Source organism: Mastigoproctus giganteus, chromosome 10 (genome assembly GCF_048544385.1).
Source record: "Mastigoproctus giganteus isolate SK-2022 chromosome 10, ASM4854438v1, whole genome shotgun sequence".
Classification (NCBI taxonomy): domain Eukaryota; kingdom Metazoa; phylum Arthropoda; class Arachnida; order Uropygi; family Thelyphonidae; genus Mastigoproctus; species Mastigoproctus giganteus.
Window position 1 is genome coordinate 4,376,134 of NC_143584.1, and position 72,089 is coordinate 4,448,222.

Here is a 72,089-nt window from a genome sequence, read left to right on the forward strand (position 1 = left end):
TCCGGTCATGTGTATTGTGTGTGTACGTTTTGTGTAGTTGTAGTGTTGTATGATCGGGGCCTGGCATCTTAGCAGGTGGGAAGTGGCACACCTGGTCACCACGTCCTATCCCTCATCCCCGCCACGTGGAGGCGTGCCAGGATCGGCTATCACTTGCTAGGCAAACCTGGGAAAAAGTCCGAAGACAGCCCAAAAAGAGCAATAAGAAGGCGAGGGTTACAGAAGGGAAAGTTTGTGGACTGGGATTGTGGGAGGAAAAGATAGCAAAGAGGGGGGGTCAGGCCGAGGGATTCCCTTAGAAGTTAGAAGATATAAGAAGTCAAAGCAAGAGTAAAGAAGAAATGTAGTGATTGAATAAGAATTGCAAATTATGTTATTTACGTAGTAGATAAATAAAAATAGTCCTAATGAGGAACCCCTAGGTACGCCAGGCCTTGCTATTATTAACATCTTTTCATTTGCACATCAGTGGGCAACCCCGGAACAGCCTGGTTCGGTTACAGGGGGTGTACATTATAATTATTCAACACGATTACATCGATTGAATTAAAAGAAAGGAAAGCATTGTATTTACAAGTAAGCCCGCATAGACATTGAAGTTTCAAAACTGTGAGAGTGGTTCAAGTCAAAATGGTTCTGCTTTATACGCTTCTTTCAGGATGTCCTGTCTTCGAGCTGCACAAAGCTGAGGCATCGATTCCCAGGGAGTTATATGGTCCGAACGGAAACACTGATCCTAGGTATTTCTGGTTTTGTAGTGAAGATCTAAGACAAGGTGTTGCAATGCACCGGGTTCGTTTTGAGGTCCGAGGGTTTGTTGTCACTTCCCAAATATGGGAAGAAACAAACCTTCCCGAGGGTTTGTTGTCACTTCCCTTTGTGGCCGAATGGTGAATCCATTCGACCACAAAGCAGTTGTGCCAAAGTATGCAAATTCCTCTTTTCGATGATGGTTTCCCATCGTTTCATGCCGAGGTTTGCGTACAGCACGCTCCGAGAGATGGTAAAGGGGTGGCCCATCGCCCTGTTTAACCATCTCAGGAGCCAGTACTCAGGCCCAAGAAATCTGTTGAGTTGAGGATGGGAGGCCCCTGACCAAAGCACAGATGCATAGAGCGGTACGGGGATCAAATTTCTTTGCACGTAATCCAAGAGAAACCCTCGAGGCTTAAGACTGACTAGCTCCTCTCGGATTGCCCAGAGAGCCGCGAGCGTTTTCTGCCTGGCCATATTGGGGTAGTGTTTGAAGGTCAGTCTGTCATTCCACTTCAACCCCAAATCGGTGTGAGAGTGAACTTTTTCAATGACGGTCTCGTTGATTTTCAGTGTTATTTCATTCTTTGTTTTCCTTTTTGTGAAGGTCATCTGGGCTGCTTTCTGAGGATTCAAATTTAGCCTGAGACATCGTAGAATTTCCTGGAGTTCAACCAGGACGTTCTGTGTTTTAAAGTCAACTGCATCTACTTTTGCTGGATCATCTGATGTGACGAGCATCTTGAGATCACCAGCGTATGAAATGAAACTTGGATGCTTCGCAAGGAAGAACTCTAAAGCTGTGGCAAAGAACCATGAAGAAAGAACTCCCCTTTAAGTGGAAAGATATAGTTCAACTACCAAATTCTTTTGAAAGGTAAGAAAAGAACATCAATGATGGATCCATCCACGATGGAGTTGCGATGTGTAATCCGCAAAGACTTGGATCTGTTGGGCGTGAAACTAATAATATTTATTTATTTATTACCATAGATGGCGCACCAATCAGAAGGTTCGCATGCAGTGGATCAGGTTTCATAATGGACACATTAATCAAGAAAGAACGATAGAAGAAAGGCAATATTCTGAATCAAAAATCTCAGGTTGACAAGGAAACACCTTGTGTAGCGTGCTTGCAGAGTCACGTGGACATATTAAAGGAAAGACGCCGGCACCGACAGCAATGCAATCCATAAGAAGGAGGCGTCCGTCCTTCCTGAGAGAGAGAGAGAGAGAGAGAGAGAGAGAGAGAGTTCAACCCACTTATGTCGAGATTTATGATATTTGTTCTACGGCACGCAGAGACATTCGGAAACCGATACATTCGACTTATCGGACCCCCCTCCCCCTAATTGCGATGATTTCCCGCACTATTTCAGCTACGTGACACGGAAAAGAGCGCGAGTCGGCCTTCTCGGGGCCGATAAATGGTGCCGGCGAGTAGCGAGAACTCGGTGGGTGGTCTCGGTATCCAAACACGCCTTCATATTTCATTCGATCCGGCCCAGAACAACCTAATATTCCCCTAACCTCCTAACCCCCCCCTCAACCTCATAGGACTTTATAATGAGGAAGTGGATGCTGTCACAATCGCACATTATAAATGACTCGGAACGTGGACGGGGTCGCAAGTCGGAGCGGGCGACAGTTGCAGAAAGACACCCCTGTTTCGCCGGGGAATATTTCATCGCGGCGCACACGATGAAATACCCTAATTACAGGGGTCGACTGTCTACACCCTACCGTTCCGATTGTCTTACCCACCAGCACGTGCGAGCGAGAGAGGGTGGGCAAGAAACAAAAGAGCGGACGAGTTCGTAAATGGAATTCGTCTGATTTTGGGACTTCGGCTGCACTCTCGGACCAGACGCGCCATCGCTGAGAGCGCGTTCACAGCCCCGCGCCCTTCAGGGTTCACGAGGCAACGTCGAATATTAAAAGGGTACGGCGATGCGGGGTTATTTGAACGCACCACAGAAATTCCCGCCATCAGCGATTTCCCAACCGAATCCACGAACTTGGACGCAGCGGGAAACGTGTCATTTTCACCCCACCCAAGATTTTAAACGTGCCAGCGGACTTTTTTCCAAAAAACAGCGGGGATTTTAATTTTATATTACGGAGTTCATCGGCCCCGGGTCAGAGAAGATTGGCGCAAAGTGGGCCAATCATTCAATCAGCAGTAGATGGAAGTTGATATTAAACCCCGTTTAAAAACCGTCATTTAATCAAAAATCGACTTCAAGGTTACTCCATAATGACTGTCGTGGGCCGCTACCACTCGCAAATCCCTCATTTGAAAGGCTAAGGGCCGGGGCGCAGCCGTCTGATGGATGGTCTAATAAGACGTATTGCCAGCGAAATTATCGGGACAAATTAGGAGTGACACATCAAAGTGTTACCTGCACAAATAGATTTATCATGCGCTAACACGCCATTACGTCAAAAAAGGAAAAATGTTGCCAGCAGCACCTCCTGTTGGACACTCCGAGCTCCTTAAGGAGAGCTGCACCATAAATCCCGAAGCGTACTGTCCCCAAATAACCCTCGTTTTCTTCATTCTGAACGACTCTTCTTGGCGTGAGCACGTTTAGCTGTCCCCATGGATACTTATTATGCAAATTACAAAAGATACCCACCGGGCATTTCGCGAGGCATTCCAATTTCGCTTTGAACTCGTCTGCCCGTTTGCTTCCACAGCAAACCACGCTTCTCAATAACCTCACAAAAAGTAGTCCTCTGGAGAGACGTGGGTGTTAGGAAGATTTCGTCAATCGTACTTAAGGGATGGAAATGGCATCTTGGGCCATCCTGAAGGATCAATTTTTGAAACCTTGGGATGCGATATTTGCCCGGAAGACTGCGAGCACTCTGAAGGGGCTTTCGCTAGACAGAGGAGCAATCATAGCCCGGATGAAAGGCAGGAGGAGAACCGTAAAGAATATGTCTCGCGTACGGAATTAAAGGATATCCTTGCAGACTGCATCAGCCCCTTTTCGATGCAGGCTGTGGAATACGCTGAAAACCTCGCGAGCAATTTCATCCCTGTACATAAAATGCTACAGGAACTGCAGGAAGAGAATTTTCTTCTCAAAGAACAAAACAGTAAAATATTGCACACCCTTAAACGACTGGAGGAAAAGCTAGGATGCTTTGAATCAGTCCTCGTTGCACAAGGTGGCTCAGCGGCCCCCGTAACCGACGAAACTTGCTATGCGAGGCAGAGCTACCCAAAGAAAAGTAGAAGTGGTATGCATGGATTGTACAGGATGACAGAAAGCATTCAAAATCAGAAACAGAAGACAAGAAAAGAATTGAATTCGGGGGAAAACATATCAGAACGAATTGCAAAACTACAAGACAGCCAAATAATATGTGAATTTCAAGCCCAGCCGGGAACTGTCTGTTTGCAGCAGGACCTCGCAAGCAATAGCACCAAATCCAGTGAAACTTTAGGGGCAGCACAAGGAAATGGCTCCACACATTCCACTAGGAAAAGTCGAAACCAAAATAAAGAAGTCTCAGAAATATTAGGACAACAGGAATCAACTGAAATGAGTGGGGCATCCATGTATTCCAAGAGTACGATCGCGAGAGTTACATCTTCCCCCTCAAATCATGTTCCTGCAAACCCACTCACTTATGCGCACATCACTATGCTACCTAAAAAGCATAACACTTTTGAGGGTAGAAAAACCCGCCCATCCCAAAATTTCATGCCTAGTCTTGCCGAGGACAGCCGACGACATAATCCAGTTCACAGAGAAAGTATTAATGTGTCTTCCTGTAACACACCAGAAACAAACAAACGGTTTTCTGAAATGTACAACATTACTTCCGTTGCAACCAGAGAGCAAATTTTTGTATCAAGGCTGGGACCCACAACACAGCCCAAAAATATTAAAGCCATGTGTGAGGGCGAACATGGGATAACTGTGGAAGTAAAGCAAGTGAAAACACGACACCCAGCTTACTCCTCCTTTATAATCTCTTGTCCACCAGATAAGGCAACTCGCCTACAAGACGTAAGCGCCTGGCCAGTAGGTACCTTAGTCAAGCCCTACAGAGACAGATGGGCCAGACCACTGGTTAAAAATGATGCAAGGAATCGGGCTCAATAGCAATCAAGAAAACTACCCCCAGCTGGGGATGCAGAACATCACATCCACCTGTTTGCACAAAACGTGAGGAGCATCTCAAATAAGCTCCACACCCTACAAACGATGATGATGTACGGGGACCTGGATTTCATTTGCCTAATCGAAACCTGGTTGGGAAATGGAAAACAGTTAGATCGGCTAACTGCGGCAGCAAACTGCAAATGTGTGGGAACCGGAAGAACAGATAGGCGAGGGGGGGGAGTTATAATTTGCTATCAAAATAAATACCAGTCTATAAGAGAACGAAAAACCAATTCAAATAATTTTGAAGGGATTTGCGTTACCTTTTCAAACGAGCACGTGAAAATACAGATATGCATCATATACCTCCCACCTGAGCACACAAAGGAGACAAGAAACGAACTCTATGCTTGGCTTGCTGCAAATCTAAAGCCATCAGTCGACACAATAATAGCGGGAGATTTTAATTTGCCTCTTCCGAAACACAGGGAGGCCAAGAAAGAGCTGGATGCTACATTGGGTGCATTGCACTTGACGCAGCTTCCGACACCAGTAACAAGGGGAATGCAGCAACTTGACCTGTTGTACCATAGTTCCTTAGACATAAGGCTAACGCAAAACTGCATAAAATTTAAGTCGGACCACAATCCCATTGAAATAGAAGCAGCACTGAAGATACACAAATACATGCAGGGTAACCACACGAACTGGGAAAAGCAAAGGAAGTATCTTTTCTCCGTGAAGTATATTAATGCAGAGGTCATTCTCAGTCACCTGACTAGTTACAACTGGAATGACCTGCAAGAAAAGCCAGTAGACGAAGCTTTAGAAATGATCACTAAAAAGCTATACCAAACAGCATTGGAAGGAGCAGCAAAAGAAATCAAAATATCTGAGAGAACAAAAGAATGGTTTAACCCACAACTGAAAGAAAGTTTCCTCAGGAAGCAAAAACTGTATAGAAAATGGCAAAGAACGGGTCATCCTGCCGATCACATTCGTTATAAGAAAGAAAGAGCACATTTCATCAAAGCAAAACGACAGGCACACTGCAGTGTTATTCATAACAAACTAAAACGAGCAAAAAGAATTACTAGCAATAGAAATAGCACAGAGAATATGACAGAATGCATTTTCAAGGAATGGGCTAATAACACTTTTAGTAACCTGCATGGACTGAATCAAATTGAGAACACTGATAATGGTAACAAAATTTTGGAATTCCTGAAAGATTTAAACAAGCGAAACTATTCGGCAAGAGAGGAACCAACAAGACCTCCATTGAGTGAAATACTAATCACCAAAGAGAGCGTAATGAAAGCAATCAACGATCTGCCCAATAAGGCCACTGTTGGACCAGACAAATTTCCAATGTTCATCCTTAAAATAAGTAGCCCATTTATAATAGATCTATTACTGCACATCTATCAGAAAATCATCAGGTCAGGAGCTTTCCCGCAAGCTTGGAAAAATTACATTGTAACCCCAATACCAAAGATTAAACACCCAAAATTGGCTAAGGATTACAGACCAATTTCTGTTAGTTGCACCCTACAGAAGGTATTCGAAAAAGCGCTTCTTCCCACCATCAATCAACACTGCTTCAGCCATAGACCACCACATTTGCACTCAGTTATTTCGGGTAGATCAACAATAACAAACTTACTGGAAACCCTTTTTCGCGTGCAGAAAGCACTAAATGAGAAAAAGCAAATTGATATTATTTTTTTGGATATCTCCGCAGCCTACGACAACGTCTCAACTCCAGCGCTCATTGCGATTTTAAAGAATTATTTTAATGTAAGAGGAAATCTGTTAACTATAATAACCAGCCTGCTAGAACATAGGAAACTTATTGTTAAGCACCAAAAGCTACAATCTTGCTTTACCATCTCGCAAGGAGTGCCTCAAGGGGGAGTTCTTTCGGCTACTCTCTTCGCGGCCGTCCTGGAGCCGTTTCTTGCACGGTACTACAATTTTATAACATATGCTGACGATGTAAAATTCTTCATCACTTCCAAAGACCATGAATCAGCAGAAAGTATTTGCCAGATGGCAAATAGCACAATCCGAGAATTTGAGAGCTACCTGGATTGCATCGGGCTCCGTATTAATGCACAGAAGTCTGCCCAAATGACCATAAGTTACAAGCAGAATAAAAATGACATCTCAATCTCTGTGAACGGGTCTAGTGTGGAAAAAGTGCACTCTCACCTGGACCTGGGTCTTAAGTGGGATGACAGACTCACCTTTGCTCAACACTTCGCCCATATGAAGACAAAAATATTCGCCGCTTTATGGGCTACTAGGCAGGAACTGGTAGGAATTAGGGATCCTCAGCTAGCGACCAAGTACATTTTAATGTGTGTCCTGCCAATTGCAATGTATGCCTCGCAAATCTGGTCTTCAGCTCCAGATTCACATTATAAGTCCGTCCTTGGGATCGAGTACTGGTTCTTGCGATGGCTTAACAGAGTTGCTGGCCACCCTTTTACTATCTCAAGGGCCATTCTCTACTCAAACCTTAACATCACACCCTGGATGCAGCGGACAATTAACAGGAACATACACACTCTCGCACAAATGCTCACAGGCAGAGTGGATGCTCCAGTCCTGGATAATATTCTAGTCAAACCGCGTGCCACTGCTAGACGTTGCGGGGAAGTAAATAATCATTGCGTTTAGTCCTGAACAATCTTAGTAGCCTGCAAAGATTCTTCCCATCAAATGCAGCGAGAATATTTAACTCACTACAGATAGATGCCGAAAAACTGTGTGAGGATGCAACATACCGGAAAGAGATCTTCCAGGATTCGTACAGACTTACTGAAATATGAATCGGCCGCAAAGTACTAAAGAATTGTGAATAAAAGTGAAGCTTTCTGCTTTAAGAACAATAATAATCTGTTGACTGTAAAAATATACCTTCTGTAACAGTTGTGTTAATATGTAAGTTATATGTGGAATTATTAATGAATTGTAAATATATGAGCTGTATAATGTTTGTACACAATCATAAATGTGTAAATACTGTATGTATGTATTAAACATAAAATGTGTATATAATATTTCGGGACGAGACTACGTGTTCAGTATATGTAACCCACTGCACGTAGTATCTCGTACCCTGATATGTACTTAGCACCCTCCTGGCACTTTGCCGTCCCGGGGTGGTTTCCTTATGGAAATAAACAGATAATAATAATAATAAAAAAAACCCCAAAATCGCACGCAAACACTCCATTTAGTCTTAATTGAGGGGGGGGGGTCACCGATGAGACACTGCCGTGGAGCGTTCTTCTTCAAAAAGGAACCAATCGGGACTTTCTTAAAATGAACGAGGAAACTCAACAACCTCTTCCACATACTTTCATTTAGTTCGAATCCGAATAACTGCAAATTCAAAATGGGTGAGAGTGGTAATTGGAGAACCACTAATGGATATTCTCCAAATTGGTGTAACGTCAGGAGTGGGGTCCCCCGAGGATGGTTTCTTGTAGGGAGAACTTGTATGGTGTTAAAGTATGGAGACCTCATCCCAACAAGACATTGAGCTTCTTTAAAGGGTCCAAAATGGGCAACTCGCAATTCTCAGATGGCAAACTGGCGACCATACGAGGAAGGACTCCGATTACGTAGGTTACCATGCTTGGCAACACCTCAGAGATGACCTCGTTAAGCTTTTGAGGCTCTGAGAGGGACTAGTAAAATGAAAGAAGGCGGAATTTTCACTGCAACAAAGGCCATATTCCTCCGTGTGTACTGTCTGTAAACAGCGTATGTTCTGTGCTCGATTTTCTGTTTGCTGGATGAAAAACCATTCCACCCTAGCCTGAGACTGACTAACTCAGCCACGGTGTGAAAAGGCCCATAAAACCTCATCGACGGGCCTCGAACTCAGTTGTTTTCCACCCGGTGTGCGAGAGGGAGGCGCTTCTTCCAACTGCGCTACTACGATGGCTAGCTGAGTTTTCTACAGTAGTACACGCTTTTCGATTGACCATGATTCGAATTTACCTACCCGCAAAGAACGATTAATGATCATATTGTTGTGGAAATGAGTGGCTGCTGACCCCTTTATGTATGTGGTGGTAGTACAAACATCGCACCATCTTTTTTCTTTTCATTTGTGCCACGCATGGTCAGGGGGTTTCTCCGCTGGGAAATTTGGATGAAGTCACGTGTGATTGTGTACTTTGTGGCGTTGGGAAAAGTGCTAACGCAGTTCTAAGGCAGGAGATGGACAGGGATGTTTGATTACACTGTGTCAGCTGCCCGAAGATGGATGGACAGTAATGGCAGGTAGGTGGAGGGAAGCGATACGGAAACCGAACCTGTTTCGGGCAAATGCGGCTATCAGTAGGCATTTGTCCGCGGAAAGACAGATGAGAGGATGCTGGGCCCTCTCTGCGCGTCCTCCCCACCTTCCTGGAGGAAACGCGCGCAGGGAGGTGAACACCCTCCCCAAGTTGTTATTATATAATCAAAGTCTCGGCTGGAACTCGCCAACAAAACGCTTCTTACTAGGGATGACCCCGCGGGCTGCGAACAATGAATGCTTCCTCCGTGTCATGTAGCGAACTTGCAGAAGGGGGGGGGGACGTTTCGTATCGTTCCGACCACACCTGCTAATTAGGGTATCGCTCTGTTCGTTCTCACAAGAAGCCTAATATTTCAACCACAGAAGCGGGTCTCATTCATGCCCTTTGACAGAAAAAAATGCGACTCCGACACCGACCTTTCAACGGTGTGTCTTAATTGAGGGGGGGTTTCTCCGATGGGAATTTGTGTGCGACCACAAAATTACTTTGGCTGAGCGTTAAGCGTTAAGGACCCCTTGTTCACGGAAACTACGTCTGAGGAAGCTTGTTGTTGTTTGTTATTTGGTTTTTAGGAGCATTAGCAACTAAGGCCATATTGCTCCGGGATATGCGGTGGCATTCCCTGACCTTTCCGCATCCTCCGTATTTGGTGGTCACAGGCTCGAACCCCGGTCTAATCCAGAAGCGTGTGCTACGCACTGCTGCACCTTCCCACCTGGCTACGGAGGCGCCTGAAATTCGGTGGCAGCGGGATTCCCCCTCGTATCCCGAAGTGTTCACGATGGGACACTTCGGGTGGCTCACGAAGGTTGCCTTTCGGGGCCCAGTAATTGTCGGGTGCACACGCGCTTAACTTTGGGGAGGCAGGGCTTTGACTGCGGTGACCCCCGCCCCTGTGCTGGCCTCCGCTCGTATTGTTTCGCAACATTTCTCACGACTCTTAGCTCCATGTTGTCGTAGATCAGTTACTTGTACGGACACTTGTCATTGTGCTCGCCAAATAACCCCCGCAGGCACCAGAGGCCCGCCTATCTGCCCCGGGTAACTAGGACGGTCCGTTCCCGACATTAGCGGCGATGTAAGCGAAACCTGCCATTATCCGCCAAGTCGGGTGACCTTTCCCCTTATCGCAGAGTGCTCCGTGTACGATTTTTTTTGTTTTAATTACGGCGTCATTAGCCGCAACTCCGTCGTGGGACGGGGGAGGGAAGGGGGAGGAAAACAGAGCGGGCGATTCTCACTGCTCGCACAATGTCGGCGATCTTCGTGCGACAACTTGCCGCGTATTGACCTTTATGTGCGCCAAGAAGGGATGTCGAATATTGATCACGTGTCACCGGAACTGACACGCTGATCGATTTTGATTTCGGCGTTCAGTTGAGTCGCGTTAACGAAATCGTCTGCGCGAAACTTTAGACCTCTGTTTTGCACGTTCGCCGTACGCCAACTGTCATCATCCCTTAAACCTTTCCGTCTTCGGCCCGCCAAATATTTCGCCGCTCACGCGAAGTTCCGCTTCAGTTCCCGAACAGCAGCGCCGTGTTCAACGCCGACTGTCGGTGGCGGTCCACGGGGAAGATTAATCACCCGCAGAATTTGTCAACACCCTGCGATCACGAGCGCCCACTTGTCGGCGTCACCTGTTAATTACGAAACCCAGGAAGTGAGCGCAGAAGCGCGTTCCAGTCCCCTCTTCGGCGTCCAAATTGTGTCGGCGTTGTTCGGTGACCCCCGCTCTTATGCGACAAAAAGCAAACGCACGGCGGAGGAGCGCGGAAGAGATTCGGACGGATGCGAAGTTACGCACGTGTGGTTATAATGTGCAAAAGACGTTTCTCTCTGTTGCGATCATCAGACGCCGGGGGGAAGGGGGAACTATACATCACCCTCTAGCGGTCGGGTTAAGAAACCGCAGGTATTCCGAAGGCGCCGATCAGAGGGCAGCTACTGATAATGAAAGCCCTGCGCAGACGACACGCAGATAATGACCAATGAGCAATGACAGCACGCGATGACGAACAACCCCTATTGACAGCAGCCTTCGCAGAAAACAAATGACCCGGGACGAATAATGAAAGGAGCCTCCGTCCTCAGCGCGGCTACCGATCGCCCGACAGATAAATGAACAACCCTCCCGAGACACGCGATTGATCGAGAGCAGGTTCGGCCCAGCAGGGTTAAAAGGGATCCAGGTGCGTCGTGGGAGAATCCTCTCACGTGTGGCACTTCGCTCGTTCATCAAAAGCGCGTGCCTGCAGGGGCACACAACTTGCGTCGGGTGCCGGCCCTCTTGGCCGGGCCATTACTCACCGGCGACTCCTAATAAATCCGCAATAACGAGGTGTCCGATAAACGGGGCGGAGGTTCGGATTCCCAGGGGCATGCTCCGAAGTGGGACGGACGCAATGTCTCCTGAATCCTCTCGAATCCTCCGTGGGAATTTATAGATGCTCTCGTTGCCATGACAACCTTGAGAAAGGAAGAAATCATCCGGAGAATTTCCCAAAACGAATAGCCTTTTCAACTCCTTCGAAGGCGCATTTTATCACCCCCCCTCCTACCTATCCCCCATGTGGTGCGGTGTGCCCGTCTCAATCAATTAAGTGCCCGAACCCAGGTGGGTTGTTCCCTTCGTGCAGCTGTTTAGCAATCAATTTGCTCACACGAGTGGGGGTTGTCTGTTTGCCGGATGTGTTCGTGTCACAGCAGAGAGTCACTCGGACAGTCAAATTGCCACCTTCGGCTTCTGTGTTATCCTCTGATTTATGTGGCTGTCCTTCCCCCCTTTTTTCTCCGCTGTCTTACCCTTCTGTCGCTCCTCCAGCGCACACACGGTGACCGAGTTCAACCGGCTTATTCGAGGTAAGCAATGAGGTCACCAAGGCTACGAGGCGTCCTCTTTCTGTTATAAAAGCTGCGTGTATTCTACGCGTAAAACGAGAGAGAGAGAGATCTCCCAGCAGTGGGACTGGCCAAATGTCTGTGGCAGTGAGGGGTGCACTCATCGACTTCTTTCCAGTTTCCATGGTAACAGTTCCTCCACTCGCGAAAAGAGAGCACTTCGGTGTCCACGACCTGCGCTGCACACCCACGGGAAACTGCCGCTGATGGAATGAGGTTGATGGGATTCAGTCGCAGAGGGCGTGTCCACCGGGTACTTTGTTTCACCTTCCACACAACCACGTGATATCTGCGCTCTTTCGTTTCCTTCGGGCCAACAGGGGATCCCCCGCGTGGCCAACGTCCCCAAAACGTTTTTTATCATCCAAATGCCGCGCATTCCGCCAACAGCAGCCCCGATCTCACTACGGATCCGTCTTTATCTGTCCTTTGGCACCAACTGCCACACGCATTAATCGGGTTACGGAATGCGGAAAAACTACGAACTCAGTGACCCCCAACCTTATTTTGAGCAACAGTTCCCCAGAGTGCTGAAACCGGGACGTAAATTAACCAAACGCGAATGTTGGTACTGCTGTTGTGGTCTGCTGCTAAAACCAGGTTTTTTTTTTTTTTTTTTTTTTTCACTTAAATTTCCGTAATTTTCAGATAGGTTCGAATCCCGTTTGTGACGCGACGAACGTTTATGGCTCTTTTCCACAGCGTGGTTGAGCATGGCTTTTCCTTCCGGAAACTCGAGTTTTTCATCCAGCAAATCGACACACAGAACACGCAATTTACATACTTGGGTAGTTGAGTTCATTCTTGGGTGTCACTAATATGCCATCTTGTCCAAGCGAACAGAAGTAGAAGGGACAGTTGAATGAATTTGAGGTTGGATTCCAGCTAGTCAAGTTTCACGTGGTTGGCCTGATTTGCAAGAAAGAGATGGAACTGCCATCAGGAAATAGCAATTTTGTGGAAAGGTCTATAAAAATGGCATGCAGTAGAAAGCGAACGTTGTGCCAGGGAATTCGAGTGGATAAATCATTGATTAACTTGATTTCCCTCTTCTGGACAGAATACAGGACAAAGACACGATTGAGTTTAAGAAGCCTCGAAGTTAACTGAGTTCTCCAATCCACGCTATCTGCAAATTACAAGATACACGAGATAAAAAAGAGTTGGTGGACGAACAGCTACAGCGTCAGTTGAAAAGCCAGAACAGTCATGGATTATCACATGGAGGAAACTGGCTGCTCAGTTGTAAAACCACAGAGCAGAGTAGAAGGTCAAATTACAGTACTTAGAAGGATTGTATACCACAGACTGAAGATCAATGGCCGATCCTCAAAATCATCATTGTTTTTTTTGGATAGACCGTTGATCTTTTTGGGTAGCTCTTCCCCAATGCTGAAGATCGTATTCGAAAGTTTAAAAAAAGATTTGTTCTCATCAAGATGTAGTTGTAATGGAAAAGATGAATTTTTATTTTTGCGTTTGATACCTTGAAATCTCCATAGCAACCACACAAATTTTGGATTCTGTCTGACAGTTCGTTTTTAATCTTTGCGGCGCTGAATGAAGTGTGGATAAAGTGGAATCCAGATCTTTGATTTCGTTCCTCTTTCTGCAAGTGGAAACATCCAAAACAACCCACGAAGAAATGGTCGCTGTCAATGGAGAAAACTGCCCAGGTTACAGCGTTGTTGTTGCCATTGGTAAACAGTTCCAACGTGGTGGAACCTCCCGCATGACGAAGAAATCCCAAGATGCAAATCCCTCTCTTCGGTTACAGCAGTAACCGAAGAGAGGTTGCGAAAACTGAAGCATTAATCCTGTAAGATCGCCGTATTAGCTTCAAAGAAGTAGCTGCAGAACACCAAATTACTGTAGAGTCTGTGGAGAACATCATCCATCAACAGTTGCATATGAGTAGATGGGTTCCCACACTTCTGACCCCTTACCAGAAGAAGGAAAGGGCATAATGTGCCCATGAAATGCTCTCGATCTTCCAGAAAAAGCATGAGGAATTTTTTTCACGTCAAGTCCCAATGGATGAAACTTAAATCCATCATTATGATCCCGAAACTAAACAAATGTCAAAACAATGGAAGCATGCAGAATCACCACCCGAGAAAGGCAAAGATGCAACCAAGTGCTTGCATGGTGAGATGCTGTCAGTTTTTTGGGATCAGCATGGTGTTATACTAACATAAGATGGGTGTACTGTGAGGGCAAAACTATTATATGTTAATGTTCCACTATAATGCCCCTGCGCATTCCTCGCATGCTTCAGCGAGGTGTGCTCGTGGTTGTGGGTTTCCGATATTTCTGCATCTCGCTTATTCCCCCGACCTCGCACCCTGGGATTTTTTCTTCTTTCCCCCCGAAGTCCTTTTCCAAAATCTCCCTTAAATCGCAGAGTTCTCTCGTTTAAAAAGAAAACTGAAAGGGGAGCATTTAAGGAGCGAACTGTCCTCACAACACGATGATGATTTTATTTCTTGAGGGGTGTTTGAACGCTGATTAAAAGCTCCTTTTTCCCTTGAAAGAATGTATGTGTAAAAGCATTTCCCTACACTCCTCAGTCCACAGAAATGCTGCTTCGCAGCATCCATTTTTCCTTGGGAAGTCCTAAACCAATGTCATCCACAGCTCGGGCTGCACGGTGGACCGAACAGCTCAGCCTTATATTTCAGAATAAACAAAGATTACAGGCAAAATGGAAACCAACATCAACCCACTAGACAGGATTGCATACTGAAGAGCCCGTGCCCAGTTCAGTAGAAGCAAATCTAAAGCCACGAAAGCCTACATCGACAAAACAATCAAGATTGGGCAGGAAACGTTTAAGACAAGGGATGATGAATTCCCTCAACAACTTAATCCAATCGAATGGCTAGACTACATTACAAGATTTAAGCCAAAGTCAGCGTCAGACCTTAAGGGCATTCACAACAATTGTCAGCGAGATGTCCTCGCTTCTCATCATCACAAAAAGAGAGGTCATCCAGGCCATCAATGATATCCCACCAACGTCTTGCACTGGATATGATGGGGTCCCACAATTCATTCTTAAGAGCGTTAGTGTTTTCCTCATTGATGCATTCCTAGGTATCTTTAATGGAATCCTCACAACGCAAAGTTTCCCAACAGCCTGGAATGAATATATTGTCCAACCAGTCCCCAAAACACAAGGAGCGACCTCAGTTTCACAATTCAGGCCAATAATGAAAGCCTGGTGTCTCCTCAAAGTCATGGAGAAGTGCCTTCTTCCCATCCTAACCAACCAGGTTCTGCCATGTGAATCACCATACATTCACTATGCCTTGAAACGCAGGTCCACCGTTACCAACCTACTGCAAACCAACACCATTCTGGGGGCTGTACAAGATAGGGCTGAGATGGCAACTGTTTATCTGGATATCCAGTCTGCATTCGACAGCATAGACATCCAGCCCCTCCTGCAACTTTGTGAGGATGGATACCAGGTAAAAGGCAATATACTGGAATTCTTGAAGTCGCTACTTACGACCAGGGTCCTTCACTTAGCTGTGAATAAAAAAATCTTTCACAAGGAAAGTTTGTGTAGGTGTTCCCCAGGGTGGAGTTCTTTCAGGGCTCCTCTTTACGGCTGCCATCCACTCTTTGTTTGCTGGCACATTTCTGTGCCAGCAAACAGAATTTATCAGTTATGCAGACGACTTGAAGCTCCTCTATTGGATCAACGGAACCGCCCGATCTGATTCTGTTTCTGAAGCCATTATCAACAGCCTTAAGAATCTGATTACATACTTGGCATAGTTTTCTCTTAAGATAAATCCAAAAAAATCAGCAGAAATGGTATTTTCCCTCAAATCAAACCCAACACAACTAAACTTGGAAATCCACGGAACCCCCATCACCCCAGTCATCAAGCACAAAGATTTCGGCGTTATATCAGGCCTGACGTAGCCCTGTGGTCAGGAGCGAGAGTGCATAGCATGCGTTCCTTGAGTGAACCGGGGTTCAAACCCGTGACTACTAAATACGATAAATATTCGTATTGACGATTTATTGTAAACTCACTGACTTGGCTGTCGTGCCGGAGTATAAATAGAAAATTTATTTATTTATTTATATTCGACCCTAAACTCAGTTTCAAACACCATGTTGCAGACTTCACAAGGGTCTGCATATCAAAATGGCTTGCCAAACAACAATCTCCAATACATATACCGGTTTCTGCAGTCAGTCATCACCTACGGGTCAGAAATCTGGGCGTTCGGCAAAGAAAACGACGCTAAAATCCATACTGGCTTCTTCGGTGGGTCCTCTTCAAGCATAATTTGCCACCACTCACATATACTTCAGTATCACTCAACTTCTAAATTACAGAAAAGTCTCCAAACGGATATTTGCCCTCCGCTTGCTCGTGTCAATTAAAATGATAGAGGGTGAAGTTAATACTCCAAATTTTTGCCAGATGTGCAATTGGAGGATCCCCCAAAACCCTTAAGAGCCCTCCCCTCTTTGCAGTCTGTGGCGTGGAGGTTCAGATTAGGGGATAGATTCCTGCCCATGGAGATGCTCCACAACGTCCAGGAGATGGATGTGGCCTACAAGGAGTGGATAGAGGACAAATCGTACAGAAGACGCATCATCAGGGATCAGCTCTCGTCTTCAGCCGAGTGACTGCCATCGTTTCTTCATGTTCTTTCATTCCCACGTTAACATTAATTTTATACGTTTTCTGTTAAACCCCCAGCATCGTCGCTGTTGTGGGTGCCATTGCATCAAGCAATCCTGGACCATCCCCTGCCCGCAACAAACATATTGAAGATTGGAGATAATTGGAAAAACGGGTCGCGTCACTGGGACGTGTTCGACTGTAAATGTTCGGGAAGGGTGAATCGAACGAGACGCCTCAGGGCCAAAAATTCCCGGTATTCGGATTAGTGACAATGTTTCCACTCCGACAACGGTGAGAAAGCAAACGAGGGAGCGGTTGGTCTTCCGTAATGGGAAATCCCAGGTCCCTCCCCCCTCCCCTAATGGCGTGTAAGAACCTGACCGAATCTGACGCCAACGTCCGATCTCGCGGAAGTGGACGCCACAAATTCTCCAAATTACGGTCGTCGCTATCCGCAGATCGGTGTTGATGTCTTCATTTCCGCCAGGGGTCACGGATGCCCTCCGCTGAGTGCCCACGACGCAGGGAACGGTTAGCGGGCACCTGCTTCGGGTTCGTTACAGCGTCGTGCAAGCAGACGGTAATCTCGGCTCCCGGTTAAGTACGCAAGGACGTCACCCCTGCCGCAGCAACTACCCCAACGTCCCGCCCCGATTTCGCCACGTGCACACCTCGCACCTGAAGTACACGGTCCTGTTTGGAGCCGGCAGCTCCACGCCTCGGCGTACACTTCTCCTCCTCCCCCCCCCCTCCCGCCCTTCCCCCGGCCAATAATCAACCAGTTCCTACTTGCGGCCGCCGGTCCGTGACGAACTCCGGCAGTCCAGTACGCCACGGGAGCTGGCCGACATCACTTGACGAAGTGTGGCGAGTCCGATGGATAATGAAACCGCTGCCTGCCATGAACAGTAAGTGTCCTTTCTCTTCCTTCACGGACCTTCCGCACGCGCTAATTGCATTCACACAAACTCCGAAGCTTTTCCTGCCGTGCTCGCATTTACGTCACCAACAACACGAGCGGGAGCGGTTGGTTTACGGCAGATTTTTATTGACCACATTTTTTTATCCGCTCGTGACTATTTCTTACTGCAAATTAAAACTTGCTTTTCTTCCTGGTCACAAGTGTGGCACCCCTAAAGGAGCCCATGTGGGTAGTGGATCTCAGTGACTCAGATTTTCCCTTGACCATCCCACACTTGGAAATTGTTCAAACCACACATTGGTCTTTTGGGGTAAAAAAGCCCTCGAAGGAAACTGACATAGCAGAGACAATGGGTTTGTCCTCGAGATTCCACCAGATGTATTCAAAGTCCAGTTGGTTGATGGGTCGTTGTTAGGTTTCAGACGCATCACCTATTTAGGCCATACTACGTCGTATATATCTGTAAATTGCGTACGTCTGAGGTCGATTTGCTGTTTTCCGGATGAAAAACCCGAGTTTCCGGGAGGGAAAACCATGCTGCTCTCCCTGACACCGACTAACTCAGCCACATTTTCTGAAAGGCCCATAAAAATTTCTCGCGTCATTGACAGGATTCAAACTGAAATCGTAACTTAATTTGAATCGATGTCCCTGCGTTTACGTCATCCACATTGTTTAAAAAACTTAGAAGAGGACCCCTTCACCAAAATGGATTGGAGAAATCGAAGAAAGAGTGTATAGATTCCCCTGGAGGTCGCTGCTCAATTGTAACACGTGTCGTTCATAAAGTCGATGTGGCCAATGGTGCCATATGAAATGAATCCCTATAGCTTGTGGACATTCCATGGGCCCACAGTATGCATCCGCAGAACGGATATGTTTGTCACACTCTTCCGACCAAAAGGTGGGCTTCTTTCATTAAAACCGTGAGTACTCTCATCATTAAAAAAATACAGCTCAAGGGATTTGCCACATTTTTACACTCATTGCGTGGTTGTGTTGTGAAACCAAAGCTGCCTGGTTATTTTGATCAATACTTGTCGTGGACATCGGCCACGCTGTTCCTCCAAATATTAAAAAACGAAAGCATTGACATCGTTTCTTAAGGAACTCCTTGGTCACTGCATAATTGCTCTCCAACAGCAACCTACTTATGGAACGATCTCAGAACCAGTTATGCGATTTTCCGAGAATATTCAGCAGATAAGAATTTGATTTTTCTCCAGAGATCGGGAATATCTGGGCATCCCACTTTCACAAAGTGGCCTTTACTGAAGACTATCTAAACTGGCACTGTTGCACGTTGTGTGGTAAATGCAAAGTGGCCTTAAGTCAGAGTGGACACGTCAAACGTGTCATAACTTGCAACTGAGAGACAACTTAAAGAGACATCTGTGAATATAAAATGGATGCTAACTTTGCTAACCACATTCAAATCCGGTGCGTTGACCTCGGGGAAATCTTCGTCAATCACGCCAATCCAGCCGAGAAAATATTGGTCAAGTTAGAAAGGCATCCAAGTTTTTAGGTACTTAAAGGTTCCTTCAGAGAGTTCTCTGACATCAGTTACAAGATCAAAAGCTACAAAACGGTAGTTCCGATCCTAGAGTACGCATCGATCCTTTGATCGCCAAGAACTAATGTCCTTGTGAAAGACAGAAGTCGCTTATTAAGTACATTTGCATCAGAAAAAACCGCGCTAAGGATTATAAGGAATGGTGTGCCCACTTTAAACTTCTTACTTCAGAGGAAATAAGAACACTTTCAGAGGTATAAATGGATGTCAGATGAACTAATGAGACATATGGCAGAGAAGAAAAAAGCTTGGGATACATATAAATTAATGGGTGACATGCATAGATATAAGCTGGTCTCTAACCAAGTCACAAAGGAGGGTAGGCAGGCAAAGGATGCTAAGAAAAACAGCAAGGATTTCTTTACTTATATAAACTCTAAAAGGACGGGGATGAACCTGATTGGTCCACTTGACATCGATGGTTCGACTGTTGATGATCCTGCTCAGATAGAAAACAAACTGAATGAGTATTTTGCACCTGCATTCACACATGAGGAATTCTGCAGGGAAGTGGAGGCCAACAGCCTCTTATCAAATTCTAACACAAAGTTAAATGATTTTGTAATACCTATCGTTGAAAGTAAACACAAGAAAGGCACCCGGGGTGGATGGGATCTATCCAGTTATATAAAAGGAGGCAGCAAAGGAATTAAGCAGGCCCTTAGCCATAATTATGAGGACTTCCTTTGACTCAGGGGAGGTCCTCATGGACTGGAGATGTGCAAATGTGACCCCAATCCACAAAGGAGGATCAAAGGCTGACACAAGTAATTATAGACCTGTGAGTTTAACTTCTGTTCCAGGAAAATTAATGGAGGCACTTGTTAAAGAAGCACTGCAGGGTCATCTGGACAAGACTGCAGTAATAGTTCAGACACAACATGGTTTTGTTAAGGGAAAATCGTGCCTGACCAATTTGATTGGATACTATGATGTGGCCAGAAAGGAAATGAATGCAGGAAATAACTTTGATATTATATATTTGGATCTTAGAAAGGCTTTTGATACTGTTGCAAATGGAAGAATTGGAGCAGTGTGACATTGGAGGCAAATTGCTGCTATGGATAAAGGGGTGGTTGAGTGGGAGAAGAGAGAGAGTGGTAATCAATGGACACTGTATCTGCAGTGTCCATTGATTACCACTCGTGGACTAATGTTATTAGTGGATTTCCCCAGGGTTCAGTGTTGGGTCCATTATTGTTTTCTGTATTTATAAATGATATTGATGATGGTATATCAAGCTTAATGTCCAAGTTTGCAGACGATACAAAGGTTGACAGGGTTGTTAAGGAAACTAATGACAGTACGCTGCTGCAACAGGATCTAGAAAAGTTGAGCAGATGGGCAACTGAAGTTTAACATTGACAAATGTAAAGTACTGTATATGTAATCAATAAGCCCAGAAGAACGTACCAACTGTGTGGGTAGTACACTCAGGGTAGTGGAGAATGAAAAAGACCTGGGGGTAAATGTGCAGTCAGATACGAAGTTCTCTGAGCAGTCCAGACAGACTACCGGGACAGCTCATGGGGTTTTGTCAATGATATACAAGAACTTTTCTAGCAGGGATAAGGAGGTGGTCATCCCCTTGTATAAGGCAATGGTTAGGCCACACCTTGAGTACTGTATACAGGTCTGGAGGCCTCATTTCAAGAAGGATGTAGAGCTGCTGGAACGAGTACAGAGAAGGGCAACAAGATTAGTGATGGAACAAAGGGTTGCTCTTACGAAGAAAGGCTTAAGTTTTGCAAATTACAGTGTCTGGAGACTAGGCACCAGCGTGGTGATCTGATTGAGGTGTATAAAGCCCTGAATGGTTTGAGCATGCTCAATGGTGATGGGATACTTCTACTTGCTGAGATTTTGAACGTGGGAGGGCATGGATTTAAGTTGAGGAAAGACTGTTGTAGGATAGTTGCCTTTAGCCAGCGGGTGGTTGATTCCTGGAACAAACTTCCATCTGTCGTTGTGGAAGTTGACAGCTTAAGTAATGTTAAGGAAGGAATTTGCAAACTTTTGTAGGGAATGGGGTATGTGAGGTAGGAAGTGTTTTTATTATATTATCATTTTTCGGCTCGCTGTATAAGCTCTGGCTTACCAGTAATGAGAATTTTTTTTATAAAATTTTGAATATGCGAACAATTTGAATAGAATAAAAACGGGCAATAAATGCTTTAGGGAGGTGCGCAAAAGGTGAAGAATCGTTTCCTCGAAAAGACCGTTTCCCTGGAAATGGCCAAGCCAGGAATTATACGGCGAAACGAACAGAAAGGGCTTTAGATGGCCAAGGACGGGATTAGAGAAAATTGAGGGGAGGAGAAATGAGAACATAAGTTGATATATAAGGAATTGAAGGGCGGGAAAATGAGTTGTTGATCTTTCGGGTAAGGCTTTGGTGGTGTGGGGGGAAGGTAACAGCGACGAGTACGTAGGCCGGACGGGAAAGGTTCAAATAGGGTTCAGTTAAAGGGTTCAGCAAGGGACCTGAATGAGCCGAACAGAAAAGTTGGAGGAAAGCAGAGGAAGCTGAAAACGCAAAAAGTACCACGAGTATAAAGTGAAGCAATGGAGGACCCGCCCTTACTGATTATGTTGGCCCGACCTGGTGAAAACCTGTAAGTAAAATCTTGTTGAGTTTAGTATCCCAAAATTTTGGCCCTGAGGAGCAAGATTAACTTTTAACTTTAGAACCCCAATGCGATGAGAAAGCATTCTGTGTTCTTATTGACTAGGATACTTAAGGAAAATTGCAGCTGAAGATAACGTTCACTTTACTGCAGAACGTACCAAGAGTTATGCAAGATATCCTGAGGATGAAAATGAATGTAATAACAATGTTGAAGTGAGAGAGAGCCGTTTGTTGAATTGTTTCTCTCGTAATATCAATAAAAGGAAAGTTAATTTAATGCAAGTGCCGGTTGTGTACCTATTTTATGTTTTGTTCGTTTCATTAATCATTACTGAATACGTAATGTGCCTGATGTCGTGTTCTGTCACTCTACTCCACTTAACATTTAAGTACGTGATCCTGTAAGCAGTCAGTTGCCCAAGGTAACAAAAGGTTAACCTCAATAACAGTAGGTGTCAAAAATAACTTAACTAATCATATATATAACGTAGAAAAAAAACAAAGAAAGAACCGCCTACGCTTGCTTTCTTGCATCATATCCCTCTGTAATGCTTAAGGAAAATTTTCACCTCTTAACCAAGAAGGCCCTTCGCGAGAAGAACACAAAAAGACTACCGAAAGACGTATTTTGTCTTCCACTTCTTGCGGAGCCAACCTCTGCTCAATTGGTGGACCAATAAATGTTCCCTTTCATTCTGCATCCATCAGATTACTTTGGAAACGTAGTCCTACACTGCATATTCGAAGATAGAACGCTTTGCAAGTTGTTTGCCCACAATGGACTGGGGGGAATCATGTAAAGAACGGTTAAACAAACACCTCTTTTGTTGCAATTGGGCTGCTCTGTTCGAGCAAGGAAACCACTATTTGTGCTGCACCTTCAACTTCACTGATTATCAACTGGGAAAAAATTGCAATAAATGCAAATGATCAGTGAGAGATAAGCAAACGTCCGTCTGTTCGTTCGCATGTAACAACGAATTTAGTAGACGAAATTTTATATTTGGTTCAATGAAAAAGATTTATCAAGACAACTGAAATTTCATCAAAATCGATCCAATAGAAATTCAACATCCCCCCCCCCACCTCAAAATTTCGCTTTAACTTTGTGCATAAATGCGAGTATATTTCAGGTGCTTCGGAATTCTCTGACAACGTTGTTGTTGTTATTTGGTTTTTAGGAGCATTAGCAACTAAGGCCATATTGCTCCGGGGATATGCGGTGGTCATTCCCTGACCTTTCCGCATCCTCCATATTTAGTGGTGACGGGCTCGAACCCCGGTCTAATCAAGAAGCGTGTGCTAACGCACCGCTGCTCCTTCCCACCTGGCTATGGAGGCGCCTCTCTGACAACGAAAAGTGTAATCAAAGTTTTAGGTCCAATCCCAATTGTAGTCCCCCATCCTCCTCATTATGGTAACATTGCCATAAATTTGTAAGAGCAGTTCCCATCATTTTCATAATTTTTAACGTATTCTGGTGAACCAGGTGGTACAAAGTGGTATTGTGATGGTAGGTTCCTTCTCCCACTTTCTACAATACTCCGGAATCATGAACGATGTTCAACCATATCCAGGGGTCTTCTACGTCTTTCTGTAATATTTTCGAATATTCTAGACAATTCTTAAATATTCCATAATTGTTATTTCAGTTTTTTTTTTTTTTTTTGATTTTTAGATAACAGAAAATATTTTAATGAAATTGGTAAACGTGATGTTTTAAATAAAAACATTGAACATTAAGAACAATGAAAATTGATTCCAAACTCCCAACTGAAAACTTACTTTTTAACAGCGCATGAAAGGCAACACTCTTTCAGACTCTATGATTTAATAAATCAAACAGTCATATAGTCAACGCTTTCGTAATGCAGTTTACTTGTTTTTTTCCCTGGATTTTAATAACAATTGAAAGAAGCACGTGTTTCACATTTCTGCTGTAATTAATATAATAATTAAACAGTAAAAATTCATGAATTATGTATTTAGTAAACTGATAACAAAAAAACGAACTCACCACCACGTCATATGGGTGAACTGAGAACCAAGAATATTTCTTTTCTGCGCATTCACCATTGTGCCTATCCATTCCGCCAATTAGCGCATGGCAATAAACATAACATCCAGTGCTTCAACTATAATATGCGATATATGGATCACCTAAGTGATATGTACGAAAATAATAATAATTAATAATAATAATTGAGGCAGTTCAATTGGTCCTATTTTAACAAAATTTAGGTGGTGTGAGAAATCTCAAAAACACAAACATAAAATTCTCGACAATTCATCGAATGGAAGTCGAATTATTACATGCGGACGGACAGATGTTGTGAAGAAAACAGGCACTGCGTGCATATATGCTAACCCTCCTAAAAAGCGTATAGATTTGCTTGACTTAAATTTGTAGAGTTTTTTGCGCAGCTAGGACATTGTACAAAATGAGGCCCTACGTGCAGAGAGAGCCTGCGTATAACAAACGCCAGACATTGTCTATTCCTCACTCAGCACTACATCGGGAGCGATGTGTGATACTTTTGAACAGGGTAGTGTATGCGAATATTTATAATTAGCGAAGGGCATTTCTGAGAAGCTCAGTAAGCGCTTAAGAGGTCGAGCTCGTACCCGGATATGGTATCTCGTTAAAAGTAAATTTTGCTTATTCGAATTAATTTGCAAAGGCACAACGCCCTCTACCGAGTACTCACAATTATGAAACTCTGATTTGAGTAGGAAGGAACACTACTAAGGAGTTACATCAACCCAGTTTTCAGACCTCGTCATTGGCCCGATGATGGATTCCACATCAGACTCGAAACGTATCCTCCGAAGTTTGGTGACTCCGACAGTGGTAAATGATCTGTTCGCAAATGACGACAAAAATTAAGGAACCGAATCGGGGGGGGCAGTACGGTCCACAAGGAGCGGAACTGAACTCCTCTTAATCTGGCCCGCTTGCCTTAATAAAAAGCCGTCCTCTTGTGGTGCGCCAACACTTCTGAGAGGGGAGTGTATTTGCTGGACACGCAGTCCGTGAGAGCGAGCAATAACAGTCGAAGAAAAAAGACGCAAAAGAAACGCGCATTAGCCGTCTCTTCTTCTCTCCCCCGTCTCGCCCACCCCCTGCACCTCGTACGACAAACAAAGGCAGATTACGTCGTACACGCCAAAGTGCAGTTTACGGATCAGACGATGATGGTGGGAACGGCGGCCACGGCTGACCCAGAGATGTTAACCTTTATTTGTCATGAAAGACGCACGGGAGGAATACGGATAGGCGAACCACGGGGAGGGGAGGGGAGGGGAGGGTACAAGGGGGGGGTCTGCAATGATACCAGGCTCCATTTATTCCGATACGAATGCGACCGATTACGGAACATTGAATTAATGTCGGCCCGGTCGCGGAACGACACCTATCAGCTCCGCCACAACACGACACAACTCATTACGACGGACCACACGGCCTCTCCGCCTGCGCTGGGTCATTAGCGTCACGTCACATTTATCGGGTCAAATTACTTCCTCGAAAATCCGCAATCAATCGGCGACAACCGAACGCAAACTGTCTCTTTCCTGATTGGTCGCTTCCCCCCCCACCAACTCGGACTATCGCTTGGTGGCGATCGTGAGAAATTCAGTTGTATCGCCGAGCCTCCCGAGAGCCGCGGGCTGTTTAATATTAATCGAGCGCTGCGCGAGGGTTGCGTAGCCGATGGAGCCACCCCGAGCGGGTCGACTGACCTCTGACACGTCCTCGTCAGCACCTCCCCGTAAAGAAGGGCTTCGAGCGATCAGTTAACGTAAACTAGTTCCAAACCTGGTTATTGCGATTTCTGATCGAGATTATAATCTCCTGCCCCCCCCCCCTGGTTCGGGGTAGTTCGTATCTCCGCTATCTCCCATCCGAGTCGTTTGTTTTAATTTGCCCTATCAGAGGCCTCTGGCGGTAATGGAGCACAACCTTCCGGGGCCTGATTCGTAATGGTGCGGTTGTTTGTAGCACACCCAGATAAGGGCGGTTGAGCTCCCCTGGGTCTCAAATGCTGTTTTTGCAAGAACTGTTCTCAGAGCCTTTCTTTGAGAGGCAAACCTGGTGAGTGGATTGTCTTCACGGAGTTTCACTGTTGGTTTCTACCTCTGGCTAGCAGCTGGAGTGCTGGACTTGATTCATGGTGTTGGATCTGGTGCTCTGGTTAGTTGTCTTTTGCGCAGTGATAATGAATACTTTCTCCTGGATTCTGGAGTGCTGAACCTGATTCATTGCGTCGGGTCTGGTGCTTTAAAGGTTCTATTATCCATGGCGTATAGTTGGACATTTGCTGGACAGTACCATTATTGTTTTTGGAGGTTCCAGTGCATGTGGAACAGCAAATGAGGAAATATTCAATCGAATTGTGATTTTTGAAGTTTATAGTTGTGCCATCCGGTCTATTGATTATTGGGTTTTTTTTTTTTTTTTTTTTTCCTGCTGGCTCGCTGGTATGGGCAACCCGGGGAGCGGGAGTGCTGGCACTCACTGGTATTGCACTACCTCCAGTGGGTGCGCGAATTGCGCTACAGTAAAACCAGACCCAGCTTCATAAAGACTATATACTGTATTTACAAGTTCTAACGGTAGAGTTGGGCTTATGCCTGGGAGCTACCCTGATTAAAGAACACACACGAGTTTTTAATGATACAGAGCATATAATTATATGTAAAATATATCTTTTTGTATATAAATCTTTGATGTACATAATCTTGAGACTGCATATTGTGCGTAATGAATGAAAAAAAAAAAGGGTCTCAAATGCATGAACCCGCGTCTTCAATCCTCCTCAGGTGCAATAAGGATTAGGTTCCAAACCTCTTTCGAAGAGCATAGAACGGAGGGAACCAATAAGACGTGGTCATAGAGGATGTACACCACAGTAAAACTTGAATCTTTGATACAAAATCGGCTTTAGGTACAAATTTCTATCTTTAAGTTTTTTGTTGGAATAAATAGGTCAAGGGGCATCGTACCTTTCGAACCATTGCAGATTTTCTCCACCTTGGCTTTCAAGAAGAGAATTGAGACGAGAGCTCAAACTGCTACGCAATTCACTTAATAGATCTTGAAAATCTAAAGCGATAGATGGAAATCGGCCTTGGGGCATAGTTGCCATATTGTGACACGTTGCCTAACCCAGAACCGCAGTATAAAAGAACGTTCTACTTTTTCCATGTTGGATGTTAGCCATTGGACACATCTGATCCGTTTTGGAGACTGAAGCGAACGTGTACCAATCGCAATTAAACTACAGCTGTGATTTTGTGTTGGCTCTGAGGTGAGGACTTGTGAAGAATCCTTCAGTTGGGGAGAAGACTTAAAACGTAAGATGCTGAGGTTGGTTGCCATTGTGTTTGTCCGAGTTGGGCAACGACTATAAATGTTTATATTGTGAACAGTGTAGATGATGTAATGTTAAAAGCCACACTCGTTTTGGTGTTTGGACCTCCAGGCCTTCTTTGGACTCGGCACTGCCATTACTAAACTCAAGTTGTGATAAATTTAAGCCTCGAGCGCCACGTTTACCTAAAAAATAGCTACTGCTTCTACTATGGGTAATTATGCCACTTTATTTTAATTATTATTAAATTATTATTATTATTTTTTTTTTTGTTGTTGCTGGCTTCCAAGGCTGGGCAACCTAGGAACGGGATTGCTCACACCCACCGGTATTGCACTACCTCCGGTGGGTGCGGGATTTTGTGCACGTATATGACAGTAGACCCAGGGCGGTTTCATCTTCCTTGGGGACGGGCACCAGGCGGCAGCTGCCCAGGTGTTCGCTGCTCCCTGGTGGCGAAGTGGCCTACAGTTTCTACACCACCGCAGAGAACAAAGATGGGGATGGGCTGCCTTGGAGCCACCATGATACACGTACACACACACACAAGCCCTGGATGATGGAAGTTATACATAATTGTACAGAAATCTGTGTTAGTTTTGTATAATATGATATGAATTAATAAATGGAAAGGGGTCTGAAATGCATCAGTGTCTTTTTATGTCCCTTCTGTTATCCGAACAAGGGGGAGGTATTCCGGGAGCCAATACCCCACCCCAAAAAACGTAACAGAAATTCTGATCGCTTGCGTCCACCACTGCAACTCCTCCAAAGGTTCCTCCCCCCCCCCCCCCCAACTTGTGTTGCCTCAGTTATCGCAAAGCGCATTAGCGAATGAGGGTGCAGTAACCATGGTTTCAAAGTGTATTTAAATGAACCTTTTCTTACCGTATTTTTTTTTTTTCTTTCAGGATCTAATGGTGGCATCGGGACTCCGACCTCGCTGAGGTCATCCGACACTCCAGATGACCATTCCCTCTCTCTGTCCCCTACCTGTTTCACTTCGTCGGCCGACCCCGACGTTGACCTGTCGTACACAATCGGCGTTACCGAGAACACTCCGTACGGGTGCCAGTTCTGCGATAAAGCCTTCCCCGACTGAGCTATTTGAAGAGACACGAGCAGGTAAGAGACCCACCCGGGTCAATCCCACTTTCCAATTCTCGTTCTTCGCATTCACTTCGCCGCGCGTCAACAATAAAAACATGGCCGAATGGGGGGAGGGAAGGTGAAGGGGGTTGGCTGCGACATTCGAAACGGGATGCTGAAAACTGAATCCGTTGAACTTTAACGTCAGTCGGGATGTTCGTGGATTAAACCCCACCGACCCCGTGATTAGCGCGACTCGTGTTCAGAACCTGACTGACGTAAGTCGTACACTGACCCGCGTTCTGTCTGCGAACGAGGAAATTGTTTCCAAAATGTGTACAAACCACCGTCAGTTTCCCCATTGTTCGTCGTTTGAAAAGAAAAATGCTAATTTTAGAAGAAACCCTCGCGGCTTCTTCAGCTGTCCCGGAGGTTGCTTCCTCAATAAACAATCAACAAAAACAACAACACATTTTAGTATTTATTGAACGCAGTAAGAGAGAACAACAAAACGCATTGTGGTTGCTCATTTTCAGTCACGTTTGCACGATGCATAAAGCGCTTATTATCTTCGCAATGTCCATCCGTCTGTCCGTTTATCTGTTCGCTTCTAATAACTCTACAGCCACCCCAAATTTCGTTAAAATCAGAAATGCAGCGATTAGTATTTCTTTTTTTTTTTAATGTTCCCTCTACATATCACAGAGGTTGCCCACTTAAACGTTCTAAATTCTCCTTTCGTCCACATGAAGTGGTTGCTTCGTGAGGAGCTAATTTTTTGTTATCAGTTTTCTAAATGCATCATTCGTAAATACCCGTTCCTATTTGGCTGCATCGATAAAGTAGCGCAAATCTGCGAAATGGCACGAGCCCTTGAAATACGAAATCAATTATTAATCGGGTCCGCCCACAACTTACCGAAAGGACCCGAGTTCGAATCTCGTCGGTGATCTCAGGAAGTTTTATGGACTTTTGTCACAACGTGGCCGAGGTATTCGGTCTCAGGCAATGTTGCGTGGTTTTTCTCCACTTTGAAATCGTTTTTGAAAATTAAAAATAGAAAGGGGCCCAACACGAATCCCTAACGGACCCACTCGCTAGTCTGACCCCTCCTGAATACGTTGGTGGCTTCGAGGATAAATCCTCGAACATTTCCCACAGAAGGCCTGACGTAGCCAAGTGGTCAAGAGCGCGAGCGCAGTAGCACACGCTCTTTGAGTGAACCGTGGTCCAACCCCGTGACTGCTAAATACGATCAGCATTTGTGTTGCGATTGATTTATTGTAAACTCCACTGACCCAGTGGTTGTGCCGGAGTATAAACAACAATATTTGCATCCGACAACATCCAGTGGTTATTCCACTTTGCTGGATGAAAAACCTGAGCTTCGGGAAGAAGACACCACCGTAGGAGATCCTTCAATCCAAATGGGATTTGAATCTAGGCTTTGTCCGCTCGTTGCAGAAAAACAACTCAGACCCTGTTTGTACGCGGGCCATAACGCCAGGTGGCGTTGAAACAGTTTAAGGACCACCCGAAGGTGGACAATATTCATTTCCGGAGGACAAAGTGGGCCATTTTAAAATTCAAACGGGGCCATTTGATTCTAGCACGGTCCAGTGTGGAATCGAGGGCTCGGACTCGAAGACCTACCTACAGACACCAGCACGCACGCGCAGCATCTTTAAGAGTAAAGGGAGATGACGGGGAAGCCAAGTTATGTGATTAATGGACACAAAGAAGCAAATCGAAGAGGGTAAACAAGAAAAACATCTCCAAACAACAAAAGCCGAAACGCCATCCAGCACGGTATTAGCGCTCTCTCCGACAGCTGTCACGAACACCAGGAAGCCGTCCCCGAAACGCCAGCAGAAAGGAACTGGCCAAAGAAATCCATCCTCTCCCTCCCCTAATTGGTTCGCTTTGTCTTTTGAAACAAAGGGTTGCTACGTGCAGAAGAAAACCCCGCGGGGGACGAAGACATTGGTGTAATTGAACTTGTTGAGGAAGGAAGGGACATCGGCGCGAGGGGTGGAGAGTTGCCCAACGAAAGGAAATGACCCCCGATGGGAATTAGCAACGGGATCGTGGACTCCACCTGCCCCGAAGACAGCAAATGCAACGAGGATGGTCGTTTCAATTGAGTCCGCTGCCCTCGGGGGGCTATCAGCCAACCCCTTAACGAGTCTTCCTCCACGCCAGTCTCTGACCCCGAAAGCTTAATTTGGCGTCTGGAATTAAAACCCAGAGTGGGACTGAACCAGTTTAGATCCGTTTCGTGAACCCGGTTCTTGCAACCAGAGGGGAGGAGGGGAAGGGGTTGTTAGTGCGCCTAAATGAGTTGCGTAAATAAACCACACGCGCGGGAACAGCCTTACATAACAGGAAACGCTACCGGACCACAGAAGCCCTTTGTTGGGCAGAGCCGACCCCGAATTCTGCCCACTTGACTGGTCGCTATATATTACGGCTGCTCTGAGCGGGCCTTATGATTATCGCGCGCTCAAGGGGGCCTTTGTTCCCACGAAGTGCGCGTTTAGTGCACGCAGTAGCGGGATAAGGATCTGCAGGCGATGAAGTAACCTGCGATGGGTCACTGTCTTCCTCTCTCTCTCTCTCACTAGCGCGCGCCTGGCCCACATACACCGAGCGCGCACAGCGACCGCTCTGTTCTCAGATAGCATCATCAGGTAGCCGGCGGCAGCGAAGACCTTTCCGTGGATCGCTTCCTCCCACCCAGACGGGCCTTTATCTCCGCCCGTACAAGCGGTGTCGGTCTTGTCCGAACATCTGATAGCCCTCCCCGTGTGTGATTAGATCCCGGGTTTGCACCAGCCACGCCTGGCCGCAGTGGGTCGATACCCTGCAACTCGACCCGCCTGGAGATCTCCCCTCTTGCGCGCGAGATCCCCGACTGGATTAGTGCGAGCGAGGCGGATTTTCCGGCATCTCGTTGTCACCGGCGTCCCTCGCTCGTTATCTGCGGCTTCACCCTTACGCTTCCAGATTTCTATCATTGGCCCACGGTGGCGGAGATCTCTCGTGCCGTCCCTGCACTCCGGGTAACCCTCGTGACTCATGGCCAGCTCGAAATACTTGGCTGCTTGCCAGCAACTCGACAGACGTTACACTGAGGGGCCGGCTACCGAGTCCACCTTCGCATTTCGGACAGCAACCCCAATCCTGTAAACAGCTTTCAACGTGCATTTTACTTTAGATTTCAAGGGGGCTCAGGGGCCGCGCCCTCAAGTGGACACAGCCTCGGCTAGCTCTTCATAGAAAGCTTGAAAGATTGAACGAACCTGAAAACTCACCTTGTGCTAAACAAAATTAGATCAGCTGGCAAACGCGACCAACCATCCTTTCCATTTAGTTCTTGTCTTGACTGGGGCAAGGCGATGTGGGCCCCTTCGCAATAATTTCCACGTTACAGCCTCGCACAAATCAGTGTGAGTGTAGAACGAAAGCATTTAGAAAAGCCACCTCTGTTGCCAACAGACTGTGAATCGAAATCTCCTAAGTGGTGGACAAGACTCGATCCCGGGGCTAACCCGATCTACCCGGTTTAAGTTTTTTCGGTTCGTTGGCCAGAAAAGTGAATCGGGCTCCTAAAACTCGAACTAACATTTTTTGTGAATTTTCCACTTATTTCTACCCTGAAAATGTTTGACGTGTCATCGAGCTCCTTTTGAAGGGTGTTTCCCTCTCACAGATAGGGTTATAAAAATTTACACTTTTTAATAAAATGGAGACGTCCGTGTTATTTAGGGTTTGTATATAAAAATGGAGCCTCCACGTTTGTTACAGTTTTTTATAAATGGGTTTGGATATTGGCTTCCATGTTATGTAGGATTTGTATAATACAGTGGAGCCTCCATTGTTTTTAGGGTTTTATGTAAAATGGAGACATCCGTGTTATGTACGGTTTGTATGTAAAAGTGGAGCCTCCATGTTATACATAGGATTTCTATATAAAATGCAGGATTTCTGTATTAAAGTAGAACTTCCATGTTATTTAGGATTTTATACATAAAATGGTCTTCCATGTTATGTAGGATTCATAAAAGTGGAGCCTCCGTGTTGCATATAAAATTGGGGTTTTCATGTTAGGTAGAGTTTAATATAAAGTGGGCTTCCACGTTATGCAGGTTTCGCATATAAAATGGAGACTAGGATGTTATATAGGGTTTTTCTGTAAAATGAGCTTCCATGTTATGTAGGATTTGTGAAAGTGGAGCCTCCACTTTATATAGGATTGAATATAAAATTGGGGCTTCCTTGTTATGCAGGATTTCTATATTAAAATAGAGCTTCCATGTTATTTTTTTTATATATAAAATAGGGTTTTTATATATAAAATGGTCTTCTGTTATGTAGGATTCATGAAAGTGGAGCTTCCGTGTTGTCTATAAAATTAGGGTTTTTATGTTAGGTAGGATTTTATATAAAGCGGGCTCCACGTTATGTATTGTTTTATATAAAATTGGAGCTTTCCACGTTGTATAGAGTTTTCTGTGAAATGGGCTGCATGTTACTTAGGGGTTTGCGAAAGTGGAGACTCCATGTTATATGGGGGTTTGTGTATGAAACTGGGACTTCCATTGATGTATATGAAATGCCCTGTAGGCAGGAGAGGATTAAGGTCGGTTGAAGCCCCGAACGCAGAAGAAAATATTGGGCCCCTTAAAAAAAAGAGAGAGACAGGGAAAATAAAAATATATGTTAACCATTTTTTAAATAAATAAAAAATATTATGTACTATTAATGTTTTATTTCCAATAAAATTTGAATATAATATAATTAATAATAGCATAATAATAATCACAGTTTTGAACTAATATGTTCAACTAATTTATTGGGGTTTTGCGTGGGCCCTACAGAAGTCGGGGCCCAGGGCCCGCGCCCGGTGCGCCCGCCGTAAAATCCGCCTCTGCCTGTAGGTTTCGTATATGAAAATTGGCTTCCATTTTATGAGCAGGATTATTTCAGAAGGTTGCAGCATCCACTTGCGAACTTCGATCTCCACTGAGAATACAAACTTTAGGGAATTTATTAAATGCGCAATTGATTTAATTAAACATTAGCATCGTTTGTGCCAGGCGCAGCGAATCTTAATCTTTTTTCACCTAATCCAATTCACTTAAAATTTACAACTAAAATTTATTTATAATCAGAAAGTCATTTTCCTCTTCCAATCTCTCTCTCTGTCCTTCTATGATCACCTCGTCTAAAATGAATTCGTGGTACATTTTTATTTGAAATTCGGCCCCTCCCTCGCTGCTTCTTGTGCATACCCAGGATGGTCGAGGACTCAGTCCCCGTCATTTCGAATCATTACCTTGGATTAGCTGTCCGTGTCTTACGTGGGCAAGATCGGTCTAGTGATTTACCTTTAATTTGGGGCCTGTTAAGTGGTGCCCTCTCGGGAAGGCGCGATTGTGGCTGATAGCTGAGAGGGAACTAGGGGGGGGGGAGCTTACAAAAAGCCTCCGTCTGTCGAGTCACGTGATCAGTGTGCGAGGGCTTGCCTTCCAAGGAGGGTCGATGTCGCAGCGAAGAGGGCACAGCCACGGGCCTCGGTGTGGCGGTATTTCCGAGGTGTTGTTTCGAGAGTTCGGGCGGAAATCTCACACCACACCCCTGAATGAAGTTATTGGCCCGCCGGAGGGTGGAGTATCCTTCAGGTGTTCCGGCAGGGTCCACTGGCGGTCGTCAGACAGCGCAGGTAAAGTTTCACTTTTCTATTATTCCGGCCCTTTCGCTGCGTGCGAGGTCAGACGCCGTTCATCACGTGCGGGAAGACACCTCAGCACGTGTTCTTTGAGCCTCCGACAAACAGGTATCGCTCTGCATGCAACGCCATCAAAGGTCACAGAACGGCTAACGCAAAAAGATGTTTTCCGGAAGCCGAGGAGTAGCACGGTAGGGGCGCCACTACGCAGAACCTGAGAGGGAAGGTTCACCGCACGCGCTTTAGGTGGTCTTCGATTGGTATGCCGTCCACCTCCCTGGCGTTTGTCCCACTACACCTGTTGGGCACATCTTCATTATTCAGATACAGAGGCACGGCGGGGCACGCTGCGAAATTTCCCCCCCCACTCCCCAATAGTCTACGGCAGACCCAGTGAGGGAAGTGCACTTCCACCGGATCCCCTACCCCCGGAGAAAGTTAGCTTTATGCTAACTTTCTCCGGGGGTAGGGGATCCGTCGTCTGATGTCTCTTTTATTTTCCATTCTCTTTCAGGTTTCATTCCGGGTACTCCATTAATCTGATTTCCCGTTGAGGACGATTTTTTCAAGGATTCGCAACCCCCCCCCCTCCCCAGTCTCTCGGGGCCATTGATCGCAGATTCTCGTTCGGGCCATAATAAAGGCGCTGTGAACCAGCTTTCTTGACTCATTAGGCATTTCGGGTTAGCAACCGGGTCAAGTCCCTCAAAGGTGTTTCGTATTAATTAAGTTGACGTTGCTTTAATTAGGTGGACATATTTTAATTACATCCGACCTCTTTTAATGAGCCGTGCGTGTTTCATGATTTTATATTCTTCCGCTATGCGAGGACTGCGTGAACTAGATCAGCGCACTCTCATCACACGGTCGTCCGGTTCCCCTTTCTCGGGGGGAGGGGTCAACAAAATCACTTCGGGATTTTCGCGTCACGACAAATAACATTCTCGGATGAGTCCATCGATGGCTTCTTCCCATCCGGCTTGGCGGGGCCCACTTTGATTTCAGAACTGTATCCGTCGAGCTCAAGCTGTACACTGTGTTACCAAAAGTATTGGTTCGCCAGAAGATTTCTTTGAGGGCGTGCATTGAAGTCCATTAAAACAAATCTGGTCCAGTTGCTCTTGTAAAAGGGTGAACAGGAGGATCTTCGTTCGTGGTACCTCGAAAAAGGAGCGATGAACACAAGCGGCATGCCCGATAATACTCTACACTACCCTCCAAAAAAATAGAGCAGACGCAGGTTTTTGATTTAAGGCACCGCTACTCTCTTCAATAGTGTATCGTCCCCCTTGGGTCACTACAACACCCTCCTGGTAGGTTCTGACGTGTGCCTATATTTTTGGAGAGTAGTGTAGAGCATTACATCGAAACACGAAACCACTTCTTAGATCCAGTCTTGAAGCCATCCATCTGTGGACTAAAACACTTGCAGACAAAAGACCTCTCACTCTTCTTTCTCAACTTTTCGCTTGATGGTCCAGACCCGAGTAATGTCATGGGTGGGGGGTGGACAGGCGTCACTTCACTCAGTCCTCGGGAACTCGGTTCGACTGTTCCCATCCTGCACTGCGACATCTCAAATAAATAATTTGCGGATTAATCGGAAACATTCTGCGAGGAGAAGGGTCACGGGGTGAACGAAAGTATCGAGGGGCCAATTTACTCCGTATTTTCGAGAAATAAATTCGTCTGGCATAATGAAGGCGTCCCCCCGCGCTCCGTCCCCAAACGAAAGCCTCTCGTCATTAACGAAGCTCGCCGTGGCCGATGTCGTGTCCGCTGGAGGCTGTCGGCAGCCATAATTACGCTTCTCAAAACAACGAGTGGATTGTCGGAGTTTTTGTTGCGCCCGCACCTGCTGCTCGGTGGCGGAACAGGTGACTACGCTCGCCAAACAAACCCCTCGTCATCGGCGCACATTTGGGGCCAAAAACAAAAACCGCGAATCGGAATAATCGTTCGCTTCTCGGTTTCCGACGTGAGGGTCATAAATAACGAGCGAAATGCGATTGTGCTTTGATCGCGCGTGCCACGGTTCGCGGGGACGGCGAACGCGGAAATATTGCTGCGCGAACGCCCTTAATGGGAAAACAAAGAGAGCGGACCCGCGACTAAACACTTTCCAGATTGTGATCTTGGAATAAGGAACTTTTTTTCCGGACACCATGTACATACGGACGGTAAATGACGAATAATTGGTGACCATGACACGAAAATTCCCCCCCCCCCCACCACCTTTGAGACAGCTGCACTGACCCAGGATTGTTACTTTTCACTGTCCTTAATTATTCGTCATTTACTGTTAGTATGTACAGGGTGTCCGAAAAAAACTTCATTAATAAATGAATTTTTTTTTCATTGTTTACTGTGTCATTTACAGTTTTCAGTGGTAAGTAACAATTACTATAAAGATGCAAATTAAGCATAAAAACACATCACACACTCCACCACTCAGAAGCGTCTCGTATCTTAATTTTTTTCATTCAAGGTACACTGCTCTCCAAAAATATGCGGACACTCGTCCAATGCAATACATTGGACCTTCTCGAATAAACAAGAGAGAGAGAGAGAGATCTTTATTGCAACTAGATGGACTCAGACCACTGTATATGGATGATGGCACATCAGCCAAACGTGGAAGTTGTCCATTGCCGACATCGTGCAAACTCGACCAGTGATTTTATCACGAAATAGAAGATTACACTTGCACTGTCGCAGACTGATCATCGAAGCTCACATCACGTGACCATAGGGTATTCGGAAGGGCGAAAGGTTGGAATAATCCGCGCAAAATGCCCATTTGAACACCCCTGGGACGAACTCGAAACTCGGGTGAGGACCAGGCGAACAAGACCACATCGGTACTTGAAGTGGTCACTGATTTGCAGGAGGAGTGGACTGGCTGCAATCTATCGTTGGTCAGTGGAAAGGGTGAAGAGAAAAAGCAAAGGTCCTTCCCTAGAATGGTATGATTCACTGTGAATAACATCAACTTGATGGAGAATAACGAATTTAACAACAGTGTTCTTCTGTATCTTCGGGGGAGAGAGAGAGGGCTTCTATGGATTTAGTATATCTGTGTTACTTTGGACACACTTCAAGAAGACTTCGAGTTACATCCGGATTGATTCCGAGCTGTGTTCACTGATTATCCAGTCAGTCCCGGAAAGGCCTTAAAGGTGATAGACCGACAGCTGCAGATATCCTCAAGGGCCGAATCCTGTAAGAGGTGGGGTGCGGTCACTGTGGAAGAAAGAAAGACCGGTATTTATTCGTTATAAGTAAGGCAGCCTTCTAAGGAGGCTGTCGTGGCTCCATCAGAAGTGGGTGAAAGAAAAATGACATTTTCCGGACACTCCCATCCACGTTAAAGTGGGGGAAATGCGATTTCCCCAGAAGAACGACCTTCGGTAGAGCTTCAAGGACCCGGAGAAGGACGCGACGTATTGCGATCCATGAGAGGCGACCTTCGGAGCAACCTTCCATCGACAGGCATTCGGTTCTAATCTGTTTATCTCAAGCAGTTTTCGGACATCTCACAAATCACTCCACAGAATTTATCCTCCACCGAAAAGGGCGTCAACGAACGCCCCTAGACATTTAAAATAATTTAGATAACAAATAAAGGGTTCATCGTGCATTGCACCTACTTGTGAAATGATATTCTGTTGGACACTTCAGCTGTCCAGGATGGACTTCCTGTTCCTCAGCAATCCACCAATCTGTGACTTTGGTAGATGCATTTATTGGGGGCAGGGGGGGAATTTCTCTTACCAACAGACATTCTGTTTTGACGAAAACTAATTAGAATTACGATTTCGTCTGCTCATTAGGCTTTTTGTGTTCTGCGCAGGTTCACAGCGACCAGATGCCCTTCAAATGCGACTACTGCCAGCGCCTGTTCAAGCACAAGAGGAGCAGGGACCGGCACGTGAAGCTACACACGGGGGACCGCAAGTACAGGTGTTCCCACTGCGAGTCGGCCTTCTCGAGGAGCGACCACCTGAAGATCCACATGAAGACCCACGACAACGCCAAGCCGTACCAGTGCACCACGTGCAACAGGGGTTACAACACCGCCGCCGCCCTCTCGTCGCACATGCAGAACCACAAGAAAGAAACTCGTGACGGACAGACCCCTCCTCCTCCATCGCTGGGTCCGCCGTTCCGCTGCCTGCAGTGCAGCGCACCTTTCCTGACGGCTGCCGAACTTCAGGTAGGTCAGCGCAGTGATGGATCGCTCCGCTCTGGTGTAACCTTCCCTAAACACCGCGCTCAACTTTCGCGTTCGTTTTCCCGATGTGCCGATCAACGAGATATTGCGGTGACCCCGCACATTAGAAAATCGTGACCCGCAAGGCCGATTACGTTGGGTGTGGCAGTTGGGTGCGGCTATCAATACCCAATACCGAAAATAATTAAGGCGAAGGGGACTTCCGCCTCTCTCAGCCCTTTCCTGAAACCGGCAAGCCGGACTTCGTAGCTGCCCCCCCTTCCTGAAGTGATCGCGGCCCCATCTCATCGAGGTCTTAAAAAAAAAATTCTCAAGGGCCCCCTCCATTGTAACAACCAACCGCGCAGTAGCTAAGCCTATTTTAACCCAGGTTGACTAATGTCCGTTCCGAGTGCAATTAAAAGTCACGCGGCGTCGCTTCGCCCCTGCGTCTACTGAGACCAGCTGCCAAGACAATGTGGACGCTGATTATTCTCTCGTGCAGGCTGCACCCACCACAACGCGTCAAAGATGGTTAATGAGAACCGCGTGGAAATTTCATTATTGGATAAAACCCTTTGCATTTAACGCTACCGTTCGCCGGCCCCTCCTTGCCACTTTTCTTGGCCCCGGGCGGACCTTCTACTCTTCCTGGGCCGCTTGCTGATGCGGGTGGGCTGGACGGAAACGTGTCAAAAGAACGCCTGAAATTTAATTGGGTCGTGTCGGAAGTTTGACTTAAAAAATATTCTCAAAGACATTCAGTGCGCTTTCTACTTTGTAACAGAAGTGTGTTTGATCGCGTGACATCCCCGGGACATCTGCGCGCTCACAAACATCGCCCGGCCCTAAACGAAGGACGACAGTAAAAGGAATTAAGCGCCAGATTATTCGCCACATCGTCTGTATCGGTCAGTTTCTTTTCCACCCATAAAGAGGGGGGTCAGCAGCGAAGATAAATACCAAATTGCGATTATCTTTAGTTGTTATCGATACATTGGTCGTAGTGAGGAAGGACCACTGTGTACAGCCCGAAACGTCTCGTTATGCGCCTGCCCCGATCGTTCATCGTGCAGAAGGAAATGTTTTGTCTGCGCATAAACAGAGACATCGAACTCGTTATCGGTTGATCCATTCCTTTCGTGTTTTTCCAGGTAGCCCCCCCCCCCTCTCCCATGCAGATATAAGCATCGAACAGCTCAGTGTACTTTTCTGCATCTCTTGTGGTGATTTCGGCTGCCCTTTGTTCCCGAACAATTTGTCCGACGAAATTGCAGTCGGCCCCACCCTGACGATTTAGCGCAACCCCAGTGAGGAATGCCACACAAGAATCGGCTGCACCCTTCCGATCTGGTGTATCGGATGATCGCCGTCGGTTCCTTTCGAGGGCAAATGGATGGGTTGCTCACATGCAGTGTCCCCAACACCTCGTATCAATACCACTCCCCCCACATCACCTCCCCTGAGTGTTTGCCCTCTCGTTGGCTGTAATATCCTTGTTGGCATCCAAGATGAATCAGTTCCACTGCTGATCCCACCAATCGGACGGAAAAGACAAAAATAAAGAGAGAGAGAGAGAGAGACAGAGACAAAGAGATAGATAGATACAGAGAGAGAAAGAGACAAAGAAATAGATAGATTTCGTAGGATAAATAAAGATTCTTTCTTTCTTTCTTTTGATAGAGGTACAAAGGAAGAGAGAGAGAAACAAGGATAAATACGGAAATAGAGAGAGAGAGAGAGAGAGAGAGAGAGAGAGAGACAAAGAAATAAATAGAGAGAGAGAGAGAGAGAGAGAGAGAGACAAAAAATAGATAGATAGAGAGACAAAGGAAGTGACAAAGAAATAGACAGATGGAGAAACAAAGGAAGAAAGAACGGGAGAAAGAAACAGATAAAAAGACAGAGACAAAGGAATAGACAGATAGAGAGACAAAGGAAGAGAGAAAGAGATTGGAGAGAAACACACTTCGCGAATTTAAGCAGTTTTTCTTCGCATGTGATCGGTCTCTTCCAGTCGCGTGTTATACCTTTCTGGGGCCCAAGACAAAATGGAATTTGAGGGGCCCATCTAAAGAAAAAACTAATAAAGAACATTTTCAATTTCACTTTATTGTGACAACAAAACAAACAAAGTACGTGGCATAAGAACTAAATATAAATTTTCATCAAAATCGGTAAAACCATTTTTGAAAGAAAGCTTAACTTTCGAATTAATCTTCAAGTAAAGCTGTTCGTGATCTCTGATGACATTAAAAGCGTTCTAGAAATAAATCACAAAACTGCTGCTCAAATTAACTTGTTCATTTCTTACATATGGCAGGGCCCCAACTAAATCCAAAAAAGTCCTCCCAAATATCTATCACCTAGAAGCGGATATACAAGTCGTCATAAATGGCAATAAAGTCATCAAGGTCCCACACGGATCTTGGTCTCACCTGGGATGAAAACCTTACTTTCCAGAACCATTTCATATATACAAAGAAGAAAACATTTGCAGCCTTCTGGGCGATCCGCAAGGAGCTTGTTGGTTGTCAGAATACATCCCTCATTGCAAATACATTGAAAGATGTCCATCGCGTTATACGCATTTGAGCTATGGTTCTCGACCCCATCAGGTATTCCAAAGAAATTCTTGGTAATTGAATATTGGGATTTGAGGTGGTTGAACAGGATCCATGGGAACTCGTTCACCATCTCTAGATCTATAATTAATCTTTATTGTACGTAAAGATAGCGTACAACATTCCCATCACGCCATGCTGCCAGGGGATTCAAATATTTGGCTTCTGTATGTTCTGTTTTCTCCAAACATATTTGGATCTATGGAGAAGGTGTTGAAGTGTTGAAACATGTTACACGGGAACATTCCTTTTAGGGAGTCCAGGATAGTGAGCTTAATCCTAAGTGGAGTTGCCCGCTCTGGTGGTTTCTATTGAAGTGAGATAATATCGACTATCGATGGGGCATCAATCTGACGGGTTAGCAGCTTGTAGAATGATTTCTTTTGAGAACAGTGAGCTTCCAGGAGATTCATGCCTAGATTGACTAGAAGAATAGATTTGGAGGTAGTGAACCGGTTCCCTCCTAAACGGTTCAGCCACAGCAGAATCCAGTATTCCGTCGCCAAGAATCTGTTACGCAGAGAGGCAGGTGCTGAGGACCACATTTCAGATGCATATAGTGGTATAGGAGTGAGCCACCTATCAATGTATTGACAAATCAGATTGATGTTGTGGCAGCCTACGAGATCCTGGCGGATAGCCCAGACAAAGAAGAGGACCTATGCAGCATAGGTCTTCGTCTTCAGGAAGTGATCTTTGAAATTTAAATCTTCATCCCACGTTAACCCTAGATCAGTATGCGATGATACTTTTGGAATCGTCTCGCCATTAACTGCAACTCGGATGTCATTTCTGAACTTCCTCTTCGTAATTGTCATGTGGGCTGACTTCGCATTGTTTAGTTGGAGTCCAGCTAGCTCTAAATAATCTATTAATTGTAGAATTTGATTGGAAGTTGATTATTAATTTCTTGAATCTGTTTCGGGTATTTTGCAACAATAAAAATTTTAAATCATCGGCGAAGGAGCAAAAATTTGGATGTGCAGCAAGGAATGGTTCAAGAAGAATTGCAAAGAGGGTGGTCGACATCACCCCACCCTGAAGCACCCCCTCGTTGCATAAATAGTTTTTTTATGAGATCCATTTTCTATAATTAGCTCTCTCCGGTGTAGTGAAGACTCCTGAATGCTGACTTTGGTTTGACTCCAGAATGCAGACTATTTGAAATATTCCTTGTAGGATGTATAAAAGGGTAGAGATTGACACAGTATCATAAGCAGATTTAATATAAAAATAAAAAATAAATAATCCAGTTGAGCTCTGTCATTCAGGGTGTTTTGTGCTCTGAAGAGAGTATCGAGGAGATTTGAGGTCGTGGACTTATGATGTAGGACTGTGTGGAAGTAAGGTGGTTGGTGAGAAAAACAGTGTTCGATAATTACTGGATGTATTAGTTTTTCAAAAACTTTTAATAAAGTACATCCTGTGGCAATTGGACGGAAGCCAACCAGCTGTACAGGGGCTGAAAGCAAACTTAATAATAATAATAATAATAATAACAACACAGCACCACTCGACCAGGCCATAAGGAAGATAGATAAGTGGTAAACCCCCACTCAACCTAAGCGAGAAAATCCCATCCTGCCCAGACGGTACAAGAAACGAAGTTAGAAAGATGGGCAAAGAAGACACTACAATGTCATCCATCAAGACCACAGCAACGAGTTTTGGAAACTGATTTTGAGGCCTCCCTCTGATCGGGGGGGGGGGGGCCTAGGCAAATGTATTTTTTGCCTATAGGATAACGCGTCACTGGTCTCTACTTAAGGTTACACACTGAAGGCGGTGAAGAGGTCACCGGCACGCACTGTTCCATTTGCTGTCAAGATGGCCGAATAATTCTGGTCTGTGATGGTGCAGTCATGCAGAATTCTGCTCTGCAACTTTCTCCACTTCAGATGTTGTCAACAGGACGCACATGTGTGGGCGTGGTTGCAGCCAAGCCTGGCAGCATCCAGTGGACACTCGATGAGTTTGTTGTTCACAGGATAGTCCAGCTACCTGTGTTCCAGGGGACCCGGAGTGGCAAAGAAGAGGAGGAAGTACTTTGAAGCACGTAATCCGGAAACCTTTGTAGCTTGAATGAGGATGGAAGGATGTCGTGCCACAATCTTAGCAACCGATTTGGAACATTTCGTCCTGTTCAGAAGGTTCCACTGAAAGTTAGGTGGTGGCTTTTTGTGTGTGGAGGACAGCTTGGCAAGTGGGAGAGGCAAAATCGTGACTGTTTGGTGTGGCATAATTAGGCGATGTTCTTTTTGGAGGGTGTAGGCGACAGAGGTGCCGAGGCTTCTGGTGATGGGATAACAAAAGTTGGTGTAGGTGAGGATCCGGTGATATTTTCAATCCCTTTTGTAGCGGTGTTGTCTGAAAATGCACGTGCAATTGCTGCTTTTAAAAGTTCGCGTTGCATTCATGGTTTTAATGGGCATCTGATCTTCTGATCCTTTTCCATTGAAGGCGTGGTGTCGCCCAGGGTCCTCATTCCTGCCCAGTTGCACGGAGGAGATGGTCATCAGTTGCTGAGTCCGTTCTCCGAGTATGGCAGGAAGTGATGTTCCCTCGAAGGGGTAGTGAAGATCTAGTTCTTCCAGCGGTGCAATGCCTCTTTATAGAAGGAGGGTAGTTTGGGTGGTGCTGGCGCGATATACATCCTTAACGTTGTTGATAGAATGAGCCGTCTGGTAGCTTATCCACAGTGATGTAGATGCAAAGAGAAAGATAAACAGACAGGCAAAGAGAAAGAGAGAAACAAGAAGATAGATAAAGAGAGAATGAGGCTGTCCTGGAGTCATGACCTATTCATCTGCGCGAACTGAAGGTAGATTGGGAAAGTTAGTCGCAATCCCAAAAGAAAATTCGTTTTTCCTCCACATAAAATTCACGTTTTAATTTCTCGCTCATCAAAATGCAAATTGCCTTTTCTTTCTTTCTTTTTTTGTGAACAACCGGGTAAGTTTTCTTCGGAAAACACGCGACCTTCTTCTCGAGGGCAGTGTTCACCGAAACGGCAAGAGGCCTTCCGCTAGAACAGCGCGACCCCGCTGTCTTACACGTCAAGATTTCGAGGAGGTCTTAAAGAAGTTGACAGCGATGTTGGTTAACGCGTTCCAGAACAATGGACAGGTAGCTAATCACTCAAGTCTGCCCCCTCCTCCCCCAAGAAAGAAAGAAAGAAAGCCGGGCTGATTACAATCAAGAAAGTGAAGCATCCCCTTCTGCGTGCGGGGATTCTTTGTTCAAACGTTTCCGCCTTAAAGACAACTAATGCTCGATGTCCCGTTGACCCCCCCCCCCGAGAATGGGGAGGACGGACGGCCAAAGGGCTGCTTACATTTTCTTTCTTTCTTTTTTGATGCGTAAATTAGACGAACAACCAACTGCGCTGTACCTGTAACTGGGAATAATGACCTTCGCTCAACCACGTGATCTGTTTTGAAGCAAATCCGCAATTACAATGGCAGCCGATCTGCAAACGAGAACTTGACGAAGAGTGCCGATCATCCAATAACAATTGTATTGCCTTAATCCACGGCGTGGATCAATCCAAGGTCCCTCAGCGAAGATCACCCCCTACGTATGTATTTTCGGGGTTACTCGAGAGGCTTAGAGGGCCACTGACCATCATATGCAGTCAGCGCCAGAGGAAAAAACTGGTCACAAATTTGCAAGGTGGATTTATTGTAAATTGTGCCCTTGGTGCTGTTCCATCAACCTCCACGAGCGCACCACTCTCTCCCACGCAGATCCACACTAACCAATCTCCTAATAACAACTCACTCTAAACCTTACAAGAAAAATTCGACTGACCTATAACAACTCGAAAGTAGCAGGTGTTAGCGTAGGTGTCCCGGCCCTTCTCACATTGTGGAACATCAAGGGTCCTGTGCCCATTTTCCTCCTGCAAAAGAGGTAGATGAAAGCTGAAAACAAGTCTGTCGGCAAGTCCATTAACTCCAGAGTACCGCAAGAAGGAGTGTTGTCTGTATTTCTTTTCACCGTTGTAATTACCCCTCTGGCAATGTGGAAAACTATGCTGAGCTACACTGATCTGATTAGATATGGAGAATCAGGGGGGGGGGGTTAGTTAGAGGTTGGAAATGAACTACAATATCACTGTTTCCTTCTTGTGTACATATCTTTATTGCAATCAGCCAACAGTTTTACATGGATGCCCGATGCTAGGGACTTAACATCTTCTACGTCTTCTGTAGGCTTTGTCCTGTATGAACTTCTTGTGGTCGATATCCATCTCCTGGACGTTGTGCAGCATTTCCAGGAGCACGAATCTGTCGCCTATCCTGAGCCTCCACGCCACAGACTGCAGACAGGGGAGGGCTCTTAAGGGTTTCGAGGGGGGGGAGATCCTTCAATTGCTCATCTGCCAAAAACTTGGCGTATTGATTTCACCCACTGTCATTTTAATTGTGACGAGTAAGTGGAAGGTGAAGATCCGTTCCGAGACTTTAATTAAGTAGTTTGGTAATATCTGAAGTTTGTGTGAGGGGTGGAAGGTTGTGCTTGAAGAGGACTCAGCGAAGAAGCCGGTACTCATTAAATAAGATGGTTTTCGTTGCTGACGCCCAGTGTTCAGATCCGTAGGGAATGACTGGCTGAAGAAACCGGTAAATGTATTGAAGGGTGTACTCTGGCTCTGTGACATGAAGGAGGCGTTGTTTGGCAAGCCACTGGTCATGCATACCTTGTTGTGAATATCTGCGACATGGTGTTTAAACCTCAGTTAAGGGTCAAAGATGACGCTGAGATATTTCTGCTTCGTTACTGGGGTGATGGAAGCCATGGGTTTCAATTTTTAATGCGTTGGGTTTGATTTAAGTGAAAACACCATTTGTGCGGATTTATTTCGATTTATATTAAGAGAGAACTGTGCTAAGTATGAAAATAAGATTCTTCAGGCTGTTGATGATGGTTTCAGAAACAGAATCAGGTGGGCCGTCCCGTTGATCCGATAGATGAGCTTCAAATCATCTAGGTAACTGATATTTCTGTTTGCTGGCATAGGAATGGGTGGATGGCAACCGTAAAGAGGAGCTCAGAAAGAACTTCGTCTTGGGAACTCCTACACAAACTTTCCTTGTGAATGATTTTTTATTCACAATCAGGTGAAGAACCCTGGTCGTAAGTAGTGACTTTAAAAATTCCAGTATCTTATGCCTTTGATCTGGTTTACCTCATCACAAAGTTGCAGGAGGGGCTGGATGTCTATGTTGTCGAATGCAGACTGGATATCCAGATAAACAATTGCCATCTCAGCCCTATCTTGTGGAGCTTCCGGAGTCCATTAACTCCAGATTGTGTTTGTGGTTGGCAGCAGGTTGGTGATGGTAGATCCTCGTTTCAAGGAATAATGAATAAATGGTGAATCACACGAGAGAGCCTGGTTGGTTAAGATGGAAAGAAGGCACTTCTCCATGACTTTCAGCAGACATGAGGCTTTCGTTATTGGCCTGAACTCCAAAACTGAGGTGGCACTTTATATTTTGTGAATTGGTCGGACAATATATTGGTTCCAGGCTTTGTGAAACTTTGAGTTTTCAGGGCTCCATTAAGGATTCCTAGGCATCTATGATGAAAACACTAACGCTGTTAAGGGTAAATTGTGGGAACCCGTCATATCACTGATGGCCTGAATAACCTCTCTTCTTGTAATGATAAGGGAAGCGAGGCCATCTCTGTGACAACTGTTTTGAATGCTCTTAAGGTCTGATGATAACTTCGGCTTAAATCTTGTGATGCAGTCAAGCCGTTCGATCGGATTAAGTTGTTGAGGGATTTCCTCATGCCTTGTCTTAAACGTTGCCTGCTCACTCTTGATTGTTTTATCGATGTAGGCCTTCATATGGCTTTGGATTTTCGTCTGTTAAACTGGGCACGGTTCTTGTCTACCCAATCCTGTCTTGTGGGTCTGATGTGGCTTTCCATTTTGCATGTAGCCTTTGTTTATTCTGATATTCAAGGCTTTTGGTTCCACTGCTTTGCTCCGGCAAGAGATTGAAGCAGTTTTTGACGCTGCAGTTCGAGCGATAGAATTCAGCAAACAGGTAAGAAAGTGCAGCCCGAGCTGTGGGTGACATTGGTTCAGAGCTTCCTAAGGAAAAATGGATGCTGCGTACCAGCATTTCTGTGGATTGAGGAGGGAAGAGCTAATCACGAGTTTCGTAACTGGTACCTGATATTGCCAAAATGTCCTGGATGCGCTTGAAAGAAAGAGGGCTACTGGTAAATTTATTCCTTAAAATTCTGTTCTTTGGAACAGGAACCCACCATTCCAGATTTGGAAAATAATATAACGCGTATGCTGGGAAAGAGCTGTACATAGACTTAGAACTCTTCCCCAATCCTTGACCAATTTCGCCAAGCTTTGGCTTCCAGAACTGATTGATGTGCGCTTAGTCATTTTGTGGTAGTCGTCTAACGAGGTATGTTCGCCAGTAATGAGAGCAAATGGAAATTTGGAAATAATTTGTCGCGCAAAGTGTGCAAAGTATTCAACATCAGCCATTTTCAGTCCACTGTAGGATAAAGGCCGTTCCAGCAACTTTCCAGTTCCTTCCCTTTTGTGCAAGGGTCATCCATTTACTGCTCACGAACTCTTGAATCAAAAGTAATTATTTCCAAAGTATTGGTGAATAACTTTATCATGTCTGTGGAACAGATAGATTGAAATAAGTTTAATAATTAATGCAATAGTTTGCCGAGATAGGTTGAAATTTCAGAATGGCTCCGTTTACCTCTTGCTTGAGCAGTCCTCTCTCGATGGGCTATTTATTGAGCTCAGAAAAACCAGCACAGAAAGTTCAGTCAGCTGCCACTCCCACATCAGTACCTACTTCTGTTCGAATTACCAAAATCGATCACTGAAGTAACAGTACAGGAAACTGAACTGCCAACGCCAGTGCAAGAAAAAATGGATGTTGAAACCAAGGCGGTACCTGACGAATCAGCCTTAAAACTCTTTGCGGAGGAAGAAATGGACACAGGACAGTGTCCATATCCCCAAAACAGATAACTCCAAGATTTCGGAAACGGAATGATGGATCCACTAGCCCAAGTAAATTCCTACAGTGGAATTGTCGTGGATTCCGGCGAAATGAAGAAGACATCGAAGCGCCTTCTGCAAATGCATGAACTAGCCTGGTTTTTGCTTACGGAAGATTTATTTAAAGGCAAATGCATAACATTACTATGTCCGTAAGGATAGAATTATGGATGACCCTACTTATGGAGGAGTCGCTATCCTCGTGGGCTATCAAACTTTATTTAAACTTTGCAAATTACGTCCAGCATAGAGGCTGTTGCAATTCGCTTTGCATTTCGGGTTTTTATTAGCAGTGTGACGCGAATTGCAACAGCCTCTCCTCCTTTCACTTACTTGGGAGGTGGAGGAGAACCTGTATGGAAAAGATCACTTTCCAGTGATAACCGCGCTAATTAGTGGAAGACTGCCTCCCTCTTAGGTTACCGGTGAAGAAGATTGATCTCACTGACTTTCAAGATCTGGCAAATTTTGGTATCACTGCAGATAGTGAGGAGCCTAACAATGATGCAGCCACGTACATCACAGAAAACATTGTCCACGCAGCTGCAAATGCAATCCCAAAAAAATTCCACACGCTTTCCACCATTTCCAAAACCATGGTGGAATTCAGAATGCACAGCAGCAAAAAGGGTGCAAAACAGAGCCTGGGAGGATATTCCAACGGTATTCCACCACAGCTAATTTCGTAGCCCTCAAATGCGGACCCGTTGAAGTATGTCATGTGAATAGAACAAGCACGTTTTATTTCTTCTATGGCCCTCGTGGGTAGTACAGTTGATAGAATCACCGTCCTCCCCACACCGAGAAGAAAAGATCTGTGAGTGCGAGTCCCGTGTGAGGAATTTTTATGGATCATTTTCACAACGTGGATGAGTTAGTCGGTCTCCGGCGAGGGTAGGGTGGTTTTTTCTCCCGGAAACACGGGAGAAAAATTTCGATTTTCATCCAGCAAACAGAAAATCGGCTTCAGAACACACGCAATTTACAGATAGTTCATACCACGGAGCAATATGGCCTTAGTCGCTGATGCTCCTAAAAACCATACTACAATAACACAAGAGAGGTGTAGTCATTTTTGACTCTTGGAGATTACTCGCAGAGGGCGTTGACCTCATTTGAGTGCCAAGAAGTAGGGGTTCTCTGAAACGTTTTTGTTTTGTAGTGCACAATGAGGCGAAGGTGCTCCAGCTGTAGAAACTATCAGAGGATGGCATTAGGCAATGGTATTTTATTTTTAATTGATTGGTTGCAGGCCTTAATGTCTGGTACGAGTCTGGTATGAGTCTTTCTAATTTTGGTTGTGGTCCAGTGCTAGAAGGGTAGAAGAATAGTGAACCAGGAAGGGAGATGTGGCCAGGAAGCCTTCAAGGACTGTTCTGTTGTAGCACTTAGAGCGATCGGTGGTCAGGCTGTATCAGGTAGGAAAGCGACAATTAATGTCCGTCTCAAGGATAGTCTTGCTGTTGGGAAGCGTAGCGAGGACCGCACGTAGGTAGATTGTTGTTCGAGTAATAGTGGACATAGTGTGCATATGTCAGTGGTCCCCCACAAAACCGCGTAAAAGTGCCACCGTGAAGAAAAATCTGCCAATGCCAGATGAGCGTGAGAGTAGTGCATGCACCATGGATTAAGTGTTGTTCTCTGGCCTCTCAGTTACTGGAAGGCCCCGTCACCAGGAAGAGGCACTCCAGCTTCCGTCCATGGCACAAGGAGCCGGTTTAGGTCAGTAGAGGGATGCTAGTTGGCGTCCACCCCCCAGCAGAGCAAGGAAGGAGAGAACTCAAGAAATTAAATGGGGCAAAGGGAAGGAGGTAAGAAAGGAAGAGGAAAAGCTGGGATCTCGAGAAAGGCAGGTCCAAATATAGAAATAAAAACAAAATAAAAATTTAAAAATAATAATAAAATAACAAATATTAATAAACAAATAAAATTAATAAATAAATAAAATAAATAAAAAATAATACTAAAATAAAACTAAAAATAATTATAGAAAAAAAATAGAAATAAATAAATCATAAGAAATAATAATAATAAATATTTTTTTCTCCTTTTTTTTTTAATCTCTCTCTCATATTTTTAACTCCTACCCCTAAGGGTTAGCAGACCACCAGAGGAGAATCTTGCATAGCAGTGTGTGCATCAGCAGGAATATTAGAAATTCTTACCCCAAATTGGGGTTTTGCATGAGGATGGTTTGGAGGAGGAGTTGTTGTCTCAGATCCAAATATATTACACGGTCGAGCAAAAGGTGATTCCAGTTCTCTGTTTCACCACAGATGTCTTCATCCACCGCACCAAATTTACGAAGACAAGCTTTGAAGCATCCGTGCCCAGTGGACATATAGATAAAAGTGTAAAGTGTAAAGTGTGTTTAGGGTCAAACGGCACCAGGGGTTTCCCCCATCTCCGCGTAGTTTACATTGTGGTGTGATACAGTTCACTGTAAAGGCCAGAGATTTAAAAGTATATGGATCTTGAGGTGTGTGATGTTGTGTACCGTTGTTCTTCTGGCCATTTAGCCGCCGGACCCCAGCTGAGGCCCGACGTTGCCCACACTTCGCCCCGTGGAGGCAGACCAGGTACACTAGTATTACAGTTATTTACTCTGGCAGGCCCTGCCACCTAGTTTCCTGAGATTTCAGTGGCAAGGACCTAAAAAAAAAAAAAAAAAAAAAAAAAACGTTTGCGTGGGTTGATCGCTAGATTGAAAGACCGAAATGTGAGCGAACTTAATTTGGAGCTATTAAGTTTTGACCTGTGGGATATACGCTGGTGAGCAGGTAGAGAGGGAGAGGAGACTGAAGACTGGGGGGAGAAAGACAGAAGAAATGGGGTCGATAGAGGAGGCGACCCCATTAAAAGTCAGTGGGGCATGCCCATGCCCTACCAGGAGGAAATATGGGTTGGCGAGTAGGGGAGAAGGCAGGAGGGGAAAAAAAAAAAAATCCTGTCTCCTCCCCTACCGCCGAGGGAGGGGGAAAGAAAGATGGGTCCAGCAAGAGCGCCGGCACCGATTGCCATTATGGCTGGCATATGCAGAAAGCTCTGCGGTCTCATTGGGCTGGTTGGAATTCAGCTGGATAGAAAGTCACTCGTGAGGCTGTGTCCTGTCCGAAGGTGGTCCACATATCATTTCATGGTTGTTGTTGTGGTGGTGGATGCGGGAAAGTCCGCCTTCTTGTGAAGAGGTCTTGCGCATATTGAGTGAAGGCACTATAAGTATCTTTTTCAGTTAGTATCAGATATTCCTGGTCTCTTAGCATTATTTGGGTGGTGGTTATAAATCGGCAGCGGAGATCCTCGTACAGTGGGCAGTCGTACATCAAGTGCCCCCATGTCTCGCGTAATCCGCAGTGGCATAGGGGGGTGTCACTCAATCCGAATCCATGGAGTTTTTCTCTTATGGCGCCATGGCCGGTCAGCAGGTAGGTGGCGAGTAGTCCAGGAGAAAGCCAAGGTGGATAGTTTGGGTACACCAGTTGTAGATCAGGAATAAATTTTTTAGTTATTTCACCTTTGGTTGATGTCTGCCAGCGGGTTTGCCAGCTCTGGTTGAGATGTGTGAGGAGACGTTTGCGTTCCAATTTGTGGTCAGTTTCAGGGTCCAAAGTGAAGTTCAGATGGTTAGCCTCACGTCCCTTGGAGAGTTGATATATTAGGCCGCGGAAGACTATTTCAAGGTCTAGTGGAAGAGTCCCTGTCAGGGCCTGGAGGGCATGTGTGCTTACAGTATTGCAGGCTCTTGTTATTATAAGTAGTATATACCGTTGTGTGGTGTCCAGTTTTCTTCTGTTGACGGCCGTGGTAGCCTTCCGGTACCACACTCCAGCGGCATACGTTATGGCAGGCAGGAATACGGCTTTATAGAATAGCTAGGACATATAGATAGGTGGTATCTAAGTTGGGGGTGAGCCAAGATAGGGTACGTTTAGTGAGGAAAGCAATATCCGGAATGAATTTTCTGGTGGTCTCGCCCTTGAGCCCAGCGGGACTGCCAGAGGTTGGAAACTTCAGACCAGAGTCTTTCCTTCCCGGTTGCAAGGTTGGTGTTGGTAACAGCAGAAATACCGATGGAGGTAGTTTGTATGTTCAACTGGAGCAGCGCAAGAGGCCGCAGTCAGCAATATAGAGGTCTAAACGTAGATTTCGGGAAATGACCTGGAGTGCTGGGGTGGAGGTAGTTCTGCAGGCTCTTGTGGATAGGAGAAGAAAGAGACGTGGAATACCATTTAGTTTGTCGGCGAAGGTGATTTTCAACCCTGTGAAACCAGGCAGGGGCACCACATGTGAAACAATCGGGAGGAAGACTGCAGAATATAAGAGCTTGAGAGTTCTGCCCTTAAGTCCCCAGTGTGTTCTGGTCACACGGGCCAGCATTGCCGTGTATTTCTTGATCTTATCTTTGATATAATCGATATGCGGCATGAAGGACCATTTATGATCGAGGAGGAGGACACCGAGAGGTATTTTACAGTTGTGTGCATTTTGACAGTTGTGTGCCTTGGTGTCGGATGACAGGTGGCCTACGGATGTGGAGGGTACTTTAATCTGCAGCATTTTGGTTTTGGTTGAGGATATGGTAAGTTAGTGAGTCAGCTCATTCAGTAGGGGCATTCAAAACAGAGTTGGCTTGCGGCTCCAGAGCAGCCCAGGAGGGATCTTCGACGATTAGAACAAGATCGTCTGCATACGACAACATGGTAGACCTATCGAAATTGTTGGAGAGCCACTTATCCAAGATCGTGTTCCAAACGGCTGGGCCCAAGATAGAACCTTGTGGACAGCCTCTAGACATTGGTCTGGTGATTTTGTGATAAAGGGTCTTGATGGTAATCTTCCTGTTGATGAAGTAACTATTGATACATTTATAGATTTCGAGCGAGCATTCTGCTTATCTGACTCACTTGATGACGCTAGGCCACCAGACTGAGTCACATGCTGCTTTAAAATCAATAAAGATAGCCAGGATACATTTAGAGCTGGAACCTTCTCTAACTTCGCATAGCTGCAGCAGGGCATCAGGGTGGTGGAACATCTTGGTTTAAAACCATACTGGCTGGAAGCTGTCACACCTTTATTTTGGTAATCGGCTTGGATTCTGGTGAGAAGGAGTCTTTCAAGCACTTTTCCAAGGATGGGCAGGAGTTCAATGGGTCGGTAAGCAATCGTGTGGTTAGCTGAAGCAGCTGGAGACTTAGGCATAAGGCTCCGCCTTATGCTTAAGTCTCCAGCTGCTTCAGCTAACGTAGCCCTCATGGAGACAGGTGTTAAAAACCTTGCTGAGCAGGTATGGGGCAATTGACAAAACTCACTTGACCCTCGATGAGGTCAAGACCAGGGGCTGTTTTTCGAGTGATATCTTGGCCAGGTCTGCAATAGAGGGAGATGAGGAAGATCTCAAGTGAGTCTCCACGTTGCCCGCCACCACCACTGGGAGTTGAGCCAGAGCTGTCCAGAGTACTCTGGCTGCTCTCCGTCAGAGTTGTCTAAGCTTCCTGATGGAGAACAAAAAAGAGTGAGTGAGTTGGAAAGGTGTTTTTCCTCTTAGTAAATAGTCTAATCCGATAGTCCTGGGGACATGACATGTTCCCAGTTGTCTTTATTGCGACAGACAAAATAGGTTTTCTTCAGTTTCGAGTTGCGTGGTTAATTTATGTCTAAATGGGCCAAGCCCTATAAGCAGGAGGGTAACCTGGAGTCCCAGAGTAGTCAGGAAGTTTTCGGTATGTTAGTGATTCAAAACAGAGTTGGGATAGAATTATAAAAAAATTCTTGGTTATTTGTTGTCGAATCCCAGTGATCTTGCCATATTTCACGCAGCCTGTCCTTCTCTTTTCTTCTTTTGGGCCGTTTGCTGTGTCAAGTTGAATGCCAGCGACTGTCTCTGCGAGGGATCCCTTTTCTTAGTTTATGGTGTAAGCCCTCCACCTCAAAGGCATCAAGAGTGTAATCCACTTTTGATGGCCCTTGAGATGGAGGGCATACAGCCGGTCAGGACCGCAGAGCGGGGTCGTTTATGGTGCAGCAAGCTGTTGTGATTGTGAAGAGTACAGAGCGTTGGACTCGAAGCATCTCGCAAGCCTCCAGCATGGCCTGCAGACCATCTCACCAGGTTTGAGCCGCACTGGGAAAATCCGTACACCACTCTCTGGACTGCCAGTCGTCCATTCGCATCCATGCACTATTCAGAGATTTGGACATAATGTTAGACAATGCTGCCCCACCACATAAAATACAATGCTTTTTAATATGCATCGTACATTTTAGTAATCTGTACATTTTGAGATCATAACCTATCTGTGAGTTACTGTTGTTTTTTAATACATTAAAATGTTGCACTTGGCGCATCATGGCCTTAGTCGCCTCATGCGCCACGAAAACCGAAATCAATAACTCGAGCAGTCACGTATTGTTTTTCCTTTCTGCGCCGATCACAGACACACGCCGCCAGCCACTGTGATGAACCAGGGTCCTCCCCGGGAGAGAGCCACACCCCACGTGCCTTCAGCCCCCAGCATGGCCTCCAGTCGGATGTCTCCCGCCATTACACTCAGGGACTGTGCGAAGCGCAATGTGCCACCTGCCACCAGCTCTTTCCTTCGGCGGAAACTGCGCAGCTGCACCAGAAGGTAAGTGCCAATGTTAACGACGCCATAACAGAATACCAGTATAAGGCAGTTTATTTGTTTTCCTTGTAAATTTGTGAACTGCGCCAATGATAAACGCATGCGTGTTGGCAAGCGTACGTTTGCGTTTCACAATAGAAAAAAAAATGTGATTTTTTAAATTTTATTTAAAATTGAAATTTAATTTTAAAAACGGGGAAATTATTCAAAATTCAAACTTTTTGAAGCACCAATCAGAGGTTGTTTATTAATTAAATTTCGTTAGTAACCGGCGATTTTAAAGCAATGCAATGAAAGAGAACGCAGTTTTGCTTTTTATTGCGTCAATTCCATAAAATATAAAAACAAAATATTAAATATTAAGGAACGTAATGATTTTAATTTTAAAATGATTAATTTTAGAAGGAAATTTAAGTCGATTTTTTAATTGAGAGTAAAATATAAATTGAAATTAATTCTGCATTTTTACTTTCGGTAGGACAAACGAAGATTTATTTATTTAATAATTCTGCATTTTCCATTAAATACGGTTCTTTTCTTTGCAGGTACACGAGGAAGAGCACGAGAAGGGGAAAGGGGCCCTCACGTGCAACTTCTGCGCCAAAAAGGACTTCGCCACTTTCGATTCGCTGCAGGTGCACGTGCAAGCATACCACGTGATGATGGGTTCCGGCAGCGAGACCACGAGGACGCCGACCAGTCCGACTTGTCCCAGTGCGGCCGCCCTCCCACAGCCCGACAAATCTCCCACCTTCGACTGCGAGTACTGCTCCCAACAGTTCATCAGCGTGCACGCGCTGCAGAAGCACACCCTGTCCACCCACAGCTTCACCGACGTCCTCGCCAACCACCGCGTCGGAGAGTTGCCCTGTCAGCAGTGCGGAGCCACCTTCTCCTCCCTGGGGGCCCTCAGCGAGCACGTGCGACTGGCCCACAGAGAACAGGAGGGCGACACGAAGAAGACGAAAGGGTCACGGAAGGCCCCTCACGGCTCCCCTTTGCGGATGAACTGCGGCAAACAGATGTCGCCCGGTGGAGGGGTCAATGGCACGCACTTCCCTCACCCGGACACCCTGCTGTGCAGCCAGTGCAGCGCCGCCTTCCCCGACTTCGAGTCCTTCAGGACCCACTTGAAGAGCCACCTGGAGAACACGACCTTCACGTGCGGGGAGTGCGACGGACACTTCGCCAGCCAGGATCAGCTGGACGCCCACGTGACCTCCCATTTCCTGTGCGCGAGCAGCGAGTACGGCTGCCAGTGCTGTCTGAAGTTGTTCTCAAAAGCGGAGGAACTGCAGAAGCACCTGATGGACCTCCACGCGCATCACCTGTACCGCTGCGCCCTCTGCCGGGACATTTTCGACTCGAAGGTCAGCATCCAGGTGCACTTCGCCGTCAAGCACAGCAACGAGTGTCCCCTCTTCAAGTGCACCGCCTGCACCTCCGTGTTCCGCTCCCAGGGGGAGTTCCAGGTGCACGTGAAGCTCATCCACCTGGCCAAGCTGCAGCCGCTCCGCTGCCTGCTGTGCGACCAGTGCTTCCCCTCCGAGGACCAGCTGCACTTCCACCTGACCACCCACAAGAAGCAGTTCCGCTGCTCGGCCTGCGACGAGTCCTTCCACGTCGAGTTCCTCCTGGACAGGCACGTGCAGGCGCGGCACGGGGACCAAGTGACCCGAAGCATTTCGCAAGCCCTGGTCACCGAGCTCGCCCAGAACCTCAGCATGAAGCGCGCCAAGAACGACCACCAGGTGTCGCCAACAACGGAAATCCGATGCGACATCTGCGACTCGATCCTCAGCTCCGAGTCGGCGCTCAGCGTCCACCGGCGACAGATGCACAACATCCGCACGTCCGGCTCGCAGAAAGGTCAGTCGGCGTTGAGTCTCTTCTGCGCGTACTGCAACGAGTCGTGCAAGTCGCGATCCGACCTCGAGAACCACATGAAAGGTCACACGGTGACCCCGAGCAAGCACAAGTGCAACATCTGCGACGAACTCTGTCCGAGCGCCGGACTGCTGGCCGAGCACAAACTCACCCACTGCAAGGTGGTCACCGGCAGCACCTGCGCCACCTGCCGGGTGCCCCTGACGACCGAGGAGCAGTTCTACAGCCACGTGCAGCAGCACAACAGCAACGCGGTGCCCGTGCCTTGTGTCGTGTGTCGCCAGACGCTCATCTCCGCCGTGGAGGTGCAGATGCACGCCCGCTTCCACCTGAAGAACTGTGAACCCGTTCACGCGTGCTGCGTGTGCTCGAGCCGGATCGAGGTGAGTCACATGATCATCACCGGCAAGCAGGACGGAGGTCACACGTACATGTGCAAGGACTGCTTCCACTCCAAGTCCGATGACCTCCGCTGCACCGAGTGCGGGGTCAAGTTCGAAGAGCCATCCGCGCTGCAGCAACACCGCGCCACCCACAGGAGTGCCTTCCAGTGCGTCAAGTGCCCCGCGTCCTTCGAATCCGAGGGGGAGATCCAGGCGCACGTGGCCACGCACATGCTGCAAGACGGGAGCAACGAGTGCAAGCTGTGCCACGTGGTCGTCGAGTCGCAGGCCCAGCTGCAGTGCCACCTCATCGAGCACACCTTCCAGGGATGTTCGGGATTCACGTGCTACATGTGCAACGCCGTGTTCGCCTCCGCCCAGCTCCTGCAGCAGCACATGCTCGAGCACGGCCTGAACACCCGGCCGTACGACTGCCACCTCTGCCCCCAGCGGTTCTTCTTCCGGGCCGAGCTCGAGCACCACACGCTGCTGCACGGCGAGTTGGTCCCGGCGCACCCGCAGTGCACCGAGTGCGACGGCCTGAAGGACGAGTGCAAGGCGTTCAAGTGCTCCCTGTGCCCGGAGGTGTTCTCCAGCTCGTCCGACATCCAGCGGCATCACTTCAGTTGCCATGACGACACGGATCTGCGAGGAGAGAAGAAGAATTTCCCGTGCACCGAATGCGACAAGGTATTCCCGTGCCTGAGCAACCTCCAGGGCCACGTGCGGATCCACACCCAGGGAACGAAGTTCACCTGCCCGGAGTGCCAGAAGGAGTTCGCCTTGACCCGGAACTTGACCATCCATATGAGGTCACACAGCGGCGAGAAACCGTACGAATGTCCGATCTGCAACAAGCGGTTCGCGCGGAAGGAAAACCGGAAAGCGCACCTCAAGTCGCACTCGGGCCAGAAGCCTTTCGTGTGTCCGCACTGCGGGAAGACCTTTTCCAGGAAGTCCCACGTGAAGGAGCACATGCGCAGCCACGTCGCCTCCAACGGCAAGCGGTGCGAACACTGTTCCGACGTGTTTCCCTCGGTGCGATTACTGCGACGCCACCTGGCGGACACTCACCAAAAGCACTTCGACCACGCGTGCAGTGTGTGCGGAGACCTCTTCGACGAGCCGGACGACCTCAATCGCCACCTTCACAAGTACCACGAGGTCCGTACCTTCACCACCGCCGCCGAAGCTCCCCAGGAGGAGGAGTCTTTGGAATACTCCCCAGGCCGAGGGTCGGTGTCCGGGGACTCCAAAGACAGCAGCGAATGCAGCAGCCTGCCAGAAGAGGGCGATGCAGTCGCCATGCAGACCGAGGTGCCGGAGAGCAACCTTCCCTCCGAAATCCACGCATAACGCTGCCACCAGACGGCGTTGTTTACTCAATGGTGCTACGCTCAATTCCTCATGTCCTTGCCTTTACATTCCACTCGAGCTTTTCATCAAAGACTTTGTACATACCACCCTCCCCCGAGGGTTTCGGTTCCAGAACTCCTTCTGCTGTTCTGTGATCTGCTCGTGCATGCACGGTAACCATGGTGATTGGGGAGAAAGAAAAAGGAAATTTTCTTATAAAATATTTTCTGCCAGAGTCGAAAGGACTTCTCCCATAATAACTATAATAATAATAATTAATAATAATAATATATAATACGAATATTTATTTGTAGGCGGTGCCACACCGACCTGGTTCCTTTAATCAAGCTGACCTCCCTAAAAGGGAAAAAATTCTTCTGTTGTTGGTTATTGTTTCCATTTTTGTTGCGAAGGGTAAACTATTGTTTATTGTAGACTTGTAAAGTATTTAACTGAAGTTTTATGCAAAAAAAATAAAACGCAATAAATTTTCATCAAAATATTAACAATAAAATTGTGGATGGAACGATGTTCACTTATTTCCTCACAAATTCTCTCTCTTTCTGTTTTTCCTCACAATCTCTTAAATACCTCGCTTCAAACCCACAAGGTAGTCAATGAAAATGTATCCCCGCTTCAAACTGCCCAGGGACTAGTCGAAAGCGGTGAATATTTGAATTTGGTACCAGGGAGGAACCTCAAGGTGCTCCTCAACAAAAATGGAAATATGAAACGGTGGATCAACGTGTTGCTGTGGTCAAGATTATTACCAAAGAAATGAGTAGATGTGATTTCTTCCTGGTGGTGAAGGCGAGAAATATTGAAGTGGCTTTTCAGTCAATGGCAGAGTTAGTCAATCTCAGCGAGATGTGTACGATTATTTTCTTACGTTGAAAACGTTTTTCTACACAGATTATTGTTAAGATAAACCTGTCTACCATTTAAAATATATTTCCGAATCACTGGAGGCGATTTCTTCATTCTGAACATGGCCACAGTCTAATTTGGTCCGGGTACCCTGTATATATAAATAACAATTCCGAATAGTTCTTTCCCACATGCTTCTCTCAGGGAAACAAATTGTTTTGGTCCATCACTATGGATTTTATTATTTGTCCTTACAGAACTAGTAATAAGATCTGATCGCAATCGAGGTGTGAGAACTTCAGCTCCAGCTGAAAGCCTTCTTCAACGGACGGGTGTCCGTTGAAGAAGGCTATTATTAAGGGTGCTCTTCATTTATATCCTTTATTCCCTTTTTTTAACGGGCGATTCCTTACAAAGTGGGATCAGTCTATTGTGCAAAGAACTTTAAACCATGGCGTTTCCAAAATACACAGGACTTCTTTCTTAAACAGATTTTAATTATCAATTTGAAATTGTGGATTAAAGATTTTATGGGACTCTTTTACAGACCGTGCAAGTGAATGATCTTTCTTTTGCCTGCTTAGGTTCCACTCTGTTTTCATTGGATAAATTCTAAGGGCAAACTCCAAAACCACTGTGGCGTTTCGATCTGGTCCCACAAATAAACATTTCGAACAGTTTCTAAGGGAACTTAAAATGTGAACCCAATACTTACCCTTTCGTGAAATGGAACGCTCTCTCGTATCACACGTTCGTGCAAGGTCATTTAAATCAGGTGGACAGCAGACGCGTAGACATAAAATATTACATTTTGTATTAGGGTAACAAAAGAGTGGAAAATGAACTCATCCACCCGAGTGGATTAGTTCTTTCTCTTGGCTGCAGTGTATCCATCTCTGGTTCTCCCAACAGGATAATGCGCCATGCCAGAAAGTCATAATTGCAGAGTACTGGTTCCAGGAACATGAGAGTGAATGCGACCTACCACAGTGGCTTCACCAATCATCAGATCTCAGAAGATTTAAACATCGCAGCCTGTACTGTACAGATGACGTTGAATCCAATTGCCCTTCACGGCAAGAATGTCCAGGATGTAGAAGAAGAACTCTTTATTGTTTACACAAGGCATACGCCGTACGCAACATCCTTCAGGGTACAAGCCAGGGGTTTTCATAAAAGGAAAACACAACAAAATAAACAACGATGAGAAAAAAAAACAAAAAAAATTATACAACCTTTTGATTAAAGATTGGAGCGCAAAAAATGGCAAATTTACAAAATGGAAATAAATATACAACTGCCTGTTGGCAAGTAAAATTATTTCCCAGAGAGAAGTCCTTTTATAGTGCATGACAGTCATCTGAGCAGGCGCAGTAAGGTTGGAACACGAGTGATGGGTCCATGGCAGTAATGGACAGGTCTTCGGGAGCAAGTTCTAATGTCCTGTGATATAGTCCTGAGAAGGCAGTCGATGGAGTAAGTTTTACTCATATTTTCTTGTAGAGGTCGCTCTCTAGGGAGTATATGTACTGCAGCATTTTCACGGGTGGGAACCGATTGGACAACTTTAACCTGAAGAACTGAGTCGGCCCCAAGGCCGGCTCTAAGGAGTCGGCCTTAGACTGGGGTTCTGCATCCGCAGTTGGCCCTCCAATGACCGGATATACACTTGTCTTAATGTATCTGCACCCAACAGCCTGGTCATGGACACGCATAAGTTGTTGCTTAAAAGCATCCACTGGAGTCGACAGAGCTTTATTTTCAGGTGGTCCGTGTGGTACAAAGGAGAACTTCTGGTCAAAAATAAATCCGAGCTGGGTATGTTGTTGGACAGCAGAAATCGCGAATCTCCTTAAAATGGGTTGCACCATTGTTGGGTTGCGTTTGAGCGAGGATGTCAACTGTTTCAACTTCTCAGGATTGATGTGAGAAAGGAGAGGAAGGCTTCGAGGTTCTCGATTTTCTGTAGGATTAAGGCATGGATGTCAGCACGTAACAGACATCCAACCTTATAGGCGTCACCTATAAGGTTGCATTAGTCAGTGTTGTATCAAATGTCTTCACGTTCAGATGACATCCGCTGTTGCTGAGGAACTGTTGATTCCGTGCTTCTCATTGGCAGTAAATTTCAGGAGGTCACCATCCGTGCCCTGCAGTCTGGTAACCATTTGGTTGGTCAGAAATCGATAAGGCAAGCCTGTTGGAATTGGCGATCAGCTCAAGTACAGCTCATAACCTGGGTTGGGCAATCAGCGAAACACGGCTTTCTTATAATAGTAATGGCATAAGATGCAAGAAAACAAGCTTATACACCAGCCATAAAAACAACAACAAAAAAAAGATTCTCATTTCACTTATCCATCCTCTCCAATAGTTTGTCCAGATCCTCCTTGAATTTATCCAAACTCAAATTTAATTTACATTCCCCCACCTTATTTTCATAGTCTAACCAAGAGGAAGAATGCCATCAGCATTGAATCCATTTAAAGCCTTAAAAACCTCAATCAGATCACCTCGCAAGTGCGCAACGTCTTTTCTAAAATGTGGCCTCCAGACGTGTATGCAATACTCAAGACGGAGCCTAACGATGGCCTTATACAAAGGGATAATCACCTCTTGATCCATGTTAGCAAAGTTTCTGTATATAATTGACAAAACCCCATGAGATGTCCTCGCGGCCTGTCTATACTATCATTAAGAAATACAGAAAACAATACTGGACCCAACACGGAACCCTATGGGACTCCACTAATAACATTTGTCCACGAAGAGCAGTGATAACCATTCTCTGTCTTCTTCACTGACTCGTCTCTTTATCCATAGCAGCAACTTGCCCTTAATGCCACACTGTTCCAATTTGTACTACTGTACAAATTGGAGCAGTGTAACAAATCCATGTGCAACAGTATCAAAAGCCTTCCTGAAATTGATGATATATGATATCAAAATTATTTTTTGCGTCCAGCTCCTTTGTCACTGCATCATAGTATCCAATCAGACTGTTCAGACAAGATCCACCTTTAACAAATCTATGCTACAGTTACACCACGGATTTGTTAAGGGGAGATCTTGTCGAACCAATTTTTTGTTTGGCTGGAAGTCCAGTCATCATTGCAAATCGACCGTATTCAGCAGTAAGGGGCTTGAATCACGGTCTTTATATACTGTGGCACAAGCAAAAGGTAGTGACATAATAAGTACATTGGACAAAAGTACAGTTGATTGGAGATTCGGTCTAGAAGGGGACAGTCAGGAAACTGTCCCCTTCTAGTCACATAATTTGGGCGGGTCAATCTTTAGGGTGTTAGCCGGAAAAATTCTTCTAAGTACGGTTAAATTCTGTAATGAGCGTCTTTGGAGAATCCAAGAGTCATCAAGAAGGATGCGGGACAGCATCCTTCTTGACTGTGGACATTTGGAGCTTCAAGACAATTGGTGAGAAACTGAGAGAGAATGTGCAGATTTCTTGCCATGAGCAACTGATCTCAAGGGTGCACCAATGTTTGCATATACGGTTCAACCACCTTAAAATCCAGTACTCGATACCCATGAATTTTTTCATGTTGGTGAGGGAAGCAGAAGCAGATCATCGATGCATACATGGGAATCGGAACAAGACACGTTTGTATGTAGTGAGTGGCAAGTCTACCTTCCTGTCTTATCGCCCACATTGCTGACAGATTTTTTGTCTTAGTGTTGGCGAAGTGCTGTTGGAATGTCAAGCCTTCATCCCAGGTAAGCTCTAGATCAGTGTGATGCGAGACCTTCTGGATCCTAATACCATTGATGTAGAAGACGAAGAATATCTTTCATATCTCAAATATCTTTCAAGAAGAAGATGTTCATCTTCTTCAAGTTGGTGAAAGATATTTCAGCTAACAGTCAGTTTTATGGAGAGGCCAATATTCTCAAGATAAAGGTCGAGTTCTTCTATTAGGGCCGTGGAATGGGCGTTGATAGCGTGAGATTTGTCACCGTGTTTCGACGAGATGAAAAGTTTTATATGATCTGCGTAAGAGCTGCAATCAGGATGCGTAGAGAGAAAGGGGTCCAGAGGGACAGAAACGAAGCCACCTTGGGGGTCTCCTCTACATGATGTGGTTCGACTGGAAGGTCTTGTGTTCAACCCTCAAATGCCCCTGTTTGAGAATGGAAAAGGAATAAAATCCAAGGGCTCTTTGAAAAGTACGGACAACATATTTTGTACAGCAAACTGTTTATTAGGTCGCATAACAAGAAGTAAACAAAACTCATGTATACTTTAATTTATGCGACCATTTCGAGGGCGTAGTTAGAAGAAGAACTCTTTATTGCATACAAAACGCACACGCCGTACACAATACCCTTCACGGCTACAATTTCTTCAGTTTCATGGCCTTCCTCCCCAAAATTTGTTACCTTACTTTTCAATCAGCCCTCTGGAGCACAGATTCCTGGCATATTTCAGATGCACCATTTCATTATTGACACTGCTCCACCTAGAAAAAAAGGGCGGATCTGCCTGAAAATTTGCAGGCATAACTGTGACATATATGGACATAAACGTTTAGCGCATCAAGCTGATCGAGCATTAGAAAGTCCAATAAAGTGCATAGGGATTAATAGGTACCAAACTCTAAGAGTGTACAATTCTTTTAAAAGTAAATTTTCTCTTAACACCTCGAGATAGCCACATTGGGTCAGAGGAGTTGACGAGATAGAGAGAACAAAAGAACTTTGCCGTATTTAGCAATTGTGTGGATAAGTAACTACTGTTGAACCGATGCACAAATTCAATCATTTCTTTTCTCCATGACATTTGTCATTCCACTTATTCTTAATTCAAGGCGGAAGTGGAAGTGAAGATGCCCGAACAAAAGTCACCAGCCGAGTTGATAGTTCAACAAAAGAAGATACACCATTTAAGCTCTATCTTCATCGATTTCAAGGGTGCCTTCGACACACAGACGATCTCCTCATTTGGCTCATTAGTCCTCTGCAGCTGACTTAGAATCCAAATGCAACTTGGTTTTGGGAGACAGGTTGGCACAAAACTCACAAACACTCTCTTTCCCCCACCCACTCAAATTGCCTCAAGTCCACTACAAAGATCGAGGGGTGATCCAGGGAGAAATCGCTACTGGGAGAGGGGGAAGGGTAATTCCCTGTTAATTTTATTTGAATGGAACTCTATTATTATACATTTTCTACAAGAGCGAACCAAGGGCTGTAGTTGAAGTGACGTCCTCAAATCTAGTCACTCAACCGTCCAGACACCTCGAAAGACCGCCCCAGGGCTACAGATCTGGCAGCACGTCCTGGAGGTTGAGGACAGTAGATCAATTCTCGGCATCCAATACTACCATTCGAGGCACTGGAGGCACTCTATCAATGCGAAATCGGGTCCAGAACTGCCTTCCCCCAAAGGAAAACATCCCAAAATCATCCATCTCACCTCCCATTGAAGTAATAACAAAATCAGGACCTCCAAAATATCCTAACGAGATGACGTTTTTCGAACATAGGCAGGAAAGGCCCAAAAAGCCCAGAAACCACACCAGAAAAGCCAAACTCATTGAGACATTGTAGCCCAACATGAAGCCCACGGTCGATACCGCTGACCTAACGAAAATTCATCCGATTCCGTTTAAAATCTTATCACGTGATGAATCAATTTTTGTCACACGGCTTTCTCCACAGACAGCAGTTGAAGAGATGAGGTCATATTTGATTGAAGATATAGGTGCAGAAGTTGCTAGGCTCACCACCAAACAACCATACTCTGCATCATCCAAAATCACTACTGCGGAATCTAACTACAAATTAATCAGCTTTGCATCATCTTGGCTTGCGGTGCACTTGTGAAACATTTCTACCCTTCAAAGCGTCTCTCTCTCTCTCTCTCTCTCTCTCTCTCTCTCTCTCTCTCTCTCTCTCTCTCTCTCTCTCTCTCTCTCTCTATCAGGATGCAATTTCCTGGACGGTATGAAACCACGACTAAAGAAAGGAAGAGCTGACTCAGACCCACTATATCAAGTCTAAGAAAGGGGAGGAGCATTCGGGTTATATTCTTCCAAACCTCTCCAAAGGTGCCAACAGTCTCGCAGAAGCCAGCCAGCGACAAGATCACCTGCCACCAACTTCTGAAGGACATATGAAGATTGAAGTGAGGACTACCTCCGAAACGAATCAAAAACCGATATTTGAAGACCACCAGAGCTTCAGAGCTCCAGCAAGGACATACATAAAAACTTCTATGATGTGCACATTATTTTATACCAAAACGTTAGAAGCCTGAGAAATAAACTTCAGACAATGGAAATTCTTCTCCCGTCAAGGTTGTATGACGTGATTTGCATTACAGAGACTTGGCTGTCCTCTAATGAAGAGAACCTCGCCTTCTCTCAACCTGCTTGCTTCTCTGGCATTTTTGGCTCAAGAGAATGGAGGACTGGCGGTGGTGTTGGCATTCTCTTCAACACATACACACAGTAATTTTCACTGACTAGCTCAGCCCTCTGAAGACAGAACTGTTTGAAGCTGCAAGGGTTTCACTCAACGTCCATGACAACAGTCTTGACGTGTGCACAGTCTACATTTCCCCATCCTCAGTTAAGAAAACGAGGTCTATAACTGATCATTAATCAACGCCATCCCAAAAGCAACTTTATTTGTGTGTGGAGGAGACTTCAATATTAACTCAGACCAATACAGTCTTCGTAGATTACTATCCTCTAATCTGGCTGCACTATGACTGACCCCTCCAGAATTCTGCCCTTACCAGATGCATTAACTTGTTAGATCTAATCTACACAACAGACACCCTCGCCTTAGACAGCCAGCCTGAAACAGCCTTCATGTCAGACCACTTACCAGTAGCCCTCTTTCTCCTAATTGCATTCAAGACTCACAGCAACATCAGATTTCAGTTAAGAAAACTGTGATTAGCCCTTCACTCCTCGATCCACAGAAATGCTGCTTTGCAGCATCCATTTTTCCTTAGGAAGCCCTGAACCAACGTCACCCACAGCTCGGACTGCACTTTCTTACCTGCTGATTGAATTCCATTGTTCGATCTGCAGCATAAAAAACTGTGTCAACCTCTCTGGTCGGAGGAAAGCATGGTGGAACCAACAGCTCAGTCTTGAATTTCAGAATAAGCAAAGGCTTCATGCAAAATGCAAAGCCACATCAGACCCAGTAACATACTCAAGAACCCGTGCTCAGTTTAACAGAAGCAAATCTAAAGCCTACATTGATAAAACACTCATGGTAGGAAAGACACCTTTTAAGGCAGGACATGAATTCCCTCAACAACTTAATTCGATCGAATGGCTTGACTACATTACAAAATTTAAGTCAAAGTTTGCATCAGACCGTAGGAACCTTCACAACAGTTGTCAGCGAGATACTCGCATCCATCATCATTACAAAAGGAGAACTCGTCCAGGCCATCAATAGTATCCCACCAACGTCATGCGCTGGATTTGATGAATTCCACAATTTATTCTTAAGAGCGTAAGTGTTTTCATCATAGATCCGCTTCTAGGAATCTGAAATGGAATTCTCAGAACTCAAAGTTTCTCAACATCCTGGAACCAATATATATTCACTATCACAGTTCAGCCAATTCAAAAAATAGATGGATCTACCTCGCTATCACAATTCAGGCCAATTATGAAAGCACCATGCATCCTTAAAGTTAAAGATATGGAGAAGTACCTTCTTCCCATATTAACCAGCCAGGTTCTCCCATGCAAGTCACCATTTATCCATTATGCACAGAAATGCAGGTCCACCATCACCAACCTGCTGGCAACCACCAACACTATTCTGGAGGCTCTACAAGATAGAGCGGAGATGGCAATTGTTTATCTGGATATCCTGTCGAAGGCAGACGGGATATCCAGATAAACAGCATTGAAGTCTGCCCCTCCTTTAGCTATGCGAGGATGGATACCAGATTAAAGGCAATATCCTTGAATTTTTAAAGTCACTTCTTAAAACCAGGGTTCTCCACCTGACACTGAATTAAAAATCCTTCAATAGAAAAGTTAATATAGGTGTTCCCCAGGGCGGGATCCTTTCTGGACTCCTCTTTACGGCTGCCATCCACCATTCTTGTGCAGCAAACGGATTTTCTCAGTTACACTGATCATTTGAAGATAGAGACTGCTCCTCTATCGGATCCATGAGACCGACTGACCGACCTGAGACTGCTTCCGAAACCATCATCAGCAGCCTAAAGCAGGGGTTCTTAACCTTTTTTTTTACGATTGCAGACCCCAATGGATTGCCAAATATGTCGCCATACCCCCCCCCCTTCGCCAGATTATCGAAATCATCATCATCACCAGTCCAATAAGATACGAGTATGACTTCAAAAGATATCAATAGCTTGGTTTTAATATCTTTTATTAGGTTCACCAGGTTTCCGTTTTCAACGCAGCGACTGCAAACAGTTAATTTCCTCGTAAATGCCACAAGCTTTCCCCTGGCTTGAATAATATCCACATCCCTTCCCTGCATCGACATGTCGATTCATATCAAAACAAATATTTTATTCATCTGTTAGTACACAGATAATGAATTAAAGTCTGAATTTCACAAATTTTCTGATCAATTTTCATATATATATATATTATTATTTTTTTTTGAGTGCTGAATTTCAATTGGAATTACAGTTTCTTTATACAAAAACTATTAAACAAGTCTTAGACCAAAACATTTAATTTTAAGTCAAAAAGATAGTTAAACCATCCTATTATAACTATAATTTTTAATTATAATTAAAAAAATGTAAATGCAGAAAAGATTATTATATTAAACAAGCTGTAAGATGAAAATTATTAACCTGAATTTGGAAACTTGCCTCCCATTGATTTCCACTGCTGTTTGATACCAAGGTATACTAGAAGAGAATTTAGCTGGTGCTGAATTTTTCCATGGATTAAAGAATAATGTCAATATATGCCGGAGTTGAGTTTTATATATATATATATATATAAAATCCTCATCACTGATACTTCTGTTTAAAATGTTATTGACAGAAATCAGAATATTTAAGAATGATATAACCCAAAAATTGTGGATATCATTTTAATTTTACATTGTAAAACAGTCTAATACCCTGAAAAGTGTGGGGCTTACACTAACCCAAATATGTACTAATGTAGAAAGATATTTTCTAATTTTTAATTTGTTATTTTAATGTACAGCCTAAAGAAATTTATCACAAGTATCACAATTTGTCTCGGTATATTCAAGATTAATCATTCAGTTAAAAGAAAATAGTTAAAAAAATATGAGGGGACAATCACAAACTCTGCAGACTATTTTTTTTAATACAAATAATTAATCAAGAAATATCATGCATAAAAAATTACCACTTACAATAGTAGTAATAAATAATCTTGCATGCATGTCAAGGTGATTATTACGCAAGTCAGCGGTAAAATATGAACCTGCCTGGAATTAAACCTTAGTTGTTATATTACTTAATTCATACCTGTCGGGAATTTCACATTTTATCATGAAATGCTTTTCACAGCATGTGAAATATATGCTTAATTAGGAATGCCCTTGGCAGAAAAATCATTCTTTTGACACTGCCAATGCCTTAAAGATGTTTCATTGTGTGCTCTTCAAATCTAGATACAAGTTGTAGATATTTTGTTTGATTATTGAAACAAAAAAGGACATCTCTTAAAACAGATGCTTTTAAGCACTGCAATTTGCTATAGCTTAAAAACAATGTCTACCTGTGTAGGGAACATTCTTACTTGGAAAATATAATTACCTTCAACACTGGGCATTTGGACAGTGCAGCAGAAACTGCCAAAAATTCTCTCTCTCTCTCTCTCTCTCTATATATATATATATATATATATAGGAGAGTGTATGTGTATATATATACACCACACGTGCACGGGCACACACATATATATATAAAAAAAATACAAGACCATGCATTATTTTTGAGGTATGCATCCTTGCATATAGAGGACAATGACTGTGATTCCAATTAACAAAAGTGTTTTTAACTTAAATGATAAACAGCAAACATGCAGATAACTCTTAAAGATCAAAGAATCAACACATTTAATACTGCCATAAACAGAATGAAGACAGCTGCCTCCAAATTGATTCCTGCACTAAGAAAGAATTGTTTTCTAAGTGAGACGTACCACTGTACCAAAATCAAAGCTAAAACTGAGGCCTTTTTACAGTTATTATTCAAAGAATTATGACTAAAAAACACTTATGAACTTAATTATGGCCAGATACATAGTCTTTTGATTTCAAACAAGATTTGGTCCCATTTTTACCTAAAACATAGTACTCCATCTAAACTAATGATGTAAAATTTACAAGAAAAAAAAGTTTTGCTACAAATCAAAATCCTGAATTGTTAATGCATATAAAGTTTATTAATTCCTAAATCTGAAGCTTGGATAAACATCCAAGAACCTTGGATAAACATCCATATCATTGAAGACACTGAAAATATCAGTCAAATATCTCAGGCTAACAATAAAATGTTCATCTTCAAAATGATCTTCAAGGGGGGGGGGGGTTATTGATGCTTGAGGAATTTAAAAATTTCATCCCAAAGTTGCGCTACACGTACGAAAACATGGCCACGACTTAGTCAACGTACCTCTGTGTGGTACAGTAAAACAATATGTCCGCTCTAATCTCATCACAGAATGTTTAAAATAGCCGATGATTTAATGCACGTCCACGAATAAAGTTGACGGTTTGCGCAACTATTCCCATCACTTCTTTAAGTTTCTTTGGCAATGTTTTGGACGTTAAAGCTTAGAGGTGAAGAAGGCACTGTATAATCAACGCATGTGGAGCTTTTTCCTTGACCAGAGCAACGAATCCAGAGTTCTTGCCAATTTATGGCTGGACATCCATCCGTAAAAATAGATTCAATCAAATCCCATGCTAACTCATGGCAATCAAAGAACAACTGGATCAACTTGAAGACCATCTGCTTTGGTTGTTTGTTTCTAGTCGATCACACAATAAAAACTCTTCCTTGAGGTTCTTTTCATGAACATAGCGTACAAATACGAGCAATTGACTGTGGTTTGAAACGTCAGTTGATTCATCGAGCTGCATTCTCATTTTTGCAGGACTCTTTTTAATCTCGCTGACAATTTTGGTTATGTCCTTACTCGTGTCTTTAATTCTTTGGCGTACAGTGTCGTTGGACAAAGACAGCTGACTCAATCGCTTCACGCATCCTCTCCCAGCACGTTTTTAGGCATCTCCAGCTCACGGGGCTTCAGTAGGCTTTCTCCAATTGTGTGGGGCTTATTCTCTTTGGCAATCATGTACGAAACTTTGTAGGAGGCTTCCAGAAGAGGTTTCCCACGAGGAGCAAACCCATATTATGAGAGTTCCTTTCTCATCATAACGAATTCTTTTCAACTTGAATGCATCAATCGAGGTTCCAACATGATTTCTGTGCTTGGTTTCGAGACTTCTTTCAATCCCGATGGCTTCAAATTTCCATTGCTCATTACCAAATTGCAAATCACGCATTCAGTTCCATTTTGTTCTGTCACACAGGGGAAGCCAAAACCAACTTATTCGTCATTCCACTTCCGTTTTTTGACAGACGACAATTTGTAACATTCTGTGAAAAAATTATAAAAAAATTAAAACGCAAAATGGAAATTTAAATTTCAAATGAAAAATAATTTTTTTATGAAGTAACAGAATCTGAAAAATATTATTTAGAAATAGACATTCACTTGTAACAAAAAGAAAGCTGTATATAAGGGCGTGGTCGGAGTTGCTCCCTCCGTCGAGTCCCATACACTCCCCCCCCCCCCAATCATTTGGTTTCCATACGCCCAAGAGGTATGGATACCCCCGGTTAAGAATCGCTGGCCCAAAGAACCTTGTTACATACTTAGCACATTTCTCTCCGAAGATAAATCCGCACAAATGGTATTTTCAGTTAAATCAAACCCCACGCAACTAAATCTAGAAACCACGGAACCCCCATCACCCCAATAACCAAGCACAGAGATCTCGGCGTTATCTTCGACCCTAAACTCAGCTTCAAACGCCACGTTGCAGATATTCACAAGGTTTGCAGAACCACATGGCTTTCCAAACAACACCACCTTCATGTCACTGAATATGAATCTGAGTACACACTTCAATACATATTCTGGTTTCTTCACCCAGTCATCACCTACGGATCTAAAATCTGGGCGTCAGCAATGAAAACTATCTTATCTGGGTCCTTCGGTGGGTACTCTTCAAGCGCAAACTCCCACCCCTCACATATACTTCAGAAATGACCAAACTTCTAAACTGCAGAAAGTCTCGGAACGGATATTCACCCTCCACTTGCTCGTCTCAATTAAAATGATAGCGGGTGAAATGAATACGCCACGTTTTTGGCAGATGAGCAATTGGAGGATTCCCCCGAAACCCTTAAGAGCCCTACCTTCTTTACAGTGCATGGGGTGGAGGCTGGGAGGGGCGAAAGATTCCTGCCCATGGAGATGGATGTCGATTGCAAGAAATTCATTGAGGACAAATCCTACAGACGTATCGTCAAGGAGCTTCGTTTTCAGCTGAGTGACTGTCATTGTTTTTCTTTGATCGGTATGTTTTGCCATTACAAAGAAGAAAAAACTGTTTTCACATTTCCCGGGTTTACAACATTTCTTTTTTTTTTTTTTTCCTTATTTTAGATCTTTTTTATTTTAAACATAACAGCAACAGTATTGTTGCTGTTATGGACATTGCATTAGGCATCCAAGTAAAGTTGTCACTGCTTGCAATATTCGATTACGCCAAAACGCATTCTTGAATGTCATGCTTTTCCCTTACTATCCCCTGCAGCCGCCAAGACAGCTACCAATCATGGCGACACAACCGAGAGCGTGTTGAACCCTTCGACCCTTAGACCGAGGCGTCCTTCTGGTTTGGCCCGTGTTCCTTTTGACCTCCCTTCCTTTCATTGTGCGAGTCCCAGTCTGATCACGCTCGC

At 45.1% G+C, this 72,089-nt stretch overlaps 1 protein-coding gene across 1 annotated transcript; it reads left to right on the plus strand.

Annotated features, from left to right (window-relative positions):
* The first annotated feature begins 13,742 nt into the window (after nt 1-13,742).
* On the plus strand, nt 13,743-58,219 carry LOC150078642 (uncharacterized). Its single transcript, XM_090384137.1, is given in 7 exon segments — nt 13,743-13,797; nt 28,162-28,344; nt 28,347-28,375; nt 37,924-38,286; nt 54,405-54,596; nt 55,139-55,447; nt 55,616-58,219. Coding segments are annotated over 7 exon segments (3,735 nt in total).
* Nucleotides 58,220-72,089: the final 13,870 nt, after the last annotated feature.